Below are 69,107 nucleotides of genomic sequence, written 5' to 3' on the forward strand. Positions count from 1 at the left end.
CCACCTGCTCACCTCCGGAGCAGGGGCACGGCGCTCCGGCCAGGAGCAGGGCTGGGCCAAGAGCTGCCTTTTCAGCGCGTAGGTGCTCCGCCCCATTGTCTGGCAACATCTGGAGACATCTCCAGTTGTTTCAACTAGGAGCGGAGGGTGCTATCGGCACCTGCATCAAGGATGCTTAGATGCTTTAAAAAAAAAAAAAAAAAAAAAAAGCCTGGGTGGCTCAGTCGGTTAAGCGTCTGACTTCCGCTCAAGTCATGATCTTGCAGTACATGAGTTCAAGCCCCGCGTCGGGCTCTGTGCTGACAGCTCGGAGCCTGGAGCCTGCTTCAGATTCTGTGTCTCCCTCTCTCTCTCTCTCTGCCCCTCCCTTGCTCACTCTCTCTCTCTCTCTCTCAGAAATAAACATTAAAAAAAAAATTTTTTTTTTAAAGGATGCTCGGATGTTGCTCAATATCCCGCAAGGCACAGGACGGCCTCCACCACCGAGAGGCTCCAAATGTCACCCGTGCCAAGGCCGTCCACACCTTCATCCTTCCATCCCTCTCCTGAGGCTGTTCCTCCAACCACCTCCCTGCTCCGCTAAACCAGCTTGTTAAAGCCCTTCACGGCTGACATCACGTCGCCTCCTTTTCCAGATGTGCCATTCTTTAGCCGTGTGACAAACGTGTGACAAACGTAGGCAAGCGGTTGGAACCAGACTTCTCACCTTGTGGAAGACAAACACATGAGCCGAACATCCCTCCCGCGTGGTCAGCCACTGTGAGGAAGTGACACTGTAACACCCAGAGCTCCCAGTTCACAGAGCTGCTGCCGTGACAATGTCTGCTTCCGCCTTGCCCTGGACCCCGGCAATCTGGCTGTGAGTCTTTGGGTCCTGTAGCCACAACAGACTCTGTAGTGATGCGAGCTGACTCCCATGAACCGTGTGCACTGGAAACACGGGGACCCCGTCTTCAGGTGTCCGCGCCTCGTCTACGGAGGGAGGGAGTGGGTGCTGGCAGGGGGTGGGTGCTGAATACATATGTGCTGGCCTCTAGACCGTAGGGAACACAGAGGGCCCCGTGGGGCATGCGGAGTGTGAACTGTAATCAGGCAGAGGGTGTGTGGGAGACTCCCCTTGAGCCTATGACTCCGGGCTTGCGCCCCAGGCCTTGGGGAGGCACACTGGAGACTTCCAATGACAGCCCCGCAGGGCTTTCCTCCAAACTTCTTGTTGACAAATTTGCAAGCGTACAGAAAAGTTACAAGAATTAGTACGATGCACACGCATGTACCCTTCACCTGGATCTACCACTTTGGCCCCCTCTCTCTGTACGCATACGTGCACACTACAGCTCAGGTCAAGATCTCACGGTTCGTGGGTTCAAGCCCCGCGTCGGGCTCTGTGCTCACAGCTCACAGCCTGGAGCCTGCTCCCGGCTTCTGTGTCTCCCTCTCTCTCTGCTCCCCCTCCCTGCTCATGCTCTGATTCTCTCTCACAAATAAACAAATATTTAAAAAAAAAAAAAGAAGAAGAAGAAGCCAGGCCAGTCGTCTTGCAGGACGTCCCTCGATTTGGGTCTGTCTGCTGTTTCCGCCTGATTAAATTGACGGTAAGTGTTTTTAGCAGGCGGAGCACGGACGACATGCTGTGTCCTTGTCGGAGCAGCCCTCCAGGCCGAGTGAGTGAGATGTCTAGTTTCCCACTATTGGTGGCCTTACTTTCGATCCCACAAGAGGTCACAGAGGAGAGAACTTTGCAGAAAGGTCTGCATCCTGTCCCTTCCCGGCAGGCCCGGCCACACCGGAGACCTCCCCATGGGCGTGGGGCGGTGGTACAGTCTGCGGCTCTAAGGGAATGAAGAAAGAGGATGAGTGGCCAGAACTGCTTCCCGGGGCTCCAAACCGTGCTCCCAGCCCTGTGATTCTGGGGAGGGCGTGGCGCTCGCTCTCGGGGGCCGGGGTGGGGGGGGGGGGCGGGAGGGGGGCAGGCTTTTCAAAGAGCACCAAAGAACAATGCCATCATCCGCCATCCGAGAAGCCACCCCTGGTTATATTTATGACCCTACGACTCGCAAGGGACTTTCCCATTCATCTCCCATGGCATCGGAGAGCACCTGCCACACTGTGTGAAAAGCATCGTGTGGAAAGCCTTAGAGTCATTCAGACCTAACCACCCTGGGAGGCTGCTGGCACACCACTGTGTGGGTGGGAGAATGGAGTCACAGAGTGGTGAAGCCGCTTGCCCAAGTACACCCAGCTGGCAGCTCTCAGGACCCGGCCCCTTTGAACTTCTGGGCCGAGGGGCTAAGCTTCCGGGTGCTGTGCTGTGAGCATGACAGCAGGTGGGAGCAGAGAGCAGGACAGACACAGAGGACCCATTTGCAGACGGAGCCAACAAGGCCCGGACGGGCCGTGTGCACCAGTGAATCTGTGGGACTGGGACCGGCCCCAAGAACTCGTGAGTCCTGGGCTACTGGTGCCCTTGCCGCAACCTCAGGCTGGACGTGGGACCAAGGCCAAAGCTGCCAAAGGTGCTGTGACCATCTGCCCAGAGGGATGGGCACAGGGAAGGGCAATGACAGTGACTGTCTCTGCATAGCTCCCTCTCCTGTGCAGGGACAGCAGAGGCCACCGTGCCTGGAACAGGGACACCCTGACCCCAAACAGGACAATCTGAATCACCTCTGCCCCAAACCACACCACTACCACCCACCCCGCCTCCAGCCCTGCCAGCCCATGTAGCTGCTACGCCCTGTCTCTCCAGCTGGGGAGGGAACCATCCCAATTTGTCATCCCCATCTGTCATCCCCACTGGTCAGGTCACCCACATTTTAGGAGGAAGTGGCTAGCTTCTCTGGCAAACCCCTTTCTGGCCCGACAGACCTGAGCAGCCAGTTTCTTGAACCCTGGTCTCGGGATGAGCCCAGAATTCCAGCCTGTTGGTGGTCACAGGAAGTACCAGGTCAGGACGGGGATGTGGCCTGGAATCATCTGGATGGGGGGCAGGCGAGAGAAGAAAAGCCAGAGGTCAGAGAAGGAAAGGTCTACCTCCTGTGCACTCTGCAAATCCTAGACCGGTCTGCCTATTCCATGAAGCCCACCCTGATCACAGCAGTGCCCACCAGGCTCTCCTCAGCTACACAGGAATGTCCTTGATTCTGCTTTAACTACCGGGACAAGTCACCTTGTGCCTCCTCTCGCATAGTACAAACTAGGGGGTGTCTTTGTGAGGCTATTTGGGCCTGAGGCTGAGCTGTGTATTCAGTAGGTGTTCTGTACATGCTTAATTGCTGAATAAATTAAGCTCATTCATTCATTCACTCATTCAAAAAATCATTAATGAGCAACTGTCTTGAGCCAGGCTGTCTTCTAGGGGCCCTTGCCCCTGGGGATTGACATTCTGGCTTAGGAACAGATAATGTGAGGCCAGTGCTAGGAAGAAAGATCAGTGAATGAATGAATGAAAGTGGAGACTGAGGATAGGAGGAAGTGGAAAGGGGCCCGGAGGAGAGAGCTGCCATCTTTCTGCCCCAGCTGCAGCGCTCCCATCACCCAGGGAGCATAGACACTCAGCAGAGAACCAGCCTCATCCAAGGTGGGGCAGCCTGCTGGCCTGGCTTATCTTGGTAGCTGGAGAGAAAATGTTCTGGGAGGAGATTTTGTTTTTCTAGGTTTCTGAGAGCCATTCCCCCCCGGCCAGGGGCACCAGCAATAAAACTCCTGGCCATTCGGGGGAAACTGAGAGCTCGGTCCACCACCAAGACCAAGGGGGCAGATGCTCTGGAAAGTGCGGCCGCATCAAAATGCTGCTGAGGGGTAATGCCTACAGGTCAGGGGCAAGGTGGGACTAGAGCCTGCGGAAGAATCTTTTCTTTCTTTCTCTATTTTCCTTCCTCCCTCCTTCCCTTTCTCCCCCTTTCCCGTCCTCTCTCTGTCCCTTCTCTCTCCCCCTCCCTCCCCCAATGTGACCTTCCCAGGCCACTTTGTTTACATCACGCTCCCAGCCCTCTCTCTCCCACTCTCCATTTTCTTTTCCTGCACGGCACCTGTCACCCTCACACATACCGTGTACTTCTCTATTGGTTTGCTTTTGTCAGGCAGCCCCTCCCCCCAGCAATTTCCATGTGGACAATGATTGACCTCCCAGCACCTAGAACAGTGCCTGGAACACAGTTGGTACTCAAAGAATATTCTTCTCCCCTTCCTTCATCCTTCTTCCTCTGCATCCCCACTGCGCTGTGGGAAGGGAAAAGGGTTGTACGTAAGACATATCCCTGGCTTACAGGAGCTCATGGCCCCCCACCCCAGAAAATGGGTGACTCCAGAGGAAACTTGTGCCCCTACCGACTTCATCTCCAAACTTCCCCAGCCCTTGCCTCCTGCCCTCCGGTCTTCCTTTGCTATGCACTTAGATGTCTTTCTCTGCAGCAGTGGGTGCACGTATCTGCAACCAAATCCTCCTTCTGCCCTGCCCAGAGGAGGCAACCAGCATGGAGTGGTGACATAGGACAGCCCCGAGTTTGAATCTCAACTCAGTTTCATCTGTAGGATGGAGCTCCGTTATCTACCTTGCAAGGGTTCCATTGAGAATTAGAGCACATCTAAAAGGTTTAGGGGCACCTGGGTGGCTCAGTCGGTTGAGCATCCACCTTCGAATCAGGTCATGATCTCACCGTTCATGAGTTCGAGTCCCACGTCAGGCTCCGTGCTGACAGCTCAGAGCCTGGAGCCTACTTCAGATTCTGTATCTCCCTCTCTCTCTGCCCCTCTCCTGCTTATGCTCTCTCTCTCTCTTTCAAAAATAAATAAACGTTAAAAAAAAAAGATGTCAAAGAACAAGGATATGAGAAGATGTTTACAAAATATTAAGTGAATAAAGCAGCTATATGTCAATATTACAGTATGAATCTCTCCCTCTTTCTCTCATATTGGTGCTGCCTCTAGTGGAGGAATTACAGGTAGTTTTCTTGTTTTTTTCTTTGTGTTTTCTGTACTTTTTTTTGAATTTTGTTAATATTTATTTATTTTTGAGAGACAGAGGCAAAGCGTGAGTAGGTGAGGGGTGAAGAGAGACGGAGACACAGAACCTGAAGCAGGCTCCAGGCTCTGAGCCATCAGCACAGAGCCCGATGCAGGGCTCCAACTCACGAGCCGTGAGATCATGACCTGAGCTGAAGTCACGCACTCAACCGATTGAGCCACCCAGGAGCCCCATGTGCTTTCCGTATTTTCTAAAATCTCTACAGTATACTTGTGTTACCTTTTTAAAGAAAAATTAGAAAATCACATTTTGACAAAATATGGACAAAGCATAGGTTTGACTTAAATTCTATGGTTTACTCCTGTCAAGATCACACACATTGACCAACAGACCATTCCCGATCAAGCTTAACGAACTTGTGAAAAACTTAACTGTTCTGATCATCTTTTACATATGTTTTCTTAATACCCTTTTTTTCCTTTTTTTATTACAAAATTGTTTTAAGTTTATCTATTTTTGAGAGAGAGACAGAGCGCGAGCAGAGAAGGAGCAGAGAGAGAGGGAGACACAGAATCTGAGTTGTCAGCACAGAGCCCAACACCGGGCTCGAATGCACAAACTTTGAGATCATGACCTGAAGCCAAAGTCTGACTCTTAACCAACTGAGCCACCCAGGCGCCCCATGCCCCCCCCCCTTTTTTTTTCAGGAATAATTTTAGACTTACAGAAAAGCTGCAAAGATAGTACAGAGTTCCCCTATACCAGGAACGCAGTTTCCCCTGCCAACGTCTTAACTACCCAGAGTACATCCGTCACAACCACGAAACCCACATGGGCCCAGTGCTATCAACTAAACTTCAGACTCTCTGAGGATTTCCCCATTTTTTCCATTAACGTCCTCTCTCTGTTCCAGGATACTATGCGTGGTACCACACGCTCAGCACTGAGTTGTCACGGCTCTCCAGGCTTCTGTGGTGTAGGCCGGTTCTTAGACTGTCCTGGTTTTTCATGGACCCTACATGACTTTCGTGACCAGAAAAAAAAAAAGGGACAGTGGTGATGGCGGTGATCACGATCACTATCTAGGAATTCCTCTCTTGTTTCTCTTGGGGGCGGGGGAGGCAGATAATCCGGCTTTTTCTGTCTCGGGTCCCAGGACCAAAAGGGGAAAGGCACGCTGCGCGGTACCGGTACCGATGGGATGCGCAGAGGTCGGGGCTCCTGGGCCCCTGCCCACCTCCCCCGCCCCCGCCCCCGCCCCCTGCCGCTGTGCCCCGGTCCCGACGCGGGGAGCTGCGGGGGCTCCCGGGGGCAGGCGAGCCCCGAGCCCGAGGCTCCCCTTGCCGGTTGGGCGAGCGCGCGGGCGGCACCCGGGTCAGCTGTTCCGCCACCCCACGCGGCCGCCCCGCCCCGCCCCTGCCCGGGTCTTATAAGCCTCTCCCTCCGCCTCCCGACGGCCGAACTGCCCGCTGCCCTCCCGGCCAGGCGCCCCCTGCAGCATGATCTGGAACACCAATCTGCGCTGGCGGCTGCCGGTCACCTGCCTGCTCCTGCAGGTGGCCCTGGTGGTCCTCTTCGGCGTGTTCGTGCGCTACGACCTCGATGCCGACCCCCACTGGATCGGCAGTCAGCGGAATGAGAACACCACCAGCGACATGGAGAACGAATTCTACTACCGCTACCCGAGTAAGTCCGGCCACCCCGCAGGCCCCGCAGAGGCGGACGGGCAGGTCCCCCACCCTGCTCAGAGCCCTGCCTGCCGCACCTGTGCAGCCTGCTGCTCGGGAACAGGGGGCGGGGTCCTAGAGGAGGAGAAGCTGCCCGCAGCCCGCTGGCCCTCCCCACGCAGCCTCCCCACGCGGCACCTGCCAGTATCTGGAGGGAACGCTTGACAAATGGCCACATGTGCACCAACTCTTCCCTGTGTTGAAGCGATAGGGAAAGCTCGCCAGGGTGAGCTCACTCCAGGTGCCATCAGAGGCCCCCAACCTCCCCATCAGAGAGCCTTACTTGTCCTTGAAAGACCTAAGTCCCATCTCAGTCACCAACCAGGGGGTGACCCTGGCTCCCTTGTCCAGCTGTGCCCGTACTGGCCACTTCAGGAGGTAGGTCCGATGTCAAGGGCTGCAGGGATGGCTCACTGACTTGCCAGTCCTGCTATGGGGAGAAGCATATGGGACCAAGGCACCTAACCCTCATCTGGCCTGGAAGGGAAGAAAGAACAGCCCTCATTCTCTGGTATCTGCAGTGCCGGGGTTAAGAGCATGCCCTTGGAATCACCAGACCTCACTGCTATCATGGTTCTGCCATTAACCAGGGGGATAAGCCTTAGGAAAACATCAACCTCCCTGAAACTCCGTCACATCTGTCCAGCCACATCTGTCCAGCGGGGGATAATAATAGCACCTCGCGTGCAGGCATGGGGTGAAGCTGGGGTGAGACAGGGCACAGGAAGTTCTGGCACAGTGCTGGGCTGGGCATGGAACCCGCACTTCCTAATGAAGCAATTGCTGGAGGTGCACAAAACACAGATGCCCTAGGACTCAGGAGCTGGAAGAACTGGTCCAAGGTCACTCAGGTTGGCCCAACCTCCAGACCCCTCAGCCCAAGGCTCTTCCCATGCCCTTGCGTTTTCTGATTTTGGACACCATCTACCAGCAGCCAATGACAATCATTCCAACGGTTGGTGCGCACAGAGTCATGGACTGTTAGTTTCCGCGGGGACCGTAAAGCTCACGTGCAACAGCCACCTAGACCGGCTGGCGTTCCCTCCATGGCTTGAAAACCCTCAGCGATGGGAGCCTTTGCTTCCAGAAATAACATTTCACTTAGCTCCAAATAAATAACTGCATACATTGAGGATGACAGCCTGCATGAAAAAAGACAAGAGTGGGGGGCGGGGGTGCCAACTCAGTGGGAGCCGGCCATATTAAATGGCTGCCAGAAAGCGAATGCCATCACAGGTTACATTAATAGAAATACGGCGCTTAGCAGAAGGGAGGTTATGGAAGAGGAGTGTGCCCTGTGCTGGTCGAAACCACAGCCTCTACTGGGCTCCACTCAGAGTTGTATTTTAAGAGACCATGACAGCTGTGGCCTTAGAATTAAGACTCCAGATCCACTCTTCACTGCCCACCTTTACTCTCCTTGGACAGATCTGGCAAACGGAGAGGCAGGACAGCTTGAGACCATCCTTTGCCTGTTCTACTTCACTCTGGCTCTTGCTTATCTCTCGGCCATAACCAGCCCTTCAGCAAAGCACAGGGACAAGTTCTCCCATGGGCATTCATAGGTCCTTGAGGGGTCCAGACAGTGGAAGGTCTCAAAGCCCTAAAATAGGAGCTACAGAGCCTCCCCAGAGAGGGTTGCGGTCCTCACATCTCCCCAGCTCCTATCCCCACTCCATCCACACCCACCTTCCATGCCCCACCGTCATCTATTCACCCAACAACCATTTATCCATAGGGTGGCCACGTAATTTGTCAACTAGTGACACTTTTGAGAGTGAGGGAGTGGAGAGGTTGCGCTCATAGTAATTCACCAGACCAGAGACGTAAACCACAACCGTCCCAACAGACCAAGACTCAAGGCCGTTGTGGATGAACAAGTTGCATATCCTTGCTTTCTGACCCCGAAGGGCTCCCAGACTCATGGAGGGCACCCCAGCGCCTTGTCCTCAGTGATGTCAGGCTCTCTGGGCAGAAGAGATCTGAGACAGCTTCCTGGAAGGTGGTGGGATGGTGAGGAGGGGTGAGGCAGGGCAGGTATGCCAGGAACAGGTGAGTGGTGCAGAGTAGCCCAGCGGTAGGGTTTGTGAAAGGGTAGGAGGGAAGCTGCTAAGGGGGATGAGACAGCCCCAGCCACCAAGGAGGGCTTGAGTTTCTCCTGCTAGTTCCCCTTGGCCATCAACAGGAAGTGACAGAGAGGAGAGGAGTAGAGGGAGAGATGGCCGGCCTCCGGACTCCAGTCACAACAGCTCAAGCCACCAGACATGCGTTCTCTCCTTTGACCTGCCGCCCCCCCCCCCAGCCCTGCCAGGAAGGCGCTGTTGGGACTCCCATGTTGTAGACAAGGAAACTAAGACCAGAGAGGGGGTGACTAGGAAACCAGAGGGCCAGGGCAGGAGCCCTGGACATCCAGGCCCGTGCTCCTGGACCACTCCCCTTCCTTCAGGTTCACCTTTCCCTTTTCCCCCTGCCCAGCCCTTCTCAGGTCCACTGGGTCATGGTGGCTGTGGTTCGGAGTTAGAGGGCACGTGGCCTCCTGGTTCAGGTGGGACCCCAGTGTGGCAGTTCCCAGGGGCAGAGGATGAGGGCACACCCTTGTGGTACCTTCTGGGTTGTTGGCTCCAAGCTGTCAACATAATGGGCCTCATTCAGGCCCAGGGGATTAGTGGAGCCTGCTGGGCATCTCGGGTTTCCAGCGGAGTCCAGATCCAGCCGGCTCGGGCTGGGGCTCAGGAGGGCCCAAGGGCTGCTCCCCACACACAGGCCCCTCGGCAGGCAGCAGGCACAGAGCCAGCTGGAGGCTTGCCCCGGCAGTGCCCTCGGAGGCCAGCGCTACAGGCACCTGCTGCTGAACACAAAACTTCCCCGTGGGCTGGTGCTCTGGGGCCCGAGAGGCCGTTGGCAGGGTCTGGGGGAGGTTAGCCCCTGGGAGTGATCAGAGCCTGGGTTCCTGAAGCTTCCCGGGAAGACTGAAGGGGGAGCAGGACACATGTTCAGAGATCTGGCCAAGGAATAGTTTCAACTATTAGAGCATTTAAATTCCTCTGTTCTCTCCCCACTTACAAGTGCTTTTCACATGCTCTGTCAGGCAGGGCATTTCTGTCCCTCTTGTGGTGCAGCAAGTGGACGGTAGACATTTGCCCAACACTCTCGGGGTGGCGTCCGTGACCCAGGCAGGGACCAGCTGAGCCCTCCCACCAGCAGCCCAGCTGCTTTCCCGGGCCTCTGCCCCATTGCCAGGAAACCGTGCAGTGATGGGGTGGTTCTGTGTTCAGCTCTGAGGCGTGGGAGAGGTGGGCACGGAGACTTGGGCAAGTGAGGGACTGGCCAGGAGGTCTCAAAGAAAAGTCTGGGCTAGACTGGCCTACAGTGAATGGGAAAAGGGCGGCCCCAGGTTGCACCAGGCGGGGCACCACCCTTTCTGTGCTGGTGCAGCAGAGCGGAAGAAGCCGCTGAGGCCCAGAGGCGAGGGGAACTCTGGCCTCAGATTTCAGAGATTTCAGGGACTAGGCCAGCTTCTCAGGGGGAGGGGGGCGGGACCCATCCCGGGGGTGAGGAAGAGTGAGCTAGGAGGGGGGTGGAGAAGGGGAGAGTGGGGTACTGCTGCCCCCTTGTGGCAGCTCTTGTGGCTGGCACGCCAGCTGGAGTCTTCAGCTGAGAGACCAGACTCTGGGCCAGCAAGACTGCTTGTGTCACCCCATGCTGGGGAAAGAGGGGGGAAGGGCAGGTATCTCTCCAACTTCCACTGTCCCACAGCAAGTTGCCACCTCAGTGCAAAACACCTGGACAATCTTGAAGGAGACAAAGAGAAACTGTAGCTGATATTACCCATCAGTTGCTAAAGAGCCAGGCCTGTGCCCAGGATTGGATGAAGTCATTAAATGTGCACCGTAAACCTCTGGGGTGAACACCACCTGAGCCCCTGTATTACCCTCCCCCCCCCCATTTTACAGAAAAAGAAACTGCAGATCAGAGGGATTATGTCCTTCCTGAAGGTCACACGATTGGGACTTTCAAACCATTACTGGTAAAAGCGTTTCAGGAACTAGCACCAAACTTTATGAAACGTAAACTATTCCACTGTTTTATGTCTGGATTCTAAATTAGGACCAGTTTGGGAGATAAAGAGAAAGGGAGCAAGAGAATGAATGGGGAGGTGCCCAAGGAGAGGAGAAGGTGGCGTCCGTGTGCCTGAGGTGGGGGGAGAAGAAAGAGACACCAAGAAAGAGAAGGTCAAAGAGAGAGGTTGGGACACCAGAGGAGTCACAGAGGACAGAGAACTGGCGAGAGGGGGCAGGCAGGGATGATGCACGGAGAAGGGGAGGGCCTCAGGGAGAATGAAGGCAGCCCCGAAATTGCAGTACCCCCCAGGAGGGCCCCCCCATACCCCACCCCCTGTCCCTGCCCACAGGGTTCCTTTCTGCCACCAAACTGCCTCTTCTGAAAAGGCCCCCACCCTCTGTGACGCTGCCTCTTCCCAGGGATTCCTCCCACCCCTGCCAGCCAGCGCCTTCCCTGTCCCGTCTGCTAGCCTCAAAGGCAGGCCAGTTCTCAGCTTCTGTCTCCCCCTCATCGTGCCCACATTCTGACTCACATTTCCATCTGCGGGCCCGCCCAGTCTCACATCCCCGCTCCACCCCACACAGCCAGGCTCCGTTCCCCCCAGCTGCCCTGTCGACCCTCACCATCCACCACCGCCCCCCCCCCCCACATCCCCGTGGTCATCTTCAACTCCAAGGACACCAGACCCAGCCCCTCCCTCCCACTCCACAACTGCCTCCGATCCCCTGTGTCTTCCAGCAGAAGCCCTGCCCTCCTGCCAGCTCCCCTCCCCGGCTGCTGCGAGTGTCCCCTCCCTCTTTCACACCTCTCCTCCGGTCTGCCACCCATCCTTCTCCCCAAGAATAACCATAATGCCACGTATGGCGCTTCACGCGCATTAGCTCAGATTCCCCCACGACAGTTGGAAACGTGATAAACCATGAAATGCGATAATGCACGCAATCAGCTGCACACATCGTGAAACCGACACCAAGCTGCTGTTTGTTCGCGCAAATTCGCACAGGTCTCCAGGCAGGAGCTCAGAGCGCCATGCTGGGGTGAGACCCACAGCTCTCTTACATCAGCTTGCACGCCCCCTGCCCCGGGGCCTGCGGCGTGCAGGGCCTCCTCCCTCAGCCGCTAGCCAAGGGGGCTGTGGCCGTGGCCTGGGCCACAGGAAGGCCTGCGGGGGGGGGGGGGGGGCTCCCCAGACAGGGTCAGAGGTACTGGGGACCAGCAGAGTGAACAAAACCTACCGGGAGGTTTACAGTCGAGTGGGCTAGACAAACACACCGTTCTGCAAACTGTAATAAGAACCAGAAAGGAAAGAAGAGGGAGAGAACCCACTTCAAACCGGGTGGTCTGGAAAGCCTCTGTGATGAGGCAACATTTCGTTGAGATCTGCAGGAAGAGGTTCTGGCCGTTTTGTGGGAACAGCATCCCAGGGGGAGGGAAGGACACAGGCAGAGACCCCGGAGTAGCACTGAGGAACATGGAGGCAGGTGCAGCTGACACGTGGGGGGAGGGGGGAGGAATGAGGAAGGAATGGAGGGGGCAGGCCAGTGGGCCCTGCAGGTCCCCCCCACAGCCTTTGTTTTTTAACGTTTTACTTGGGAATAATTTCAATTTATAAAAAGTTGCTAAAACAGAAACAGCACAAAGAACACTGTATACTTTTAACTCCGATTCAGCTCCCTGCTCCTCCTCTCCCTCTCTGCACAGAGACCCAAACACATACACTCTTTCCTTCTCCGAATCTTCTGAGGGTGGGTCAGACACATCATGGCCCTGTCACCCTAAAGATTCCCGGGATGTTTCCCGAGAATGGGGGTATTCTCTGCAACCACAGTAATCAATTTCATAAGTGTACATTGTGCAATACGTTAATATACAGTTTCTATCGAATTTTGTCAACCTAATTTTCTAATTAGTCTCTAACTTTCTCAATAACAACCTCTATAGCTCTCCTCCCACTCGCCCCCTCACTGCCTGCCCCCCTGCCCCCGCCAGGCAAATCCAGGATCCATTCCTGAGTTAGGTATTGAATGCAGTAGACCTATTTCTCTTTATCCTTTTTTAACCTGGAACATTCCTGCGGCCTTTCTTTGTCTTTTATGACGTTGATATTGCTCAGGACTCCAGCCTCACCCCCGTTTCTAACAGCATGTTACTCATTTTCTGTTTGTCTGATGCTTCCTCACGAGTAGAATGGGATTATGCCTTCTGGGCTGGAATACCATACCGGTGATGTGTCTCCTTCAGGGTATCACATCTGAAGGCGTGTGCTATCCATCTGTCCCTTATTGGCGATGTTAATTTTGATCATTCAGTGAAGACCTTGCCCTGTTTCTCCACTTCGTAATTACTGGGTTTTGTTTGGTTGGTTTTTTTTTTCTACCTTGTAACTTGTAAGCAGTCCATGGGGAGACTCTTGAAGACAATGCAAATGTTCTGCTCTTCATCAAAATTTCTCCCTGGATTTAGCACCCACTGATGGAATCTTTACTGTGAAAATCACGATTTTCCAACTTCAGCACTCATTCTACATTTAACCGTCTGGCCCTCGGCATTCTGGTACAAGCAAGAGCCCTCCTCACGATCTCATTTACTTCCGACTTTGAGTTACTGTTTTTGTAATGGTTTTAATTCATTACAGTACCTAATTATTTTGATGCTCAAACTGCCCGATTTGGCCACCAGGAACCCTTCAGTCTGGCTCCTCTGTGTCCTGTGACACCTATAATTCCTTTTAGCGTCTTATTTTTTGTGACTATCTTTGCTTCCCTTCTGTCCTTTTCTGGGAATCTAGAATCAGGCAACGTTAGCCCTGGAAGGACAGTTAAGATCATTCTAATCCATCCTTTGGTTTTATGGAGAAAACTGAGGCTGAAGGGAAGTGGCTTGTCAGGACCACACTGTGAACTGATGAAAGAGTTGGTTCAGAATTCAGAATTAGCCTATGCCTAAGTAACAATAATAAAGCAACAATAAATAATGACACGTCCATTTTGAGCACCTATCATGGGACCGACACTGTTAGGTACTTTACATACATATCCGCATTTAATCTCTGCAGCATTTGTGACTAAGCATTCCAGAAGGCGCTGAGACCCAAGTGTGTTACCTGACTCTCCAGAGTCATCTGTCTACCAGATGGAGGAAACGGGTCCAAATTCAGGTCTCAGTGATTCAGGAAAGGGTACTTGCTGGAGGTGGAGGTGGGAGGAGACCTTCACGGGAGTGATCAACTCATGTGCTTCACCAGTCAAGATGAGACTAACTTCTCCGTACTAAAGTGATGGCGTTGAGGGGGCAGAGCGCAGAAAGTCTGGGTTCTGGACCCTAGATTCTACGTGTAATCCACAGCCTGGCCCCCATTTCAAATGCCCAGCTGCCCACCTCCACCCAGGGTGTGGATGGAAAAAGGAAGCTGCCATCTCCTGAGGGGACACCCAGGCCTTCCTTGGCCTTAGAACGAGTGGTCTCAAGTGGGAGGCTCACCCTGGTTTCCCCCCAGCCCAGCCCCCTCCAGAGGTTCTTGGGACAAAACGGGGTGGGGGGTGGGTGGGGTTAGCGGCTGTTCTATGCACAGGAAGGTCATTCATTACTGCCCCTGGCCCCAGGATCCGGATGCAGACATGGGAGGAGGGGGCTTGGAAGGCTACTGGGTGGCCAGTGGCCCGGAAGACACAGGTTCTGCGCGGGGCTTTGCTGGCCCAGACCCAGGGCTAGGGCGGGCTAAGCGACCGAGCCCCCCGGCTGCACTCTCCCCGCAGGCTTCCAGGACGTGCACGTGATGATCTTCGTGGGCTTCGGCTTCCTCATGACCTTCCTGCAGCGCTACGGTTACAGCTCGGTGGGCTTCAATTTCCTGCTGGCGGCCTTTGGCATCCAGTGGGCGCTGCTCATGCAAGGCTGGTTCCACTCCTACAAGGAAGGCTACATCCACTTGGGCGTGGAGAAGTGAGCGTGGGGCGGGTCCGGAGGGCAAGGGGCGGGGCCGGGGCGGGCTCTGCAGGGATGGGGGCGGGCCCCGGGGACTATGGGCGGGGCCCTGGGAAAGGGGGCGGGCCCGGAGGCGGGGCCCGGGGTGAGGGGCTGGCCCGGGGGCGGGGATCACCGGGCGAGAGGGCGGGTATGCAAAAGAACATTCGTCAGCCCGCGGGAAGGCCAAATCCACAGAAAGGGTTCAGAGGCAAATGGCCATAAAACTACGTTTAACGTGCAAGCCCCTGCTGTCACATATAGGGCACCAACCGGGGATCATAGGCCAGGTGTCTGAAACTTAAAACATGCCAAATACTTGCAAGATGATTAATTCACTGAAGCCAGTTAATGAATCCACGACTTTAGAGAAACTGGAAAAATAGTTGACTAGATAGAACATGGTCGGAGCCAAGAAATTAGTCTTTTGTATAAAATCTTTGACAAGAAAGTCTCACTCCCAAAGCCGTAGATCCAAAGTATGAAAACACCTGTAATATATTTCATTGGCCACCACAGCCAAAGAGCTATGGCTGAATGAAAAACAAAAGTATACAACTTTTTAAAAATCTCCAAAGAGAATTATTATGAACTTCGTGAGTTGGCAAGTTTTGGGTGAACCAGTGATTGGGTGAGTTGGTCACTTGACAAATTGAGTTTTGGCAAATTGGCTTTCAGGGGATAGATTTTCAGCAACTGAGCTGGAGCCCATTTTTGGTGCTCAGGACTGGATGCTCATGTTGTCCCTAGACCCTCCTCCTGGCTCCTGTGCCTACTTGAAGAGACCTCCAGGTCCCACCTGTCACTCTAGGGTCATGGCTCCCCTACAGGCTCTGCCCAAAACTCCGTGGGCCCTCCTAAGAGGTGACATCCGAACTTCCATCTCCCGGCAGCTGGAGGCCCAACGTCAGATGGGTCTTCTGGCTGCAGTTGTGGGAACATCAGCAAATAACTCGGCCTCTCTAAGCCTCCATGTTTCATCTATATGATGTGGCTACTAACAGTACCTCTGTGGCACAGGAGGACATGTGCTGTACCAGGCAGCTATTTCTGTGCCTGGCACTTAGTAACTGTCATGATTCATTCAGCCGGGCCCTATGTGAGGCCCTGGGGACACAGCCGTGAACAAGGCTCGTAGTGAAGCAGACGCTCCAATGAACATCCTCTGTCTTGGGAGGGACCTGACAGAACGGCCCCCATTCCACTCCCTGGCCCTACAGTCAGCTGGTCTCTTACTTCTCACCTCCTGATTCTCACACACACACACCTGAGCGTGGGGCAGGGGCACTTCCTCTGGCTGCGAATGGCTTGTGGGTCTAGCCTCTACTGTCCCTACACCCACCCCTGTTAACAACTCTCCTGACTCTGCCTCACAATCCAGGACAGCTTTGCCGCTGGCCCGTCCCAGGAAGGCCTGGGTTAGGAGGCACGTGGATGGAACCAGGGTCTCCTTTGGCCGCACGACATCTACCTGGCTGTCTGCTTCGCCATCAGCCTTCTGCTGACCGGCTAGGCTTTCAGGGTCCAGACTTAAGAAGGACCTAGGTGCTCCTCTGCTTCTGTTCTCTCTGTTGGCCTTCCTGCCCCCTCCATCCAGCCCCCAGCTCCCTACATCCTGCAGGAAGCCCTCTCTCTCTTCTCTGGACACAGATCCTCTCTCTCGGGTAAGGACATGAGAGCTCAAACCCAAGCAGAGCCCTGGTAACCAACAGAAGAGGTGTGTTTAGAGTGAGATCTAAGAGTCTGGAGACAGAGACCACATGTGGGTGGAGGAACCAAGGAAGGCTTCCTGAAAGAGGAGGCAGTCAGAAGAGGTTCTGGAAGGGCAGGTAGAGGACGGAGGGCAGGGCGCGGCTCCAAATATGCAGCATGTTCAACAACAGCCGCCAGATGACTTGGGTGCCTTGACCACAAAGTTGCCTGCAAGGAGGGGGTGCTGAGATGGGGTCACGAAGGAAGGGCATGGCCTCTGGTATGTGCCGTTGCCTTGCTGGACCCTTCACCTGTTACTTAGAGTACCTTTAGGATGTTATGTGCCCTTACGACATCATGACACGGAGGCTCAGCAAGGTTAAGCCCCAAGTCCAAATCCATGGATGACCAAAGTCCAGATTCAAACCCAGGGCGTGGAGCACAGCTTTTTGCTGCTGCCTCAGCCCCTCCCCTGACCCATCTCCCCACAGCCTCATCAATGCGGACTTCTGCGTGGGCTCTGTCTGCGTGGCCTTTGGGGCGGTTCTGGGCAAAGTCAGCCCTGTCCAGCTACTCATCATGACCCTCTTCCAAGTGACCCTCTTCTCAGTGAATGAGTTTATCCTCCTCAGCCTGCTAGAGGTGAGCAGGGATCAGAACGGGGGTGGAGATGGAAGGGCCACTTGGGGTGACAGCAGGGAACTAGAGAAAGGGAGGGCTGGGGAGATATGCCAGCTGGATTCCGTTCAATGTTGGCAAGTCACGTAACCTTCTGAATGTCAGTTTCCTCGTCTCTAAAGTGAGAGTAATGATATTTACTGGGCAGAGCAGGGGCCCCTCATGTTGGTTGTCTCCCTCCTTTCTCTTTCCTGCATATTGGGTGGAAAGAGTGGGTGTTCCTGAACATAGTCTCTCTTTTTTTTTTTTTAACACTTATTTGAGAGAGAGAGAGAGAGAGAGAGAGAACAGCATGAGCTGACACTGCAGAGCCTGATACAGGGCTCAGTCCCACGAACTGTGAGATCATGACCTGAGCCAAAATCAAGAATCAGACATTTCACCGACTGAGCCACCCAGGCACCCCCCTGAACATACTCTTACACACACACACCACATTCACAGATTGGTCTCCCAAGAAAAAGACACAGTGTATTGAGGGCTACACATATGTAAGGAAGGAGCCTTAGGGAATATCCAAGGTGGACGTGTATCGCTGCATAGGTTGTGCACTGCACGACTCTAGAAGTGACAGTCACATGGATTCTGGCAGGAATCATGCCCCTTAAAGTTGGCCAATTCAAAGAACCAAGTAAGGGGTGCCTTAGACCTCTGACTCTAGCTCAGATACTTCTTTGGTACCTTTGCAGGGGTGAAGGTCATTCAGAGACTTCATCCATTTCTTAGCCCCCAACTCCTCTACATTTGGACTCTGCCTGGAACACCCCCACCCCTGAAAAGGGGTAGAGTTTTTTTGCTTTTGTTTTTTTTACGTGACACTACATCCAGTCATTCATTTTGTCATTTTCTTCAGCCACCAGACTGACCCAGGCCACCATATCTCTACCTCTTAACTCACCTCCTAATCTTCATCCTTGCCCCACTCACCACCACAGGCCAATCCCCACCAGCAGCCATGGAGACCTGTTAGTAATGCGTATGAGACCAATTCCCCTGATTAAAACCCTCCAGTAGCTTTTAAAATTTCACTTCAAATAAAATCCACATTTGTTATAAAGCCCTACATGTTCTGCCCCCAGCCTCTCTCTCCAGTCTTATAACCTACTCTCTCCCCATCTTTCTGTGCTTTGGCCATACCCTCCTGTCTGTTCCTCAACACAGCAAGCTTGGTTCCCCCTCGGGGCCTTTGCTCTTGCCTGGAATGCTCATCCCCCAGTCATTTTCATCGCTGAGGTCTCAGCTAGAATATCACCTCTTCAGAGAGGCCCTCCCAGATTCTCCCCCCTATACAGTGTTGCCCTCTAGCTTACCCCCCTACCCCACCCTAGTCACTATGTCTCACATTGACCTGGTTTATTTTCTTCATAACATTTCTCCTTCTCTGATAAACCTTATCTGTCTGGACCATCCGTGTCCCCAGCACCTAGTTCAATGCCTAATAAGTGCTCAACAAATATTTACCAAGTAAAAACCAAGACTCTGAGTTTGACTGCATGTCAGGTAATGCCCCGGGCACTCTCACTCAGACCCTGAGGAGCTCACAATCTAGTGAGGGAACCAGGAAGTACACAGTTACCATGCAGTGTGATGAGAAGTGAGGTCAAGGGCTTGGTGACACGAAGGAGGGTGCCTGAGCCAGCATGGCAGGTCAGGGAGGCTTCCTGGAGGAAGAGACATCAAAGCTAGAAGTCAAGGAGAAAGCAACCAGGCAAAGGGGTGAGGCAGAGGAAACAGTGCAAAGGCCTTGAGGGAGGCCCACGGTGAGTGGTCTCTGGTGGCTCCATCTGGTGGAAGGAGGGTGTGCTGGGGGAGGGCTTGGGGGGGTAATGGTGGAGGAAGGGGGGCAGGACACGGATCATCAAGGCTCCTGGAGATGGTGTTGAAGAGTCACGAGGGCAACTTTGTCATGACGGCAGTGGGGAGCTATGGAGAGTTTCAGATGGGGGAGTGGCACGGCCAGACACACGTAATAGAAATGCCACTTCGGCTCTGGTGAGGACAATGGCTGGGATCAGGGAGCCCTGTTAAGAGACTGTCCAAGTCGCCCTGGTAAGAGATCATGGGACTGGGGCTGGGGGTAGTACCAAGAGAAGGAAGTGATTCAACAGATAGAAAGGAGGGGAATACACAGGCCTTAGGGACTGGGTGTGGTGGGAGGCGTGAGAAAGAAAGAAGCAAGGCTAGGCGAGGGGTGGGCAGTGGGGCCAATGGGCATGATCTGAAACAGTGAGAATCCACAGTCTTGGGCATGAGTCGAGAGACCCTCAAAAATCCCCCCAATCTGCTACAGAAATTCGGTGTGTAGTTTTTTGTTTTTGTTTTTTTGAGAGAGAGGAGAGAGAGGGGGTGGGGAGAGAGGGGGGGAGGGGAGAGGGAGAGGGAGAGGGAGAGGGAGAGGGAGAGGGAGAGAGAGAGAGAGAGAGAGAGAGAGAGAGAATCTCAACCAGGCTGTCAGCACAGAGCCTCACTCAGGGCTTGATCTCACGAACCGGGAGATCGTGACGGGAGCTAAAATCAACAGTCGGACGCTTAACAGCCTGAGCCACCCAGGCTCCCGCTACAGAAATTCTTTTAATGCCTGACAGTCTTCAGGCCTGTCTCTGTGCCAAGTTAAAATACATCACTGCTGACATGTCAGGAGCACTTGCCCTTGGCTGAGCCCTGCTCTGAATACTTTACGTGGCTTATCTCAATCCTCATCTCTGAGAAAGGCACAATTATTACCTCCACTTTACAGATGAGAAAGCTGAGACTCAGAGAGGTCATGAGGGCTCATCCCAGGTCCCAGGGTGCTGGGAGAGGCACCCACCAGGCCGGGAACCAGGAAATCCAGGCCTGTCAACAACCCCACCACTAAGCTCTGTGACCTTGGACCATACACTTACCTCTCTGGCTGGATTTCCCCATCTAAAGTGAAGGAACAAGTCTGTGATTGATTGGAATTTCCCCCCAACATGGGTTCTGAGTGGGGAGGAAGAGGAGGCTGGAGAGAGGGGAGGGGGGCACGCGGAGGAAGGCTAAGTCCACGAAGCACCTGTTGAATGCCAGGCTCTCACCGGGCGCTTTACACAAGTTGTCTGATTTAACCCTCGAGACGGCCCTGCTAAGTCACCGCCCTCTCCCCCACTTTGTAAATGAGGAGCTTCAGACCTAAAGAAATCCAGAGGCACGGAGTGGGGGAGGGCAGGAAGGGACAGAAGAGGAAGAAACCTCCCTACGTGCTCTGACTGTGGGAGACAGGAGACAGGAGGGTGGGGATGGGGTGGGTGGTGGAAGGTCAGCTGGGAGGTCATAGGGTAAGGTCAGCTGGGAGGTCATAGGCAGGATGCTGGCAGTCTAGATCGAGTGGTGCTGGGCCAGGAGTGGCTGCGTAGAAAGACATATGGAGGGGGTAGGGCCCAGGGGGAAGGGAAGGGCTCCCAGGAATGAAGATAAGGCAGAAGCTAGTGACCAACTAGGTGACAAACTAGGGGGGTGCCCTAGGTTCTAGGTCTGCTTCACCTCTTCCTGCTGGGTGACTGGTCAAGGTCCTCTCCAAGGCTGGGTTTCCTGATCTGGGCACAGTCCCATCTGCTGGGTGAGGATACTCTGGCATTTTGCCGACGGGCTCACAGCCTGGGTTCAGGGATCCCTGCTTTCTCCTCTTCCAAACTGATTGGTCTGTGGGGGGCCCCAGGCTCCCATCTTGCAGCTTGTGGAATCAGAGACAGATGGACCTGTGTGTGTGTGTGTGTGTGTGTGTGTGTGTGTGTGTGTGTGTATGTGTGTGTGTGTGTGGCGGGGAAGGAAAGTGCTCACAGGTGGGAGGGAGAGACAGTATCAGAGCCTCACTGATCCCTGTACCCCAGGTGAAGGATGCAGGGGGCTCTATGACCATCCACACATTTGGCGCCTACTTTGGGCTCACAGTGACCTGGATCCTCTATCGACCCAGCCTACATCAGAGCAAGGAGAGGCAGAGCTCTGTGTACCACTCGGACCTCTTCGCCATGATTGGTGAGGGCTGCTAGAAGGACTGAGGGCCACCCTGATGGGTGAAGGTGGCCATGATGGATGAGGGCCATCATGATGACTGAGGGCTGCCATGATGGGTGAGGACCACCATGAGGAGTGAGAACCACCATAATGGGTGAGGGTCTCCATGAGGAGTTCAGGTTCCCGTAACTATGCCTGATCTCCATGTGGTCTGGAGGGTGGTAGCCAGGTCCTCTGGGGAAAGGGCAGAGGGGGTTGCCTGTAGACATCTCCAGGATCCCAGATGATGGTCCCTTTTTCCCAGGGGGCTGGAAGAAGTTGGTCACTCATCCTGTTTTCCCTAGGATGCCCTAAGGCAGACAAAGTGGAACTGGTGACTCCATCCCCTGGGTCAGGGCAAAGTGTGAATTCCTACTTCCTGTGTCCATTCATTCCAGAGAACACCTATCAATCACCCACTCTGGTCTCCTAAAACCCAGCCCTGCCTTCAAGGGATTATTACCAGATCATTACCAGATAATCTCCCAACAGTGGGGGGAAAGATTCTCCCTCACGGTGCTGTGGGAGCAAGGTGGGAGGCATTTAGCCCAGTTACGGGGTCAGGCTACACTTTCTGGAGCACAATCAGGAAGTAAGGAAGGCAGGGAGGATGTCGTAGGAAGAGCCCCCAGCATGAGTAAGGCTGTAGGGTGGGAAGCTGCTGGGGCACGGGAGTCATCTGAGGTCTCTGAAACTAAAAAGAGCAGGAGGTCTGCCTAAGTTCTGTTGGGCCCATCTAACACCTCTTCTCCCGGGCCCACCGGCCCTGTCTGGTCCGGCTAGGCACCCTCTTCCTGTGGATGTACTGGCCCAGCTTCAACTCAGCTGTGTCCAAACACGGAGACGCCCAGCACCGAGCTGCCATCAACACCTACTGCTCCTTGGCAGCCTGCGTGCTCACCTCGGTGGCACTGTCCAGCGCCTTGCACAAGAAGGGCAAGCTGGACATGGTGAGACAGCGGGACGGGGAGCGTGGGGAGCCCGGGGGGGGGGGGGAGGTGCGGCTCTGACCGCCTGTGCCCAGTGGGCACTGATCACCGCGCCCTTCCAACAACTCCTTGAGGCTCGCAGCATCAGGATTATCAGACCCACCCTGCAGAGGAAGAAACTGAGGCTTGGGGACAAATGATTTGTTCGGATTACATAGCTGGGTTTTGGCATAGCCCAGAACCAGATTCTCAGAGATTGTTGATCTCTGAGCAGCTCCTCCTCCTCACTCTCCTCCCCCGCAGCCTGGGGTGCTGACAGCCGTTCTGGGCTGAGCACCCCATCAGACCTGCCCCGTAGGGTTGCCAGAGGCACCTCCTTCTACCAGGCTTCTGATCTTCCAAACACTGGCCCTCAGTCTCTTTTTTTTTTTTTTTTTTTTTTAAGTTTGAGATGGGGGGGAGAGAGAGAGAGAGAACGAGAGTGCATAAGTGGGGGAGGGGCAGAGAGAGAGAGGGAGAGAGACAGAATCCCAAGCAAGCTCTGCACTGTCAGCACAGAGCCCGATGTGGGGCTCGAAGTCATGAATCATGAGATCATAACCTGAGCCGAGATCAAGAGTCAGATGCTTGGGGCACCTGGGTGGCTCAGTCGGTTAAGCGTCCGACTTCGGCTCAGGTCATGATCTCGCAGTCCGTGAGTTCGAGCCCCGCGTTGGGCTCTGTGCTGATGGCTCGGAGCCTGTTTCAGATTCTGTGTCTCCCTCTCTCTGACCCTCCCCCGTTCATGCTCTGTCCCTCTCTGTCTCAAAAATAAACGTTAAAAAAAAAAATTAAAAAAAAAAAAAAGAGTCAGATGCTTAACCGACTGAGCTACCCAGGAGCCTGAGCCTTCTTAAAGCAACCTCCACCTGCATCATCCCATACCCTCAGAAAGGAAACCCCTTTGATGCTTGTCCACACCCCTGGGAGGTTGGTGGGGGGATATGGTTTCCCAGTGTCCTTCCTGTCACATCCCTGGGATAGACTGTTCTGTCATTAGTGGGGAGGGGCCAAAGCCCATAGATGGTGGTATATTCTTCTATAAAAAGAAGACCACCTCTCTATCTCATAGTCTGACGCTAGCTTCTTGACACGGGTATATGTGTGCTGGGACACTGCCATGACCCCTGGGTACACTGGACAGCCGCCACACAGAGAGGTAGGGACTCACACATCAGAGGGAAGAGAATCAGACACAGGGATGTGGGCACAGCTGTGTGCTCCCAACACCCCCACGCAGAAAAGGGCACGGAATGAGGTCAAGGTCAGGGGCTCTGGCTCCACACAGACCCGGATCGACTTACCTTTCTGCCTCTTGCTAGCCGTGTGGTCTTTAACAAGCCACATCACCTCCCTGCACCTCAACTCCCTCCTCTGAACAAGCATCAAAAGATAACGGTCCTTACCTCCTGGGCTTGTTGTAGAGACGGACTGAAATCATCCCCGCAGCCGGCAACGCAGTACCCGGTGCAGGTAGGCCTGGAGCCGTCGTAGGCCCATGGGCTCTGGCTCGGGGGTTTGCGCACGAACAGGCCTGATGTCGGCGTACGTCACGGGGAGACCATCAGACATGCAAACCTGCGCACACAGGTTCACAGGGGACATGCAGACATGCCAGTAGGTCTCACCGGCAGGGACACATGATTTGTGCCCACGCACAGTGCCCAGGCTGCTGGTGCAGAGAACACAGGAGCTAGGCCCGGGGCCCTCTGCAGGCTCCTGGCTGGCTGAGACGCACTGTGAGTCACCCTTGCCTCCCGGAGCCAGAGCGTGGGGGGTGCAGGCTCCGGGAGAGGACTGAGCTCTGGCCCTCCCTACCCAGGTGCACATCCAGAACGCCACACTTGCGGGAGGGGTGGCCGTGGGCACCGCTGCCGAAATGATGCTCATGCCGTACGGCTCCCTCATCGTCGGCTTCATCTGCGGCATTGTCTCCACGCTGGGTTTTGTGTACCTGACGGTGAGGGCCCCCCCGCCAGGGCAGAGGGCCGGGGAACCCCGGGGTCTGTGTTTCTAACTGGCAGGGGTGGGGAGGTCTGGGGGCTGGAGGGTGCTGGGTCTCTGGGTATTTGGGGCCTCTGGAATCCCGGCCTCCCCACACCCCTGCCACGGCTAAGGGCCTGAGCAACACCCTTCTCCCCTCTCCAGCCATTCCTGGAGTCGCGGCTGCGGATCCAGGACACGTGTGGCATTCACAACCTGCACGGCCTTCCGGGCATCATAGGCGCCATTGTGGGTGCGGTGACAGCATCCTGCGCCAATGCTAAGGTGTATGGAATAAAAGGGTAAGTATGGAGGAGGTGCAGGGAGCCCGGGCTCCCTCCTTCCTTCTCCATTCCTCCTTCCTGCTGTTCTGGGGTCCAACGTTGTATCTCTACCCCTAGCCTTCCCTAATCTGAACCACCGTCCGTGGGTCCCTCTCCCGAACCTCTGTCCTTCTTCAGGAGTCTTAGAGACCATCTGATCTGTCCAGTGCACATGGGGAGGCTCAAGCAAGGGTTTACTGAGCCTTGGTGCCCATTCACATTTGTGGGGCGACAGCAAGTGCTTCCTTGGCCTCTCAGTGGAGCCCTGACCTGCTCTCTGTCTCCACTCGAGGCTTGCCAATTTCTTTGGCTTTGATGGTTTCAAGACTTCCTGGGACTCAAGCATGCAGGGCAAGTTTCAGGCTGCTGGTCTCTTCGTGTCCCTGGCCATAGCCCTGGTGGGCGGCATCATCGTGGGTGAGTGGGAGCGTCTGGGCCAGAGAAGGTGGGGCCGCTGCGTGTGGGGGACCCACCAGCACGTACCAGAGGTCAGCTCGGAGGACCCAGGAATCCTGTGCGCTTGTGGTTGTGGGATTGGGTTGGGTTGGGGGTTGGGGGGAGCTTCCCATCTGTGGGAAAGGGCTGGGTAGGCAGAGAGGAAGTGGTTCCTGACCTCCTGTGACCCCCAACTTTCTTTAGGGGTCATTTTGAAATTGCCATTCTGGGGACAGCCTGCTGATGAGAACTGCTTTGAGGATTCAGTCTACTGGGAGGTGAGTTCCTGGAACTTGTTCTCCTGCCCAAAGGGGGTTCTGCCCTTCTCCACAGACCCTACTCACGTCAGCTGGGCTGGGTCCTGAGGAGCCGGAAGCTGAAGGTGAGGGACAGAGCCCCGCGTCACCTTACTCCTCCAACGGGAGACTGTGTCTCCTGGGGCGGGAGACTGTGTCTCCTGGGGCGGGGGCGGGCTGAAGGCTTTATTCTAGAGCCGTAATTCCTAAAGTATGGCCCCCTGTGCTCCCCAGAGGCAGCAGCACCTGGGAACTTGTTAGGAATACAAATTTCTTGAATCGTACCCAGTCCTCCTGAATCCAAAATTCAGGGGGGAGGCTCAGCACTGTGTTTCAACAAGCCCTCCCCGTGATTCTGATGAAACGCACACCCGCCTCTGAGAACCACGACCTTTCTGTGTGCATTGGAATCACCCGGGGAGCCTTAAAGGTTCTCCAAGCCCCGCGAGGCTCCGAGTTCATTGGTTTGGGGGTAGGGCCTGGACATTAGGAGTTTTTGTTTTTTTGGTTTTTTGTTTTTTTTTTTAAACTTCCCCAGGTGAATCCAATATGTAACCCGGGTTAAGAACCACAATGTGGTGGGGCGCCTGGGTGGCTCAGTCGGTTAAGCGTCCGACTTCAGCTCAGGTCACGATCTCACAGACCGTGAGTTCGAGCCCCACGTCGGGCTCTGGGCTGATGGCTCAGAGTCTGGAGCCTGCTTCCGGTTCTGCGTCTCCCTCTCTGTCTGCCCCTCCCCCGCTCATGCTCTGTCTCTCTCTGTCTCAAAAATAAACGTAAAAAAAATTAAAAAAAAAAAAAAAAGAACCACGATCCACCTGGAGACCTTATAAAAATGCAGCTTCCCAGGCACCTGCCCAGGATTGTAATTCAGGAGGGTCTATGTGTGGGAACAACTTTCCAGCTGAGTCTGGTCCAGAAACTGAGTTCTGTGACATTCCATTGCTTTCTGTATCAGTACAGAGACCCAACTGGAGAAACGATGTTCTACAGGCTGAAAGTACTAGGATGTCACAGGACTCCATTTCTTTAAAAAGATGCCGTGATTTGGGTTTTCAGTGACTTCAGGGAGGCCTCCCTCCCGACCAATCATTGTTGAAGGCAATTACCTTCGTTAGATGGTGGAGGATGACAGCCACCCACACTTCCCCTCATGACAGGGGGCAGGACCTAACCTGTGTCTGTGGCCCCTGTGACAAGGGCCTGCCCATCACCGCCTTTCATGTGGCTCTGTATTTTTATTTTATTTTTAAAATGGTTATTTATTTTCTTTGAGATGGGGGAGAGAGAGAGGGAGGGGGGAGGGCAGATAGAGAGGGGGAGACAGAGAATCCCAAGTGGGCTCTACCCTGCCAAACCCACAGTGAGATCAAACCCACAAACCGTAAGATCATGGCCTGAGCTGAAAGCAAGAGTCAGACGCTTAACCGCCTGAGCCATCCAGGTGCCCCTTGGCTCTGTATTTTTAACCACACCAGAAGTTTTCTGGGTAATTTCAACTGGTATCCATTAGAAGCCAATTTCATGTACATAGCTAATAATGCTTTTGAATTCATTCTCTTTAAATTATTTTTTAATTATAAAATGAATAGAAGCCCATTAAAGGAAATCTGGAAATAGAGAAAAATAGAAAGAAATCCTATCACCCTAATTCAAGTACTGTTAATGTTTTGGGTATATTTCCCTCCAGTCTTTTTTTTTTTTTTTTAATCCTCGCAGATTTTTTAATGTTTATTTATTTTTGAGAGAGAAAGAGAGAGAGTGTGTGTGTGAGCAGGGGAGGGGCAGAGAGAGAGGGAGACACAGAATCTGAAGCAGGCTCCAGACTCAAGGCTGTTAGCACAGAGCCTGATGTGGGGCTCAAACTCACGAGCCATGAGATCATGACCTGACCCTAAGTTGGATGCTTAACTGACTGAGCCACCCAGGTGCCCCAATTTTTTTTTACACAGTGGAGATTATATGCCCAATTTGAGATCCTGCTCTTTCTTTTTATAAGAAGTATTCTGTTATTACATTCTTAATAAACTTCCTTTTTTTAGCAGCATAATTATTTTCATCCCATTTTTAAAGTCAGAATTTAAACTATTTTAGACACCACAATTAGAAATCACACAGATTTAACGCCAATGAAATAAACTAAAAGATGTTATCAATTCCCATATATAGAAGTTCACTCTTGGTTCTGTTTTGATCTTTACAATGTATTCTAAGTTCACACCTTCTCTCTGCTGTAGTATACCTTTCAGCAGTGCTCCGTTTTGAGGACTGTAATTCTGTGTCAGTGGAAGTAAGCCACCATCAGGCCATCCCCTCAGCCCCTGGCCTCTGGATGGTTTACCTAGGAGATGAGGTGGCTTTCCAGAGGATGAGGGGACACAGCTGTTCCCCAGGACCTTAGATGAGGAAATCTTTTTTATTTATTTATTCTGAGAGAGACAGAGACAGCGGGAGTGGGGGAAGGGCAGAGAGCGAGGGAGACAGAGAATCCCAAGCGGGCTCTGTGCTGCTAGTGCAGAGCCCGATGCAGGGCTTGAATCTATGCAACTGTGAGATCATGCCCTGAGCCAAAATCGAGAGTTGGACGCTCAACCAACAGAGCCACCCAGGCGCCCCAGATGAGGCAATCTTTGAGATCAAAGCTAAGCCTTGAAGCCAAGGCAACGCTGATCCACCCCACTCCCACTCCACCTACCAATCCATTTCTGCTCCCCCCCTCCCCCCCACACACATCTCACCTCACCCCCCTTTTGGACCTGTCTGCTATTCAGGGAGCTTGCCATGCTGCCTCTCCCTGGCACATTACTCCTGCTCATCTATCAAGAGTGGGTTCAGCACAACCAGAATCCCCCGCCCCTGACTGGGCTATCAGCCTCTCATGTGCATTTGCAGTTCATATTGTCACTGTGCCTGTCACTTGAACGCCTTCCCATTGCTCTGGTGGGGCAAGGACTCTTGTCTCGTGCTTGCAGTGCCCCAGCACCCTGGACAGTGGCTAGCCTGATGTAGGGGGCAGGACACCTGTGTGAAGGACCGCCCTGCTCCCTGGCATGCAATCTGCATAGTGATCACAAGGTGGCGCCCGCCACACACCATACGCTGCTCCTGACTTGCCCAGGCTGTGCTAGTTCTACCAGGGACACCTGCCTGGCCTAGGGCAGGGCCCTTGGAACTGTCCTCCTGTCTCTGCAGATGCCTGAGGAGCTGAAGAGCACTGTCTTACATCCTGAGGACTCCACCCTCAAGCCCGCGGAACCTTAAACTCCCAGGGCAGGTGAGAAGCAGGTGAGAGCGTGGGCAGGGTCTCCCGGTGGGTGCCCAGCTCTGGGAACTGGGTGACACCAGCAAAGGGGCAAAAAGAGAGCATCAAGAAATGCAGATGTGGGCAAAAAGAGAGCATCAAGAAATGCTCCTGCCTGGATTGGAGCGGGCATGTGAGGGTTGGTGGCACTCAGACTCCTTGCAAGCTGGACAGGCACAGAGATATATGGAAGGCACTCTGAACTGGAAGGAATATATAGAAGGTGACCTGGGTGCACACTTGGCTTTGCTGCTTACTGGCTGTGACTTTGAGGATCTCTTCACCCAGAGCCAGAGCCTCAATTTCCTCATTTATAAAAGCAGGACTGACAGGCCTGGCTCTATTCAGTCGACCACCTCGGGCTAGTTCTACCTTCCTCCTCTGTCTCCTCTCTTCTTCCCATCAGCTCACAGTCTCCTTGCCCCCGTGTGGAATGCACCAAGCCCTTCCTCGTGCCTTTTGCATCCAACCCTCCACAGAGAGCTCTACCCGACAGGTGCAACTACTTCCCTCTTTTCCAATAAATGAGAAAATTAAGGCTCAGAAAAGTTCAGGTTCTCCAAGGCCACAGAGTGCAAGTAGAGAAACTGGGGTCTTAGCAAGTCATCACCCCTGTGCTCATTCGCGCTCTTGGATCCCCTTGGAGCCCAGAGCTTGGAAAGAGCTGCGTCTAGGGCACAAGGCTGAGTGATGTGACCACTTGCCTCTAATGCCCACCCTGTCCGGAAAAGGCAAAGGTGCCCAAGGGGCTACGGCAGGACCCCACAGTGGCCCGCTGCTCTTGGCTCTCTCCCTGCAGGCTCCACAGACCGCCCCGGCCCTCCCAAAAGAGCGGTGCCGACCAAGCTGAGAACACAGGAGCAAGGCAAGCAGCACCCCACCTGCTGGCCTGGCCCAGGGCGCCCTCCACTTCTTTCTCCTTCATCCCAGGAGGCCTGCCTGAGAATGGAGACGGGAGAGCTCTAGACAAAGTGGGCATCCAAGCCAGGTTCTGGCTGCAGGAGGCCTGCCTCCAGGGGGTCTTGGTGGCCACATCCTGAGAACAGCAGGCAGGAGTGGGGCCGGCAGCTGGGAGTGGGCGCGAGCCATCCTAGGAGACAACTTAGCCGCCAGCCCAACTTCTGGGGTCTTCCACGCCCCGCCTACCCCTCTGCCAGCACCTCCCTTGCTCCCTGGGCCGCCCAGACCTCTCTGTGCCATGCAGATGGCAGCCTCCGTGAATAAACGTTCCTGGTGTTCTTTGTAGAATGGGTGTGAATGCTCCAAACGGGGCCAGTTTGAAGGACAAAAGGACCCCAAAGACCTGGCCTCCCGCCCCTGTCCTGACCCTCCATACCAAGCTGCCACCCACAATGCGAGGGAAATCATCCTGGGATGAAGAGGAAGAATCCGGGGTGCTGGAGGCTGCTCCCGCTTGGGGCCCCCTGCCAGGCTCAGCTTTGGGGCTGGGGTCTTTCCCCAAGGCCCGTCCTTAGTTTCCATCAACCACCCTAGAAACTCACCGACCATGAAAACTGCCATGCCCACCGTGCCCTCCGTGTGGTGTGACCCTGCTCCGTTTCAAGGGCACTCAGGCAGGGTGGGAGAATAAGGGAGGAGGGCTCCTTTGGGCCAATCCCCCTACCCCAACCCTTCCCTCTTGCTCCCTGCCAAGCCAGCCTGGACTCAACAGTTTGGATCTCACCACTTCTTGTGGCCAGCCACCACCCTGGGCTGAGTAACACACACTTCCCACCCTTAGGGGCCTCACAGTCTAGGTGAGGACCGACCTGACACCCGAGATCCACCCTGAACTCTTGACAGCCATTCCATGGCCAGGTGGCTTCCCAGAGCGGGTGACCTGAGCAGGGTTTTGGAGGCTGAATAGGAGTTTACCGGAAGGATGGCACGGGGACAGCCTGGGCAGAGACCCAGAGATCAACATAGCGAGGTTTGGTGTGGCTAAAAGAGATGTGAGGCAAAAGCGTGCCAGCTGGAGAGTAAGCAGCAGAATCCAGATCCTTTGTGGAGCAAAGACTCCAGGGAGGAAGGGGTGAGGGGAGAGGGAGGAGACGGTCTCTCCTGCCTCCAAATCCGCCCTCCCCGCCCCCCTCACAATTCACACATACATACACACTCAGGGCTTCATTCTCCGTGCCAGAGGAGGTGGGGGGTGGGGGGGGAGGCGAAGGAGGGGAGGAGGGAGCTGAAATGCAACCTATTCATGTTCCCGCGATGTAACACCCCTCATTTTCCATGCTGGGTAAAGACAAAAACCCTTTACAACCTGTTTCTGGAACTTGTCAGCAGCTGCCAAGAGGAGCATGTTAATTAAACGTCGGCAAAGATGGAAGCTGGAGGCCCCGGCTCTAATTGGACAGTTTGCTTCACCGGATTGAAAAACATTGTGACAAAGGAGGAGGTGCGCGGCGGCGCGGCAGGGGTGCGGCGTGGCGAGGAGGGGAGCGGCGGCTTTGATTTGCGCGGAGCCCGGCCGCAGCCGCCCGCCCCCGGCCGCGCCGCCCAGCCCAGCGGCACGCCCACCAGCGCCTGGGAGGGGCGAGGGCCGGGGAGACCCTCCCAAAGCCTGCCCCGAGGGTCCCGCGGGCGGTCCGCGAACGGCGTGACACCCCACCGAGCACCAGGCTTTGAGGCTCTGGGGCGGGCCCCTTCCCGCCCCCCCCCACCCGCCCCTTTACCTGACCTGGGTCCCGGGGACCGTGTAGCAAGGGCATTGAGGGCAGGGGTCGGGCGGTCGCTTCAGGCCTGTGGAGGCTGCCCTGGACGCCCCTGCCCAGGCTCCAGAGAGGGAGACACCTGTGTCTACGCCCCCTAGTTGCCCAAACTAGCTCTGTGTCACGTGATCAGGACGAGGTCTTATAAAAAGGTTGGCGACTGACTTCGAGGCTTGTCCTAGAACCAACCCCCCACCCCCCGGCCCTGCACTGTAGAACCTGGCGTTTCCAGCAGGGCTGTGGGGGTTCCCAGAGACTGTTGCCCCGTCTGTGTTTGCAACCCTAGGTTTCCCTCGGTCTTGACTCACAAATGATAACAGCAGCCATGTATTGATGCTAATTGTGTGCCCAGAGCCATGCTGAGTGCCTCATGTGTTCTCTGTTATTTATCCTACCAGCCACCCTGAGAGAAAGCTTGGATCACACCCATCTCGCAGGTGGCGAGACTGAGGCCCCAGAGAGGCTAAGTAACCCTTCCAAGGTCGCAAGAGTTATTAAATGTGGTGCTAGGATGAGACTGGGGCCCAGGTCCCTCTGATTCCAATATCTCAACCTGGGCTCCCATGTTCCCCGCCCTCCAGCTCCTGGTGCAGCCAGATGAAGGTCTTTGGGACAGTCAGAGCAAAGAGTGGGGCTCCTAAGGGGAGAAAACACTTCTCGGGGCCTCCAGGCTGAGGGCCCTGGAGTATGGGGGTGCAGCAGGCTGGGAGGTCACTTGTGGGGGTAGCCCTAGGCATATTCCCCACCCACACAGGCCTCACTCGCACCTCCTGGGGTACAGGTGGTTAGCTAACAAGCACAGAGCCCCATCTTCTGTCCCCTCTGCCTCGGCCCCAGATTTGCACCCCCCGCACCCCACCGTCATCCTAAGCTGCTGCCAAGGGAGGGGGCTCCATCTGGGGTGGGAGGCCAGGCCAAGGCCTGCGAGAGGCAGGAACAAGTATGGGAAAAGGAGCCATTGTGGCTGAGCCTCGGGGATTAAGAGCTACAAAGTGGCTGTGGAGGGCTGAGGCCATTGACAGGAGCCCCCGGGAGCGGAGTTCCCAGGGGGGGGTAGTCGGAGCAGCCTGTGCTGAGGCTGCCTGCTGGGCCTAATCCCCTGGGAGCGGGGCGGCAGGAGGAACCCCAGAAACATAGCTGCAGTGGAGAGAGGGCTGTCCTTGCTGACGTCCTGCATGGTCCTGGAGGCTCACAGTGGTCTCTCTGAGGAAGGACAGGTGATGGGCAGGTGTGGCCGTGGGGTGTGAGTATCCACGCACGCCCCTCACGCGGGGGGTGTGTCTTCATGGGACCCTAAAGATAGGTGACCCAGTGTGTGTCTGAAGTTTAGGGCATACCTTGAGGGGACTGGGGCCTGAGGGCAGCAAGTGGGCGACTCGAGGTCCCTGGCTGAGTGAGGCATGGAGAGGAAGGAGGCAGAGCCCTCACCAGCAGGCCCAAGTGGGTGCTAAGTGTGTGTGTGTGTGTGTGTGTGTGTGTGTGCACCATCAAGCGGGGTGCTTGAGAAAGGCCCTTCAGAGGCGGCTGGAGGGGCTCTGCAAATTGTAATCAGATTAAGGGGGCCAATCACTTAGGGCTCTTGAAAAGGCCACGCGGTTTCTAATCAGCCCTGAGCGCCTGGGCCCACAAAGCCAGGGAGGAGCTCGGCGGGAGCCACCCGCTGGGGGGCCTCGGGGGTGGGGGCCGCTTTCTTCCCTCTCTGTCTCTCATAATTATGTCAATTTGCTAGCCAAATTGTTTGCTCGAGTGGACCAGGGGCTTGTGCCCCATTCATGTGGTAATGTGGGAACCCGCAGGCCTCCTGGCTGGGAAAATAGGAGGAACCAGGACCCTTCTCCCAGGAGCAGACAGGCCTGGGGGTGTGTGAGGCACCCAGGCCTTGGGAACACTTCCGCCACCAGTGTGGCGCTTTTTTCATGAATTCCAGAAACTTCCAGCTTGGGGTGTGCTCTGGGATGTCCTTTTGGGTCTGTCAAAATGAAGGATGGGGAAGGAGGCAGGGACCCCAGAGGGAACAGAAGTGGCCTCCAGGTTCCTTCGGGGTGAAGGTGGGCAGCTCTCTGTCCTTGTGCCTGGTCCCTGGTGGGCTAGGCTGAGTCTTGAGCGGGTTGAGAGCTGCATGGGATCCCGGAGGTGTCAGAGATGGGGTCCTGAAGGAGGAAGTCACAGCACGCACAGATGGGGATGTGCAGAGACTGGGAGAAAGTTCTTACCAGTTCACTGGGCCTCTATACAGGTGCCAGCCACTGTGAACCTACTTTGTCCACAGCGGCTCCTTGAAGCCAGGGAGGGAGGCACTGGGCTTCCCCTTTCACAGACAAAGAAACTGAGGCTCAGAGAAGCTAAGTGACTTACCCAAAGTCACACAGCTAATAGGTGAGGAACAGAAGCTTGAACTCAGCTCTGTCTGATCCCTTGGCCCCTTCTGCCTCGTTACCACCACGGGAGTTCAGGCCTTCCTTTAAGGGAGCAAACAGGAACCAGCGGTCCACTTGGTTCTGTATGGACCCTTGGCATCGGCACACCGAGGAGCTGTGGGCACAGAAGGGTCAGGCAGTGGGCTCGTTGCCTAGAAGCCCTCGTGGACGTTAGAACAGCTGCTGTCACCAGTCCAGACACAGGTAGCCCGCCCTGTCCCGAGCCCACACTGAGCTGCCTTCCCCCTGCCCTCTGGGCTCCCCTCACCTCCCCAGACCCTCCTGCTGCATGTGAGGACCCCTCCCATCTCCCCTGGGCATGACACTGCAGTGCCTCTGTTTCTCAGCACCCTGCTGGACCCACCAGGCTTGTCAGTGTCCCTCTGAATGTAAGGAGCGCCCCACCCCCCACCCCTCAGCTGTTCTCACAGGGCTGCTGCCCAAACCCTCCACCCCTCCCCCACTCTTCTATCCAGGGCTGTTAGGACCTGCCCTGTGGGAAGCTGGCTGGAGGGCAGGGTGACATTGGCGGTTGGGGCAGGGACAGAGATGGGGGAGGGTCTGCGGCCACAGCTCAGCACCTCTCACCCCCCTAAGAGGAAGGAGGAAAGGCCAGGGGCCATGTTTATCACCGTATGGGATGATGGCCAGAAACTCTTCCTAGAGCAGATAGACTGCAACGGGCAGCTACTCCTTGGTGCCCATCGGGCCAGGTGCCGGGAGGCAGGGGGGTGCAGGGAGGCCCCCGTTCTATGAACCACGGGCTCCAGCACAGCCTCCACACCACAGCCCTGCCAGGGAGGGAAGCCCAAGACCACGGAGATGGTAGCTGGTCAGGACAGGACAGGACTAACAGCAAGCACAAAGCACCTACTCTGTGCCAGGCGCAGTTCTAGGCACCTGGCGTGTATGAATTCGTTCCCACAGCTGGTACGATGTGGCGGGGCCAGAACTCAAACCCAGGCTGTTCCCCCCAGCCCTCCGGAGCAAGGCTGACACTGTTACATCTGTAACGACTCCTACACCCCCTTGGAGAACTCTCTGGGTGTCCCTGCTCTATAGAACCTTCCTGGAGGCCATTTCACCCCCTGCATACCTCCCGTAGAGCACGTATCATAGTTGCATACGCATCAGGTGCCTAGATGGCACATCCCAGTAGGATACAACGTCCTCGTCCTCGTGGAGGGGACATTTGTTTCTGTCTCCCCCAGGGCATAACGGAGGGCTTGGCACAGACAAAGGATCAGGCAGAGTCTTATCTTTTGAGGGGTTAGAACCCATACTCGGTAAACATTTCACAATTGCCCAGCAAGCCCGTATGTGTGGTTTGCTGTCTACAGCTCTAAACAGGCATATGTGTGTATAAGTGGGTGTGCTAATATGTAGTATACAAGAAAGGCTACACGTTCAAATGCATCTTTATAGTTTTTTTAAATTAAAAACATTGAGCGTTTATGCGCGTAACTAAAAGCACACGAGAGAAGCATCCCTCTAAACGCCTGATGGAGGAAGGTAGGGACACCGAAAACACAAAGGGATGAGTCAGATCCATCTACTCACCTCTCCCCTCAAGCCACCCCCCTGTTGGCCTCGCACGGCCCTTCTGTCCCTGAAATTTCCCGGCTTGTGTTACTGGGCACCAAGATGCACAGGTCACACGTCCCAAAGGCCGTCGTGAGGAGCAGCACACCGGATACAGGTTCCAGTCTCTCTGGTTGGCTGTTAAGCACCGACTGTGATGACAGGTCACCCAGGTGATCCTTGGGCACACGGGGAACCGCCTCCGGAAGGTGGATGATGCACGTGTGTGTGCACGCGTGTGCTTGGGCACTTACGCACGTGGGTGCTGGTGAAGAGCTGCTTGGTTAAGGAGCAGTTCCTGAGAGACGTTCCTGAGAGGTGCCGCTGAGGGGCCCAGCAGGCAGAGCTGGAGCGAATGCCAACCAGCAGCCCCTATCCCCTTGGCCAAGGGGAGGGAAGGACAAGGAACCCCTTGTGAATCTTGCGTGGAGGACGCAGACCCGGTCCCCTAGAGTGTGAGGCGGGGAGGCTGCTGGGAAGAACTTTTGCTTCTCACTTGATCCAACCCTGTGCCAACACTTCATCTTCTTAAAAGCTAATCATCTTTCTAAAAGAAAGCTTTTAAGAATTTGGCAATGTGGGGGCTCCTGGGCAGCTCAGTGGGTTAAAGCGTCCGACTTCCGCTCAGGTCACGATCTCGTGGTTGGTGGGTTCGAGCCCCGAGTCGGGCTCTGTGCTGACAGCTCAGAGCCTGGAGCCTGCTTGGGATTCTGTGTCTCCCTCTCTCTCTGTTCCTCCCCCGTTCACACTCTCTCTTTCTCTCTCTCTCAAAAATAAACCTTAAAAAAAATTTTTTAATAAAAAGAAATTGGAAATTTTGGTCTCATCTTTTCCCAAATAAATCTAGACTCCTTTGAAGGGTGGATGAGCCCCCCCCCCCCCCCCACCGCCACAAGGCCTCCCTGTGCCCCAGCGAGAATCACCTCCCTGCCTCTCAGAGCCCCTGAACCGGTCAGTCCTGGAAACCTGTCACTGACCCAGCACAGAGGGGTCAGAGCTCAACCTAAGCGTCAGAGCAAAGAGTAACTCACCTAGAATGGAGGGCACGATGCTGGCCCCCAGAGCCCCTAGAAGTGCCCAGAGCAGAGGGCTGGGTCTGGAGAGCCCCAGGGCACCCGGAGTGAGTGCCCCCACCTTTCCCCTCACCTCTTCTTCCTCTCCTCTATGCTCTCTTTACATCTCTCTCTGGCTCTCTCTGCCCACGTGGATCTTGCTCTCTTTCTCTCTCTCCATTTCCCTCTGCTCCTCTCTTTCTGTCTCTCTCTGGCTGTCTCTGTCTCTCGCTGTCTCCGTCCTTCTCCATCTCTCCACCCCCCACTCACCCTCTCTGGAGGGTGCTCAGTGGGATCATGCCAAGCCCAAAGGGAAGGTCAGGGCACCGTGCGGGGACCAGTACGGACAGCCATTAACCTGTCACTTCGCCTCCAGCCAGGAAAACAGCAGGGCCCAGGAAAGGTGAGGGATCGCAGTCACTGGACATGAGGCATCTCGGCCAAGGCTGACAACGGAAAGCAGGAACCACGCGATCAGAGGGCTGCAGACGTGCTCCGGGGCACCAAGGACAGCTGGAATGGGTTTCTGGACAGCAGCAGGCCTGCATCGCAGCCCAGTTTTGACTTCAGGGCAAGGAGAAATGTCTGCACGGGGAGAACCTGGGCAGGTGGCCACAGCCCTGGGAGCGGAGGGTGGAGATCTCCGTGAGGCTGAAAGCAAAGGTCTCAAACCCACCAGCCCGCGGGCCATGTAGGCCACCCCTCTCCACCTTCCGGTAGTGGCTTTAAAATATAAATCTGCATTTTTAAAGTGGCACATTTCATATTGAAAAACATGTCTGAGTCTTCTCTTGAGGACCTGGCAACTCTGGTCTGTGACCAAGCAGCAGTGGCCCTGGCGGACTGTCAGACGCTCCCCTGTCCTGCTGGCTCCTCCTCCGTGAACCTGGATGCCTCCTTACAGTTACCCGCCAGGTCTCTGTAAGCTCACAAGTATGCGGCCTCTGACAGCAGAGACATTCTCTGAGCAGGAGTAGAGACCCACGTGCAACCCCTAACTTATCTTGTGACGTTGAGCAAGGGGTCCCTGCTCTCTGGGCCACAGCTTTTCCATCTGTGAAATGGGAGGTTGGATGAGCCCAGCAGTACGACTCAGAAAGACTTACCGTTAGGAGCGTCTGATGAAAGATACCGACCCTCTGCCTAGAGAAACGGACCTGTGCATAGAATTGCCTGTGATTTGAGAGGATCGCATTGCTTCTCCCCCTGGGGGCCGTGGATCCCAGGCTGGGAACCCTTGCCGAGCACCGAGGTCCCTTCCGCCTCTGCCTTAGCCAAGCGAGTCCAGGCCGACCCGCCCGCCCCGGCCCCGACTGGCCAGGCCACCCCTTCTCTGGGTGAGCCAGGACTCTCCCCCTCCCCAGCCAGGCTGGCAGCTGCCCATCCATATGCAGGAGGGGTCCGGGCTGTTGCTGGATTAGCATAACGCACTCCGGGAGGTAAAGGCCCACCAGGCGGCCCCTGCGTGCAGCACCCGCCTTTGTCCGGGCCTCAGGACCGGGTAGGATGGCCCAGGCAGCTCTACACTTTTGACTGCCAGATGAAAGGGGGCGACATAAAGAGGCTGCCTGGGCCGAGCATGGGGGCGCATTGTGTCCCTCCAGACAGAGTTACAGACGTCTGTGAACCGTCAATTACAGCTGAATAAAGACGTATGCTCAGTCCAGACGCGCCTCCTTTCAGCTGGGGAGGTGTTTCCAGGCTGGGCCTGGAATGTCTTTGGCAACCTAATTTGGCAATTGTGACTCTATAAGCGGCCCGGAGAGGATGGGAACAAGCTGGGCTGGCCTGACCCAGCTCTGGGAGGTGTCCTGGAATGTGGGGTGGGGGTGGGAAGAATGGAGCAACTCACCTCCCTTCCCTTCTCCTCCAGGCCAGGCCAGATCCTGGGGGTGGGGGCAATCTAGGAGCCATACAGTCCCTCTGTATCAGCCAGGCTCCCTTCCCAGGCCTTTGATGGTGCCAAGGTGGCCCACCTTGGCAGGTACTGGCCAGGATTAGGGTTCACTGGTCCTTTCTCTCGTTGGGCTACTATGATGTGTTGTTGAGGAGACAGCACTGAGAGAGCCCGAGGTTCAAGTCCCAGGGCCACCAGTGATGCTGAACCATTCCCTGACATTGCTGAGCTCCCGGACCAACCTGGGAACCACCCCCCCACCCCACCCCCAACCCCGCTCAGCCCTCCTGCTGCATTTGTTTAAGCTCTGTCCCATTGGCTGGCTGGCTGTTGGTTCCTTGCCGCCAAAAACAATCCAGCTTGACTCCATAGGACAGGCCACATTCCTGGTCTTGCACTTTCAGAGTGACAAAGGGGTTGTGCTGCTCAGAGCCACCTTGAGGAGGGGGGTGACATAGCCACGGTGGGGCGTGAGGACCTGGACAGAGCATTGATTCTGGGCTCAGTGAGCTGGGCTGCCCCTTCTCCTGAGGGGTGGCCCCTGAGGTGCCCTTGCCCCAGTAAACCTCATCCCCAGGGGGCTCGTGTAGCAAAGGCATTTCCTGAGGACCCCCATGCTCCCTGGGACCCCTGTCCTGAAACCTGCCCAGCAGGACCAGGCCACAGACCTTTTGGCCACCGTGTGTCATGCCCTGAGCAAAAGCTAGTAAGCCACCTCTTACTTAGAGTGGTAAGAGCAGAAACGGCCCTAAAAACGACCCTTCTGCTTACTGAGCACCTATTGGGCACCTGACCCGAGACTAGGTGTGTTCATGCACAGATACCTGAAAAAGCCTGGCTGAGAGGTGGCCCCCCTCGGTGGCAGGGGACAAGCACAGCTGTTCAGTGCGATCCTCGCCCTGTCACTTCCCGGCTGGCAGACTTTAGGAAGCCAAGTTGCCTTCGGTGCCTGAGTTTATAGACCTGCCAACGTTCAGGACGCATCCTAGCACAGCACCTGGCCAGTGGGGTCTAACTTCCGAGCTCCTGTGCCCTCTATTTCCCACGGTCCTGCGTGGTGTGGAGGCTGCTTCCTGCTGAGCTGCTGGCCTGTGGGAGGCGCTGGCCCAGGATGGATGAGCCCAGTTCCCTTGGCTCTCCCCACCTTCCCACCCCCACTCCTCAGTCTCTCGTTCCTGACAGTGGCCGAAGCATCTGTGACTTGCGGCTTGGCCCAAGCCAGGCCTGTGTGCGCGTGAGCACATGTCGTGCACCGGTGTGTGTGTGTGTGTGTGTGTGCGCGCGCGCACGTGCTGTGGACACCTGTGGCTGGAGCAGGTGCCTTGAACCACTCTGATGCTCTGCAAGGGCTAGACAGATGTGGGCCCACGGTGAAGCCTGGATTGCGGGGTGAGTCCCAACATGTGACCAGCTACGCAAGAGGCCAAGGAAGTTGGAGTATCGCTCAGGAAGGATCAGGAACTGCAGACCTGCACCACATTGACCCCCGGAGCCCCCAGCGGACAGGCCTTCAGTGGCGCACCTCCTGTAAGAGTGGGGACCCACTGGTGTGGGCGTGGAGATCCAAGAGAACTGGTACCAACTGATGGGGTGGGTGACATTTGTCTGAGTCTGTGTGTGCCAGATCAGCGAGGGCATTTAAGATCATTCATATTTGGGGCACCTGGGTGACGCAGCCGGTTAGGCGTCCGACTCTGGATTTCGGCTCAGGTCGTGATCTTATGGTTCATGGGTTCCAGCTCCACGTCAGGCTCGCTCTCCCTCTCTCTCTGCTTCTCCCCCGCTTGCACACGCACAGGCTCTCTCTCAAAATAAATAAATAAAACTTTAAAAAAAAGAGATCACTTGTATTTAATTTTTTTTGAATAGCTAATACCTTTTCACCTAGTACAAAAGTAAAAACGTTTTCAGCGACAAGTGTCCTTCACGTCCTTGTCCCACATCTGCCCCATTCTCACTTCTCCCTAAAAAGATCAAAGCCATTCTTCATTTCTCATGTATCCTTCCTGAGTTTCTTTTTTTTTTTAAGTTTTTATTTATTATTTATTTTTGAGAAAGAGAGGGAGAGTGCAAGCAGGGGGAGGGGGGAGAGACAGCAAGAGAGAGAATCTCAAGCAGGCTCTGCACTGTCAGCACAGAGCCCCATGTGGGACTCAAACTCACAAACCATAAGATCACGACCTGAGCCAAAATCAAGAATCAGATGCTTAACTGACTGAGCCACCCAGGCGCCCCCTTCCAGAGTTTCTTTATACATAAATAAGCCCATACATACAAACCTGCATTCTTATTCCCTCCTGATTTTACTCAGCTTCATAGTATTCCATTAACCAGTCCTCTCTTGAGGCTCCATTGGTCCTGTTTCAACCTTTCACTTTTACAAATGTTGCTACAACAAATAACCTTGCACATAAAGTCAGTTCTCACAACAGTGCGTGTATCTGTGAGCTGAATTCTCCGAAGGGGGATTGTTGGACTAAAGCTTATATGCAATTTGTCATTTCACCATATCTTGCCAGATTGTCCTCCATGGGGCAGGTGCCACGGCCTACCCACACGGCATGGCTTCTTGGATCTTAACCAGGATGGGCCACTGACTGTTTAGATGCACACATCTTGGCTTGGCCGATGGTACATGAGCCTTCCAGCCTCCCCAGCTTCCCATCCCAGCACCGGTGCAGGAATCTTGCACAACCACACAGGCCACCCCCGTTCACGCTCGGTGTCTGTTCTCACTTTCTCTCCCGCCTCTTCCTCTGGAATAGTTACTAAGGCCGGAGCTTCCCTGCCCCCAACCACCACCCCCACACATACACAAATCGGTTCTGCAAAATAAGGGAAGTAGTCTGCCCACATTGACTCATTCAGCAAATCCATGAGTGCCTTCTAGGGGCCTGGCATCCTGCTACGTGCCGGAGACATGGTAGGCAATCTTGGCCAGACTCCTTATCCTCTGAACCCCAGGGTCCTCCTGAGTAAGGTGAGGGGTACAGACACAGGAGGTACCAAGTCCCCCACTAGCTCTAACGACGACATATCACCCCCAAATCACATTGTTAGTCTGTGTATATGTCAAAGGGAGGAAAGGCTTGGAGAACACCTCTGTGAGCTGATAAATGCTAGCACTTGTTTGCAAGGATGGTTTAAAGGCAATCAACCCAAAGAGCCCTTTGCAAGCTGGTGACGAATTGCGTGTGTGTGTGTGAGTGTGTGTGTGTGTGTGTGTGTGTGTGTCCGTGTGTTCAGTGAGGTGTCCTGTGACCTCCTGCCCCCACCCCCATGGAAGAGTAAAACAAGCCTGGGTTTGGCATCAGCCTGTCCTTGTTTGAAACCCAATAGGCCCACTCACCGATTTTGTGACTGTGCACCTGCATTTGCCCCTTTGTAGAAATGAGGCGCCTTCACATTTCCCTTTCTGTGAATGTTGAATGAGATCCTAGAACTTAGCTTGCCGGGCAAGTAGGAAGGCCTCACCAAACGTGACCTGCTAGGAAGCAGGTTCCGAGAGCCAACGGTGGGGCTCCCGTGCCAGGGTCAGGCTCCATGGCAGACCTGCTGGGTGCCCCCAGCCAAGCCCACCGGCGAGTGTGGTGGAGCCGGCCCGGGCTCTCCGCGGCGTCTGGACGGGCCGGGAGGCAGCCGGGAAGAGAGACAGCTGGGAAGGTTGAATTGCTCTGTGGCTAGGGAGCACCTCCCTCCCCCGCCAGCGATCTGCATTTCAATGTGAGAAGGGAGGAAAGTAGGAAACTGCTCAAAGGGGTTACAATGATTAATCATTTAAAAAGCAAGATCTTAATTACAGGCCGCAATTTTTGCTATTTAAGGAGTCCATTAGTTGCCAGAAAGAAGAAGCAGAAATTATCACAGGTTATTCTCCCCCTAACGTGGAGAGGGGGTGGGGCGGCGGGGGAGAATCAGCTGCCGCTCCAAGCTGGGGTTGGGGGGGTTGGGGGGCAGGGTCCCACCCGGGAGGAGGCCTGGCCAGGAGCCCCAGGGGCCTGCCTACCATCAGGGAGCAGAGGGAGAAAGATGCTTGTCAGAGACCTGGGCAATGGTGCTGGGAGGTGGTGCGGGGGCAAGGACAGCTGCCCCTCTCTCCCCAGCTCTGGTGGGCTGGATATGCCACCTGTGGGTGCCCCTGGAGGCCTCCTCCGGGGCGGGGCAGCTGGCGGCCAGCCCCTCCCCGACCCCGTGACCACCCCCCCACCCCCCACCCCCGCCCCGGACCCCACCCTGCTCAGGAAGTGGGGTTAATTGCCAGGCCCTCCCCTCTGACCCCTCTGTGGGTTTTAGTCTTGTCTGGTCTCTGAGCCCCCAGGGCATACAAAGAGGACGGGTTGGGGGGGGGGGGGCAGTGCTAGGAGTCAAATCAAAATAACCGAGCCTCTTTAGCGGATTAATTACTATCCTTAGGGGCTGAAAGACCCAGAGATCAAGTCCCCACCCCTGCCCAGTGGCCTCCGAGGCTGCCGCCAGACTTCTTTCTCACCCTGGTCACCTAGAAGCCTGGGCACACTCCTCCCCTCTGAGGGAGGCCCTTCTGTCCTTGTCCCAGGTCCCCGATCTGGGCTCCAGGCCTCCTCCCCGAGCCCTGGCTGGCAGCTCCCGAATCCCAGAAAACAGCCCCAGTGGACGGAGGGCTCCACCAGAGCGGGACCAGCTGCAGGAATCCAGAACCCAAATCCAGACGGTAGAGAGTGCCTGGTGCTCAAGTGCCTTCAAAATTGGTAACTCAGGTGAGTCACAAATGGGAAGCGTCAGCCGGAACCAGGCCCCAGACTATCCTTACTCCTATGATGCCATATGTTTAAAACAAGCTTGCAAGCAAGTCGCAAAGTTGACCAGCCTACCCAGAGGAAAGGTTTATTCCCTGCCAAGTCGGTTTGGTATTAGGAGTAAAAGAAATGAAATCATTTCTATAAACAGTCCCTCCTGCCAGACTGATTAAGTGCCTGTGTGTGTGTGTGTGTGTGTGTGTCCATCAACCTCATCTGTTCTAACATTTAGGCCCCCAGAGGGCAGGCTGCTAAATCGGATTGAATGATAATTCCAGGGATTTCTGAGGCTGGGGGGTAGTGGGGGGAGGGAGACCCACGCCACAGATTCACAATACGGGTTTGAATTCAAAATAAGCAAACTGAGTGGTGGTGACTCTACCCTGGCTCCTGGCTCTTCCTCCTCCTTAGACACTGCCCCCACCCCTTAGGGAGGAGAGCTTTTCCTTTAATCAGCAGGTTCCCTGCCTCCAGGGGGAGAGTGCACAGCCCCTCCCCCATCTTCTCCTGCCCCCCCACCCCCATTTCAATGCTGATTAATTGCAGTTAGGCACCCAAAACAGTCTGGACCACATTCTTTCTTTTCCTTTAATTTTTTTTTAACGTTTATTTATTTTTGAGAGAGAGCAAGAGAGACAGCACAAGTTAGGGGGAAACATAGAGAGACGGAGACACAGAATCCGAAGCAGGTTCCAGGCTCTGAGCTGTCAGCACAGAGCCTGACGCTGGGCTCGACCCATGAGATCATGACCTGAGCCGAAGTCGGATGCTTAACAGACTGAGCCACCCAGATGCCCCAGGACCACATTATTTCTGATGCTGGTGCTTGTCACGGGGCTGCCTCGAAGCCACAGTAATCAGCAGCTTTTAGCTCCTCACTCTCCTGACACTCTTCACTTAGACCAGGCAACGGCAAATGTGATGGAAATAAGAACTTTATTTTCTGTTTTGTTCTTTCCAAGAACGGGAGTTGGAGGCCTGGGAGGAGGGCCTGGCATCTGGAAGCCACCTCTGCGAGTGATACAAGATCGGGGTTCATAGCCTAGGGCCTGGCGGGGACACCTCCGCACCCAAGTCAGCACTCAGCATCCTCGTGGGCCCTGCCCACCTCAGAGACCCGCGGAATGTCCGTGCCTGGAAAAGTTGTCTAACCTCAGGGAATCCTGGAGGGCATCCGGGACTAGGCCCCATCCCGGGTGCTGGCCCAGAAGAGCCCATGTGAAAATTAGGAAAGGGTACTCCCCCTGAGCAAATGCAGTTCTAGCAGGGCAAACAGCTTAGAGATTGGGTACAGACCGGATTTTCACACCCCTGACCTCTGGGTGTTCAGGAGAAACCCTGCAACAAGCAGATTGTATCTTCCGCATGGGGAAACTGATGCCCCCTGTTCTAGGGCGTCCAGCTGCCAGGGGCCCAAACCCATTGTCTTATATCTCCTAGGTTGACCCCCTGGGGAGTTGCCAACCCATCCTCACAAAGACTTGGGGGGGTGGGGCATCAGGACCCCAGCTCTAGGAAAAGAAGCGGGTGACCCCAACGGCCCAGCAATCTGGGGAGCTCCAGACCCTTTACAAGGGGGCAGAGGAGCCAGAGAGGGGCAGGTCGCTTTTATTAACACTGAACACTGTTTTCCGTCTGTGTGAAGTTTTGTCACTGTTGAAGCACAGTCACCTCCAGGATTTTGTCTGAGCCTCTCAACTGAACCAGGAAGCGGGGAGCCAGGGCCCGAGTGCGGAGTCCCCGCTAGAGATGCGGCCCAGAAGCTCGGAGAATGGGACTCACGCATCTCCTACCAGACGAAGCCGAGGCTGAGGCTAGATCCTGGAGCCCGTTGAGCTGGGACACAGTCCCCCATCAGATCGGGGACCTGGTGCCCTTCTGTGGGGAGAGAAGCCCCCCAGATGCCCCGCCTACCCATGCAAATCCTGGCAGCTCCTTCATTTAATGCCTGCAACTTACCTCGCCCCCGAGGCACCGAGGCACCGCACATGATAGAAGACTGAGACTCATCCCCTAGCAGGAAAGTGCCTACCTGGCCACCCTGGACCTCGGTTTCTCCACCTGTGGAATGGGCTTAATAACAGCATGTATTGTTATTAGTAATCACATCCAAAGGGTCACCGTGAAGACACATTGAGGAGCTGTGTGTGACGTATTTGGCACAGTACCTGGTGTACAGGAAACGGTCACTCCGCTCAATCACTCATTTATTTTTTTTTTAATTTTTTATTATTTATTTTTGAGACAGAGAGAGACAGAGCATGAATGGGGGAGGGTCAGAGAGAGAGGGAGACACAGAATCTGAAACGGGCTCCAGGCTCTGAGCTGTCAGCACAGAGCCCGAGGCTGGGCTCGAACTCACGGACCGTGAGATCATGACCTGAGCCGAAGTCGGACGCTTAACCGACTGAGCCACCCAGGCGCCCCATCTCAATCACTCATTTAAATGGTACCGATTTGTGTTGTGGGCCTAGGCCCAGGGATGCTGCTGGGATGAGGCGCAGAGGCTCCCCCCTCCAGAAGCTTTGTGTCCACGGAGACAGAGACAGCCACATTGTGTGACAGTGCGGGGAGGCAAGGCCCATAGAATGGGGAGCTTTGGAGGGGCTGCTGACTCAGCCAAGGGGACCACGGAAGCCTGCAGGCTCAGGAGCAGTCTAGGCAGAGGAGGAGGGACTGTGTTCCACCAGAAGAAAGGGGGGGTGCAAGGCCAGTCCACTCGCTTGGGGCAGGTGGAGGGAGGAGGGAGGAGGGAGGGAGGAGGGGGAGGAGGAGGCCAGCTCCCAAGAAGCTTGTGTGAGCCCCACAGGGGAGCCTGGCCTTCAGGCACTGGAGACATGGGCACCGTTGAGCTCAGGGAATGGGAAGGTAGGACAGAGAAGTGCCGCGGAGAGTTGGGACAGTCCCAAGGCGCGAGGAGATGGGGGTGGAGATAAGCCAGGTTAGCAGAACGCCCAGCACTGGGGGGCAGGAAGTCTGGGAGCTACCAGCATAGGGAGGTAAGGTGTTAGGGACAAGGGTCCTCTCTTTTCTTTCAAATGGAGATGCCATAGGGGCTGGCTCCGGTGCTGCAGGGACACCCCCACCCCCCACCCCGTGAGCACTGCCTCTGGGCCTGAGCCCCTGTCCTGGGAAGGAGTGTCCTCCAGCCTCCCGACAGCAATCTTCTAGACTCTGAGCCCTCTCGGGCTGGTGACCCAGTGTGGGACAACAAGGGGATCCCCTGGCGGCCCTCTCTGAATCCTCTCCTCTAAGTGCCAAAAGGTCTGATTGCTTATATTCTGCTCTGTGAACTCACGAAAGTCCCTTCGTCTATCTGGGCCTCAGTTTCCTCATCTGTGAAGTGGATCAGTTTCCTTCTGCCTCTCAATTCCTGGTGTTTACACCCATTTAGTCTGGGTGCTCAGCAGGCCAGCAGTGGGGGCTCCCTGCTGCCTTGATCCGTTAATGGCCCACACCCAGGGGGGGCTGCGACCTACAAATGCAGGGATGGGCAAGAACCTGGTTACTTACTGACCAAGTACCACCCCAAACCTGCTGTTTGGCCCCAAACTGGCTCAGCCAGGGTCAGGCCCTCTTTAGGGCAGGCAAGAGGCCCAAGCTTAGTGTCTTTCCTCAGCTGGGGGGGTAGCTCCTGTTATCCCACATGGGACAGGCCTCCTTCTGCTCCAAGGGACATCAGGGGTTGGGGACGTCTCTGGCTGGCTGCCTCCCTCCTTCCCCGATTCATCCCTACAGCTGTGTCTGCACTCCCACCTCTGCCCTGGGCTTTTGTTAGTGATGAATTTGTGTGACATCTCAGAGGGAGGGCTCCCGGGTGGGCGGTGGGTGGGCAGATGGGAGGGGGAGGTGCTCCAGGCCCCCTACCCCCATTCTCCCGGGACGCTCCTCTGCCCTCATTTGCAGGGCCTGAGTGAGCAGGACAGAGTCCCAGAGATGAAATGATGGTAGCATCCGGGGGAGGAGCGAGATGTATGGCGGGGCCACGGGACAGAGGACTGCCTGGTATAATACAGAGGCCACTATGGGGCTTCGAGCAACCTCTCTGGGAGTTGGTGACCGATGAGTCCTGAGCCGGAGGGAGTTGAAACAAATGACCCTAACAGACACACGCACGAATGGTCGGAGTGGGTGCAGCCCTGGGTTGAATCTACACTCTCCCACTTCCTAGCTGTGTGACCTTGCACAAGTCACTGAACTTCTCAATGTTTTGGCTCTCTGGTGCCTAATAGAAGGAAACAGTGATACCTATTCTAAAGGGTTCCTATCATGGAATAAAGTACCTAGCATAGCACCTACCATCCAGTAGGTGCTCAGTAAATGGTGCTGAGAGTATTGTTGTTCTCACGGACAGGTGGTCCATAGTACCTTAAGGCACTGGGTCTTGTGACTGTGGGCAAACTGCATCCCCTGTCTGAGCCATCTGCAGAACGAAAGGCTTGATGGAGGAAGCCCAAGGCCTCCTGGCACGAGCTTTATGGTTTGTGGGCACTCTGGGTTGATGGGGGGGTGCTGTGCTCACTGCATCATTTGTATGGGCTTCGAGTCCTGGGCCCCTGGAGAGGCTTCCACAACGTGGGAGGGGAGGAAGAGGGAGAGAAGAGATGAGGTGGGGTGGGGGGGGGGTAGGGGAGAGTTAGGGGAAGGATGGGAAAGGGAAGGGGAGGGAAAAGAGAAGAAAGGGATGAGAAGCAGGAGGAAGGAAAGAAAGATGGGGGAGTGGAAGGGAAGGCGGAGGAGGGGGGGGGCAGGGCAGGGGAGGGAGGGAGGAGAGGGGAGGAGGCAGAATGAGAGGGAAGACCCACCCAGCTGGGCTGCTGCAGTCTATGCAGGGGAGAGCAGCCTGGAGTTAGCTGGCTCCCAGCGATCCCTGAAGGACTTCAGGCTTGTTGCAGATGGGGCCAGGTGGCTCCCCTTTGAGGGCTGATGTCCAGAGCCTGACCCTGGAACCAGGGATGACCTTCTGGGTTCCAGGAATGGACCCCTAGACCTTGGGTCACTGCCTCCCCCGACCCAGAGTTACACAGTTTGGGTGAGAACCATTGGCCGATAGGTGAACCATTTCCTCCACGAGCACGTCCAGGCAGCTCCCTCTGGCCCAGGTGAGGGGCAGGCAGCGAGACAAGGGCAAAGAGCTTTTCTGTCTCTTTCCTGGAAGGGCCAGAACTTCCCCCACTCGGCGAAGGTGGCCACTCCCAGGGGATCGCTGGGGCTGGGTTGTCTGGGCAGATAGGGGGTCATAGCAGCCAGCCCTGGAGCAGCCTCTGGGACCTTGGCCGTGTAGTTCATCCCTGGTTGGCATTCCTGCTCTCTTTCCTGAAGAACAGTTAGAAGCACAGTCTAAGGAGTCAGACATCCATGGCCTTGAATTCCACTTATGAGCTGTGAGACCTTGAGAAAGTTGCTTCTCTCAGCCTTAGTTTTCTAGAGGAAGGGTAACAGGGGAAGCAGAACACTGTGATGTGGGGACAGGGCTCGACAGACCGGTGTGGAAAGGCTAAGGAGGTGAGGGAGGCAGTGGTAAAGATTTCCTTCCTTCCTTCCTTCCTTCCTTCCTTCCTTCCTTCCTTCCTTCCTCCTCTTCCTTTCTCCATTCATGGTAGTGACAAGGGAGCGTGAGGCAGGCTGAGCGCAAAGTACAGGTTATCAGCATGCCCCGCCCCCAGGTGGGATATGTGTGATATTCTTTGGACACTCCTGGCCACCCAAGAACAGGAGAAAGGGAAGAAAGCAGATGGCTGACTGATAGAGATCAGTCCTGCAGGACGGGAATCTCCGTCAGTTTACGGATAACTTAGTAAACTGCAAGAAAAAGACAATTTTATCCATAGTCTAATCTCCAGAAACCTATAGACTCCGTTTCCTGGAGCCCTAATAATCACCCTCATCAAGATGGAAGGGGGTTTAAGTGCTTGCCATGGCGATGTGGGAAACAAAGGCAAATGAAAAATTAAATTCCCTTACTGCCTACAGCCCAGTGACGTGTCCTTGAAACAGGCAGAGTGACCTCCCTCTAGGAGCTCAGCTGCCTCGATGATGACACTTTGTTAGGGACAAAAGGAAATCTTGGCTTAACATTATCCTGACCCCCCCCCCCCAGGATCCTGTGAATCTCCTTAAACACATAAAAATTCCTTTGGAAACTTCCTTTATCTCTACCCCCCACCCAAGATACATGTTGGCAATCAGACTCCGGGCTTATGGCCCCCTGATATACATCTGAAGGGTCTCTTGACCGAGGTTTTACCAACCAGTAATAAATGACGTTTTCTTAACGGCCGCTAGCCCCTCAAGGTCCTGGAAATCTTAGTTCCAAAATTCCTTAGAGACTTACGCTGTCCTGAATCCCTTTCCAACCTGAAGGTATATAACTAGACACTCTTCACAACCCACCAGACAGCTCTCTGCCCACGGGTCCTGTCCCCGTGCTTTAATAAAATCACCTTTTGCACCAAAGACGTCTTCAAGAATTCTTTCTTGGACGTCGGCTCTGAACCCCACCATCACCCCAAAACCCCATCAGTAGGAGCAAGGAGGACCCTGCAGCCCATCTCCCCTTACTTTCAGCTGCCTCCTCAGGTGGCCTCTGCTCTGTCCACCCTAAGCTGCCTGTATGCCAGCAACGCCCCCCCCCCACACCCCCAAATGCTATGCAACAGGTGAGTGGAGCACAGGGCATCTTCCTGGAGTCCCCTAGTCCCAGCGTTTAGCACCTGCTTTGTGTGTCCAGGGATGAGCAATGGAAGAGTAGTGAGCGGGTGGCCTGTGTGAATGGCCCCGTCCGGGGAAGGAGGGGCGGGCAGAAGAACTGATGTGAGCTAGAGAAGCAGGCCTTGGGCTCAGAAGTAGGTCTGGGTCTCCGGCTGCCTTCATGAGGAGCCTGGGAAACCCTCTCCCTGCCAGGCCACAGGCAGGGGTGGGAAGTCAGGGCCCGCAGTGGCTTTGTACCCTACACAATTGCAGCCACTCTTCTGGATAAAGGGGCAGACAAAGGGGCCTTCGGAAGTGGCCACGCTGCTCAGCACCCGGGGAGGCCCCAGGAAGCCAGCTCTCCCCGCCGCCCACCCAGGCATCCTCCCAACACGCCCCCACCGGCCCCACCATGGGGGGCCAGCTGGGCCCCAGCCACCCACAGCCTGGCAGCTGTGCCGGGGACTGATAAAAGCTGAGGGAACCTGCCCGCCCCCCCCCCCACCCTTCAGAGGGCCTGGAAAGTACCGGAAGAGCGCCCCAGGGGTGGGGTGGGGGAAATGCTGCTTTCTCACTTTCCAGGACAGCAAGGACAGCAATGAGATGGTGGCTGATGAGAAAGGCCTTCAGGCCCCCCCGGTGAGCGATGGGCCTCCTGAGGGGCCGCTGGTTTGCAAACAGGGCGCAGCTCCAGGAGGCCTGGACAGAGCTCCTGTTCTGAACCATCCCCACCACGGGCCACTCATATCCACAAGCCCCACGTCCTTCACCAGCTGAGCTGTCAGAGGGCAAACTCCCCTGGGGGCCCAGTATCGGGGAAAACACTCCAGAAGGGCCCGGACTGGGGAGTCAGCAGGCCTGGGCTGGGCAGCTCCAGCTAGGTGATCCCAGCAGGGCCCTCACAGCCCCCTGGGCCTCGGTTTCTTCATCTCCAAACAGGGCTTGAATAGAAACAGTGCTTGCAGGGGCGTGCACTGCGTGAGGCGGTAGGCATCGGCCCCGACACATAGGCTATGCTCTGTAAATGGCATTTTGTGTATTTCTTAGGCCCTTATTTGAGTGTTCCAAATTAGTTGTGTCCGAAAGTCGTGCTGAGACAAAGGCTTCCAGCAGTCTTAGTAAAAGTGATGGGCTGGGGTGTGATGGGCACTGAGGGCTCCTTCCACAGTACCACAGTATCCACTTTTTCAAAGGAACTTTTTTTTTTTTTTTTTTTTGGAATTCCTTTGGACTTACAGAACAGTTGCAGATAGTACAGAGTTCCGGTGTACCCTTTACTCAGATTCCCCAAACATTAACATCCTCTATAACCATGGCTCATTTGTCAAAATCAACGAGGTAATGTTTGTATGATACAGTCAGCCCCCTTATCCGTGGGGGTCCATTCCAAGACCCCCAGTGGATGCTTGAATCCACGGATGGGTTGAACCTATACATGCTATGTTTTTTCCTATACATACATGCCTATGAGAAATTTTAATCTATAAACCGGGCATGGTAAGAGATTAACAGCAATCGCTAATAATAACCTAGAACAATTAAAGCAATCCACTGTAATAAAAGTTATGTGAATGTGGTCTGTCTCTCTCCAGATATCTTACTGTGCTATACTCACCCTTCTTCTCTGATAATGTGAGATGATACAGGGATACAGAAGAAGGGAGGTGAGTGGCGTAGGCGCTGTGACGTAGCGTTAGGCTACTGCTGACCTTCGGACGATGTGTCAGAGAGAGGATCGTCTGCTCGGGACCAAGGTTGACCTCCAGTAACTGAAACGGTGACCACTGCTGAGGGGCCGAGACGGTACCGTGAACTAAACGCCAGATGTATTTGGATTTCACCAGTGTTTCCAGTCATGTCCTCTGTTCCAGGGTCCAGTCGGGGTGCCATGTTGCCTTCAGCCACCTGATTTTTAATGGCTGAAAGAACAGAAGTGTCATTCTTCATTAGCTTCACGGACTCCCCAAAGGCAGAGCTCTCAACAGAGCTGTGTCCTCTGTGGGTCCAGGATCCACACCAGCCATCCTGTGGAAGCAACGAGCCTCCCCCACCAGGAAGTGGGTTTGCTACGCTCATTAGCGCACAGGGGAGCAGAACTCTGGATTAGCGAAGGACTTTGGTGGCTTCTTGCTGGCTTGGAAGTCCACAGGGAGAATTTCAGAGCTGTGCTGGACCACACAGATGGAAGCTGTGTCCCTGCTGCTTGGTGCAGACACACACTCTCAGGCCTACGACAGGACTTCCTATAGTTCAGAGGGTGGTTCCGCATCCAGATGTCCTTCTGGCTACCCCCGGGCACTTGAATGAGAATCAGTAGTCCCTGCCCATTCCTTAAGGCCACACCTGCGATTCCTCCCTCAGAGCCGGGTCGTGGGGCCCGACCGTGGGCACCTCTGAATCACAGCCCACCCTGGGAGCCGGGACTTGGCCGGACCCCCAAGAGCAGCGGAGGGAAGGCCCTGGTGGCTCGGGTGAGGAAGGGACAATACCCCCTTTTTCCGGCAGCTGGCAGAGCCTTCCAGGCCCTGAGCTTCTGAATGCCTATTGGAGCCAGACACTGGACTCTGTTCCCCAGGCAGCCCCATGCCAGGCCTATCACCGCCCAGAGAGAAGGAGCCTTTCTTCCCTGTTGGCCAAAGCCAAGGCTCCCAAAAGAGCATCAGCGTCAAGGGTGGGGGCGGGGGGGGGGGGCAAGGGAAACAGGTTTCCCACCACCCTTGCCCAGCCTCCCCTTGGGAACCTCGGAGCTGGAAAGAGAAGTGTGTCACCCCCTTTGTGGGTCAAGTCTGCGCCCTCCTGACTCCGACACTACAGGATTCCCAGCCCCGCTTGGCCCTCTGCCTCCGTACCTCCCTACCTACTCACCGAATGCTCTGAAGACCTTTCACGGGCTCGGCCTGCTGGCCCGGGAAGGCACACGCGCCGAAGCCTGTGGAGAGCCGTGTTCAGGTGGAGGGAGAGCCAGAGACCCAAAGATGAACGCTCACAAGCAAGCACACGGCAGGAAACAGTTGTTGGAGCCTCATGGTGGGCGCTGGGATGGGGGCCTGATCACCTCATTCATCCTTACACAAGACACCGCAGACACACAAATATACACACCGAGAGACATAAACAGACACGCGTACACATTGCAAAAGCGAAAACAGATACCTCACAGACAAAGACAAACACCACAGACCCACAAAGATAAACGCGCCAAGGGTGTCCTATGGGACCCAACCTGGGGGCAGGCGAGTACCCCACCCACAGAGAATTGAAAAACAATAATAAAACCCACCTTCAGATTGTTTTTTTTTTTTTATCATCATCGTGCACCACTAACTCTTTAGGCAGGTCAGTGATAAGACACTCTTCCCCCTCCCAAAATTATTTTGTTGATTCTAACCCGTTGGGGTTTCTTTTCATATTTTTTTCATATTGTTTTCACTTCATTCGTTCATCTCATTGTGGTAAAACAGAGATACCATAAACTTTACCGTATTAACCATTTTTTGGGTATTTTTTTACTGAGGATATTTTAACCGTTTTAAAGCGTACAATTCAGTGACATTAAGCACATCCACACTGTTGTGTAACCACCACCACCACCACCTATTTCCAGAACTTTTTCATCGTCCCAAACAGAAACTCGGTACCTCTTCAACAATAACACCCATTCCTCCTTGCCCAGCTCCCGGGAACCGCTTTCTCCTTTCTGTTTGCGTGAATTTGCTTACTTTAGCTTCCTCATATAGGAGGAATCTTACAACATGGGTCCTTTGGTGTCTTAGCCTGTTGGCTTTGATAATAAATATGTAGAATTCAAGTCAACACATTTCTATTGCTTATCCTTCACTTAATCCCGTATTCTCCGTGGGCATTAATTTCAACAGCTCCTACCTCCACACGGGCCCCCAGGCAGGTTCCGATGGTCGAAAGTGTCCGAGTGGCCTCAAGTGTGATTTGTCTCCAAACCCTAGCTCTGTGACAGTGGACTTGGAAGAACAGGACTTGAATCACTTAGTTTTACTTGTATTTAAAATTTTAAACAGGGGCTCCTGGCTGGCTCCGTCAGTGGAGCATACAAGTCTCGATCTCGAGGTGGAGACTTCGAGCCCCACGTTGGGTGGAGAGATTACTTAAAAATAAAATCTTTAAAATAAGGCAATAGGCGCTCCTGGGTGGCTCAGTCAGTTGAAGAGCCGACTCTTGATTTTGGCTCAGGTCTGACAGAGCCTGCTTGGGAGTCTCTCTCGCTCTCTCTCTGCCATGCTTGCTCTCTCTCTCAAAATAAATAAACATTAAAAAGAGAAATATAAACAAATACATACATATATAAATATATAAAACAAATAAATAAAATATTAAACAGTGAACCAGAGAGTGAATTCTGAGGCTATAATAGTTTTGTTCAGAAAGTGCAAATTTTAGATTAAATAGACAATATTTTAGTGAATTTGAGCAATTTGTTTAAAATGGACGTTTCTTGGGGCACTTAGGTGGCTCAGACAGTTGAGCGTCCGGCTTCAGCTCAGGTCATGATCTCACGGTTCGTGAGTTCGAGCCCTGCATCAGGCTCTGTGCTGATAACTCAGAGCCTAGAGCCTGCTTTGGATTCTGTGTCTCCCTCTCTCTCTGCCCCTCTCCTGCTCATGCTCTGTCTCTATCAAAAAAATAAACGTTTTAAAAAATAAATAAAAATAAATAAAATAAAATGGAAGTTTCTTGGGGGGCTTGGGGGGCTCAGTCAGTTAAGCGTCTGACTTCGGCTCAGGTCATGATCTCACGGTTCATGAGTTCAAGCCCCACATCTGGCTCTGTGCTGACAGCTCAGAGCCTGGAGCCTGTTTCAGATTCTGTGTCTCCCCCTCTCTCTCTGCCCCTTCCCCACTTGTGCTCTGTCTCTCTCTCTCTCAAAAATAAACAAACATTAAAAAAAAGTTTAATAATAAAATGGAAGTTTCTTCCTTTTAAATTGTTCCTATTTAATTCTAGTGTAATTTTACTCATTACTGGGACAGACCAATATATAGGGATATGTCCCCCCCCCTTTAAAAATAATAATATAGGGCTGCTTGGGTGGCTCAGTTACGCATCTGACTTCAGCTCAGGTCATGATCTCACAGCTTGTGGGTTCAAGCCCCGTGTTGGGCTTCTGTGCTGACAGCTCAGAGCCTGGAGCCTGCTTCAGATTCTGTGTCTCCCTCTCTCTCTGCTTCTCCCCTGCTCACACTCTGTCTCCCTCTCTCTTTCAAAAATAAATAAACATTAAAAAAATACAAATAATACAAATAATATAAAAGTATGTGTCCATTTTTTCCTTTTTTGCACTATAATGGTTATTGTATTGGTAATTTCATTTCTTTTTAAATGGCCTGACCTTATAGATGAAATTCAATAAAAGAAAGTTTTGGCTCCTTGCCATCTATTTACTGCCATTCATTTCATGATTATTGAAATTACTGCCAATAATTTTGTCTTCTAGAAGAGGGATGGTGTTAAGTATCTGCTCAGGGTGTATGCTAGTTATGCCTCGAAAACACACACTACATCACACACACACACACACACACACACACACACACACACACACACACACTGCTAAATGCCCCAAGCCACTGATCATAGAGTGGGTGGGTAGGTCTCAGTGGACAGCAGTCCTAGTGAAGGTGGGTCACCGACCACCGGGCTCTGCCCTGATTGGGCGCCTTTGGCGTCTGGAGCTGACGGACAGGAGATGCCTCCGACTCAGACCCCAGAGGGCTCTCTGGAGCCTGCGGAACTCCCACCCCCTCTCGCCCCAAGGTCTCTTCCTCGCTGCACTTCCGAGGTCTACCACGAGGTGCCGCTGTGGCAAAGCGCCTAAGGGCCCCTTCCTAGCCCACTGAGCGAAGATTGCGGATGGCCCAGTTTGTGCCAGGCACCATGCGCGGCCCTGGGATTCCAGATGGGTAAGTTGCAGCCTCTCGTCCCCAAGTACGGCATAGCTTGGCGGGGGAGACTCACAGAGAAGCCGACAGGGACAGTGGCCAGTGGTTGCACTGCATGTTTCCACGGGCAGGAAAGATACTGCCAGTGCAGCGAGCAGAGCCAGGGAAACTGAAGCCTCAGAAACTACAGGAGCCAGGAGCAGGGGACATGTGTTCTGACCAGAGGTAGAGGCATGCACAGGCCTGGAGGTGAGCAAGCATACTGGGGAGTCAGAAGGGGGACTGGCCATGGAGGGCCTTCAGTCCCAGCCTTTAGAGCTTGGTCTTTCCCAGTTGGGACAAAAGGGAGCCACCCAACGGTCTGGTTGGAAGGCCATTTAGAGGGACACCTGGGTGGCTCAGTTAGCTAAGCATCTGACTTCAGCTCAGGTCATGATCTCATGGCTTGTGAGTTCAAGGCCCAAGTCAGGCTCTATGCAAACAGCTCTGAGCCTGGAGCCTACTTCAGATTCTGTACCTCCCTCTCTCTCTGCCCTCCCCCACTCACACTCTCTCTCAGAAATAGATATTAAAATTTTTTGGAAAAAAAAAGGGAGTACACTTAGAAAGTAGTCCTCTTCCATTGTGTTCAAAAAAAATGGAGGAGACTCCCAAAATAAACAATATGTATACAACCAGTCATGAGTATTTATAGACTATATCTGCAAGATATACCACAATGAGGGACATTGGTTTCCTCTATGGACAGGACTCCTGGCTGGGCACAGGGATGGAGGGAGACTTCCACTGTGTACATTTTGGTCATATTGAATTTTGAGCCATGGATTGAATCACCTTTCTGAAAAATAAACAGAAATTATTACATTGTAAAGTCTCTATGATAGAAAGAAAGAAACAAACAAACTAAGGTCTCTTTGGTTGTGTTGTATAGGATGAATTGGAGAAACAGACTGGAGGCAGGAAGGCCGGCAGAAGACTGAGGCATTGGTCCTGGGGAGAAATGGGGGGGACGTGGGCCAAGCAGGGAGGCTGGGGGTGGGTGTGAGCACAGGGCTGGGAGTCTCCAGCCTGGTGACAGGCACAGTGTTCAGCTTATGAGCTTTTCTGGGGCTACAAAAATATAAGGGTCATGAAAACCAAAAATATTGCTTCCAGATTTTTAAAAGAAAAGTGCAAAATCCAAATGGACAAATGTTTAATAAGTTGTCTATGGAATAGAACTCCATACCAGCCAGTCACCACACAACACACAGGGTAAATTATGTTCAATGTGAGTGCACCTTAATAGGCTTGGTATCAGAAAAGGGAAGCCCCAGGGGAGCCCTCTAGGACCTGCGTGCATTCTATACTTCCAGGGCTGAAGCCAGGCCCCAGGGAGACTCAGAAGTCACACCCAGGTCAGGAGCAAGTTTCTGCGACTACAGATCCTTCCAGATATCTTCACATTGAGGCCCCTTCCTGCCCCAAATGAGGAATCAGAGCAAGGGCAAGAGGAGGCAGCTCCCAGCAGCGGGGCTCTTTCCAGGAAGGAATGTATGAAGAAACAAGGTAGGATATCTGTCATGAAAGGGAACCTTGAGACCATGATGGCCAACCCCTCCTTGGGCAGAAGAGGAAGCTGAGCCCAAAGAGAGGCAGAGATTGCCCCAAGCCACACAGCCAGTTAGCTGCAGCACTGAGATTCACCCCACCTCCTCTCCCTCCCAGCCTTTGGTGGCCTTCACTGGGCCACTGATGCCCTGCGTGTCCCACTCGCAAAGCCACCTCTGGGGGATCCCTCAGCCCTCCTCAGGCAGAACTGTCAACCACTCATGGCTCTATAAGGAATCCCAGGTCCTGCACATGGCTGTACTTTCTGGGGAGAAGAGTGGAGAGAAGGTCTTGGTATAAGCTCCAGGACAGTTGCCTGACCCAGGAAGGCTCAAGGAACCACCTATATTGCAGGCCTGTGAGTTAGCCTTCCCATCACACAGTTCTCTTGTCCCAGCGGGCCTCCTTCACATCAATACATGAAAACCACCAGCTCGTCCAGCCTTAGAATCCTAATGTACACAAAGTAATGGATCTCCAGATTTGATTACATAACAATCAAAAACTTACATGAGGCAAAAAAAAAAAAAAATGCCTTAAATGAAGTTAAATGAACAGTGATAAGTGGCAGAAAACATCAACAACATAAATAAAAGGAATAGTATCTATAATATATAAAGAGTTTCAACAAATTAATTTTTTAAAAGATGAGTAATCCAACAGAAGGCAAGGGTACAGTGAGTTAACAGCAGGAAAGGGGTTTTATAGGATAGGAGGAGCTACACAAATCCGAGTGTCGGTGTTTTGGAAGAAGTCAGGGAAAGGAGGTTTATTCTCTCTCAGTGGGTACAGGACCAGCCTACCCTGTCCTGGCCTCTCTCTGGCTGAGAAATGTATTTTCTGTGACATTCAGAAACCACACACACACACACACACACACACACACACACACACGAGAGAGAGCTGAGGAAACTTTCTCCTAAGAGCCCCTCTGTGTATCTTCTAAGATTTTTCAATCCCAGGAAGGGAACCCATGAATCCTATGAGAAACAGCTGGGCTTGAGGCCTAATGTGAACACTGGGTCACTCCAGTACCTCCGCCCCTCCTCCTTCTTGCCAGAAGAACTCCAGTTTTGTTCAGGCAGCCACCCCACTCCACACCAAAGGATTCCTGATTGGATCAGACCAGAGGTTTTCCATAGGGGCAGCAGCATCCCTACGGGTACTTCTATTTCTGTGGGACATTTTTGTTTGTCATAATGATGGGGGCACTGAAGATATTTGGTAAGCTTGGGTGGGGGCTAGAATTCCTGACATTTGGGATAACAAAGCTTTGGCCTAAATCCCACAAGACTTTTAAATGTCCCGCTAAATAGAGACGTAGGTAAAAAAAATCTGAGCCTAGAATCTAATTCCACTTTACATGTTAACAGAGAAGTTTTTGTGCAGCTTTAATATGTATATCAAATATATACCACAACACAACAAACACTGTGTACATTGAGAAATCTTCCCAAGCGTTATTAGGTAAACACAAACACGCACGAGGTAGCATTTTAGTCACCGAAACAATCCACCTGTATCTGTTTGCATCCATCACTGCCATGTTCATGGAGATTTTATATGGAGGTAAAGGTATCTCATTGTCCTTTAGAATACTTACACCTGAGCATACATCTTGACCTACATATTATTTCACTATACATTTCATTTTGTTTTTCTTTTATACTCTTTAGGGTATTGTATTGGTGTATATTGTATTGGTGTTTTGGTCTTTGGTTTTTGGATTTTTGGGGTGCTTTTTTTGCAATTATATGCCTAAGTGGGTTTTAATTTCTACAGATTTCATTAGGCTAGTAATATTTATTATGCAAAGCAGGCACCAGGCCTGATGGGACTGGGAACCATTGGTCTGGGCCAGCTGGTGCCATCTGTCCTGATGATGACTATGAATCCATGGACTGGGTTGAGCATTTTCCTCTCATCTTTGGCGTGAACAAGCGGGGAATCACACGACCCTTGTGACCACTGGATGCTACCTTGTGATCGTGAAATGGGAGTGCTTCCAAGGATAAAGCCAATGTGGAGGATGAAGTTGGGTCCTTAGTGACATCCCTGGGCCAGATGCTATGATGTGCAAGGACATCCTTCCTCTGGACCTCCAGCTCTGGAGATACGGGTTCCTAGTAGGAAGGCAGCAGCAACCAACTTTTGGGGACAATGGCAGGAGGAGGTTAAGATAGCACTGAAGCCTTGGTTTCCCCTTCAGAAAGAGGGAACCCTGGTGAGCAAGGAAACCCTCTCCTCTTACTGTTGATATCAACATGGCTATTGATATTTCTGACCTTCTAAATGTCACCAGGACCTATGTCTCAGAAGGGACAGCAGCTTCTGGAGACTTATGCCATAGGCTTTCCTCCACCTCTGAGAAATGTTCTCGGGGCTCAAAGTGGGTCTAGCAGAAAAGCCATGATTCTAGGTCTCCATAAGAAGTTGAGATTGAGTGTCCCTGGGTTAACCAAGAGTAGACTCAACACAAACCACAGGAAAGTCTGCTTGGCAGAATCATGGCCTGTTACACACATCTGGAAGGGACTTGGGAATTTTCTGGTACAGTTTCACCATGGATCAGTCCACATAGCATTGGTATGCTACACTAACATCCCCCATACCTTAGTGGCTTGAAACATCATTTTTCCTCATTCATGTTTATTTTTTTTTTATTTAAAAAAATTTTTTTAACGTTTATTTACTTTTGAGACAGAGAGAGACAGAGCATGAACGGGGGAGGGTCAGAGAGAGAGGGAGACACAGAATCTGAAGCAGGCTCCAGGCTCTGAGCTGTCAGCACAGAGCCCGACGTGGGTCTTGAACTCACGGACCGCGAGATCATGACCTGAGCCGAAGTCGGCCGCTTAACCGACTGAGCCACCCAGGCGCCCCTCCTCATTCATGTTTATATGCCCACTGTAGGTCGGTGAGGGACCTCTGTTCATTATAATCACCCAGGGGTGCAGGCCGAAGGGAGCTCCCTATTGACCCCATGCTTCCACGACCACCAAGAACATGCCCAAACCCAAACTCGCTGCCCCTTAAAGCTGCTCCTGAAAAATGTCACATATCCCTCCCATTTGTATTTCATTGGTCAAAACGGGTCTTGTGGCCATGCCCGTGTTCACCAGACATGCAGCAAAGGGTTGGGATATATAATCTTCCTGCAGGGAGCATGCATGAAGGGATGGGCACTACCTATAGGGAAACAGTACTACAGTGTCCCACACCTGGTTTACAGTTTATGTGGCCTTCCGGATTCTACCTGGGCTCCCAGAGGAACCTTTCCATGGGAGCAGATCTGACTGTGCCTGCTTCCATTTGAGGGCCTTCAGGGGGACCCCATCCCTGACCTGATGAAGTTCAAACTGTCACCATGGCCATCAAAGCCATGCCCCTGCCCACTTCTCCAGCCCCTCTGCCTTTATCCCCCACTTACTTATCCATCCATAAATATCCACCGAATGCTGACCACTATGCCAAATTCTGGGCATGAAAGCATATCAAAGACCACCCCTGTGAGCCCCTGAAGGGCCAGAAGCACCTCTTGTTCACACCTAAAGACTCCCAGGTCCAGCCTGCCAAGGATCTCATACCTCAGGGCCTTTGCCCAAGGCCCTGCCACCCTCCCGCCTCCCACCTCCAGCCCAGTTCCTCCCTGACTTCTGCAAACCGGGCTGTGCCACTCCTGGACACATCGCCCGCACAGCAGCTATGCAATGTGTCATTATAGGGCTTCCTCGCTTGTCTGTCTCTGCCAGCAGACTGTGGGCTCCTCAAAGATTATGGTGGGTAATCCCCTGTGAAAAATGGTAACAGTTCAAAAAAATTTTTTTAATGTTTATCTCTGAGGCAGAGAGAGGCAGAGCATGAGTGGGGGAGGGGCAGAGAGAGAGGGAGACATAGAATCAAAAGCAGGCTCCAGACTCTGAGCTGTCAGCACGGAGCCCGACGCGGGGCTCGAACTCGCAAACCGTGAGATATGACCTGGGCCGAAGTTGGCCGTTCAACCGACTGAGCCACCCAGGTGCCAAAAATGGTAACAGTTTAAATGTCAAACCATAAAGAGTTGTTAAATATGTCACAGGCATATTATGGGATATTCTGGAATGTTAAAAAAAACATTAAAATGATGGGGTAATACTCTTTGAATTAACAAATCTCCTTTAGGGTTCCAAACTCAAGGGACACCTTGAGAGGCGCCTCTCTCTCCCTCTCTCTCTGCCCCTCCCCTGCTGTCTTTCTCTCTCTCAAAATAAACAAACAAAAACAAGACAGCTCTGTACATGCTGCTATGGAACCATCTCCAAGATTACTGTAAAGTGAAAAATGTGAGATGCAAAACAGTTGTACAGTGTGCTAACTTTGTTGCACAAAACAGATACGGGGAAGAAAGTGTGCTGGTACACCCTTACAATACCTCTAGACAGATACAAAAGAAACGTGTTAGTGGTTGTCTCTGTAGGGGGGAACCAAGGATGGGGCCCCAGGTAGGAGGCTTACCTTTCTGTCTACCCTTTGTACAGACAGAATATTTTTTACAACCTACTTAAAAAAAAAAAAAAAAAAAAAAAAAGTCAGGAAGAAAATGTAACATCCCAGCAAAGCATTCACGATATCTTATTATCTTGAAGTAATAAATTCAGGTTTCAAAACTGTAGGTACATAAGACCCTTGCTTTTGTAGAGAAAAACGTATACTGCATCTCAATGTATAGGAAAATGTTGCATTATGTGCTATTTTAACTTGGTTTTATTTGACATTCTTCTGTTAAAAATTCAAACGATAAAAAAGGGAATAAATGGAAAAATATTCCCCTTCCCTCAATTCAGCTGCCTGTGTAACCTCTGCTCAGTTCTTGCCTCTCCCAAAATTGTTAAAAGTCTGTAAGTTTGGAGCAGGAATGTAAGGGGTATTTTCTTTGTGGCCTTTTCCGAAATTTCTATATTTTCTCAGCGAGCCTACTTTATTATGGAAATAGGAAAAGTAAATACACTTTTTAAGTGCTTGGAATTAAGAGGGGTCTTGAACCTCCTTCCTTCCTCCCTCTCTCTTTTCCTTCTTTCCTTCTTTCTCCCTCCCTCAGTCCCTCCCTTTCTTCCTTCCTCTCTAAAGAAACAGGCTTGGTGCTCCTGTGCAGGTTAGGGAGCAGCCTGGGTGGCAGAAGGGACCTTTCTAAGTTCCAGGAAAGGCCTCTAGTTCCATGTTTAATAAAATCCTCCTTCCTCACCTCCTGCCCTGACTTGGTCACCTCCACCCTTCCCTCCCTCTCTACACCTCGGAGACTCAGGCCTCCTTTCAGATTTGAGGATGGCAACCAGGAGAGGAAGCCTGTTGCCCTGTGGATTCTTCAGAGGGACTGAACACAGGAATTCTCTTCTGCCTTGTCCTCCCCCAGAGTCTCCAGAAATGGACCCGAAAAACAAAACAGGAGAAAAGGAAGCAAGCTGAAGAATTCCTCCTTTACAAGAGCCCAGGTTAAAAACAACGGGCCTTGTTAAAACCGCACCTTAATGAGGCTCCTTCCCAGCCTAATTGTCGCCATGGCAATGACCCCTAGCGGCCATCTTTAATTAACTCGGCGACGGAGTCACCAAATGAGCTCCTCTACTAAATTGCCCGCCAGCCCAGGCAGTCACGCGGCCCCTCCTCTGTCCTTTGGCCTCCAGCAAGGCTTTCTTCTTTACCTCCTGATTCTCCCTGGCATGGCCAGGGGAGGGGCTCAGACCCATGGTAATACTAATAACAACAACAGCAGAGTAACAATAATACCTACTATGCTAAGCGATTTATATGCATTATGTCTTTTAATCTTCACAGTAATCTTATGAGGCATGTACTTTTTCAGATGAGGAAACTGAGGCACAGAGAGACTAAGCCCGTGGGAGGGCTGGGATTTCAACACAGGCACTCTGGCTCCAAAGCTACCCTCATAATCCCTCCACTGGAGATGAAGTTCACGGGGTCACCCGCTTCTCTTGAGCCCAAAGACTTGGAGTTTCTTATCTGCTACTTTCCAGCTGTGTGACCCTGAGTCACTTACTTCACATCTCTGAGCCTGGTTTCTCATCTAGAACAGGGAAGGTGATTCAAGGGGGTCAGGAGTGGGGGCAGGAGCCTGAGAGCCTCATCAGTTCTGTTCAGTAATGACTCCCAACTCCACCAGAACCTTCCTGTTGTCTTCACCCTGGTGTGGTTTCAGAGGCAAGATGGCATGAAGGTTAAGAGATAATAAATGTGATTATCCATGCAAAGCCCTGAGGACAGTGCCTGCCCATCGTGAGTGTTCAGTGAATATTAGCTGCTCCTGTTTTCACTAAGTGGATGCCCCTGTGAAAGACCTCCTCCGGGAGAGAGCAAACGGTCAGGAACGTGGGGAAAGAAGAAGCAGGGGAGGAGGCCCAGTTGCCACCAGTTTTAGAATAGGTGGGCAAAAGGCTCAGGTACCTGAGAATACACTGCAATGGCAGAGTCTAGCCGTTGACCAAAAATGGCAGCCTTCATCTTGCCCTGGCCTTGCCCACTGAGCACGCTTACATCAGCCTAACTAGATCAGATCAGGAGGTCCAGGTGCCAGCCACCAAGGCACATTAAAGCCAGAAGGAAGCAACCAAGATTAACAGGCTCTACCCCACGCCACAACACATACCCCTCAGGGACACTCCTTAAAAGGTGCACAAGATATTTCTTGCTTTTCTATTCAGTTGCCCAGAACTTAGTCAGATGTCCATACCTGGCTGGAAGAGAGGTTGGAAATGCAGTGTTCACCGGGGCTAGCCACAGGGAAAGGGAACTGACCTGAAGGCTTTGCCACAAACCTTTCAGTCCTTCTTCATACTACCCCAGAGTAATATTTCCAACCTACAACTTCTGACCATATCTAAATCCTTCAATGGCTCCCTACTGCCTTCATCATGAGCTCCAAATTTGTGAGCATGGATTATAAGGCCCTGCAGGATCTGGCTCCATTGCTTTCCCTCGTACCCTTCGTTCTAGCCACACCAGGCCACTGGCCATTCTCCGGATCAGCCATGCTGCCATCGCTCCATGCCTTTACCCACGCCTGGAATGCCATTTGGCCTCTACTCCATTTAATTAGAACACTGCCTCCTCTCTAAAGCCTTCTTAGGGACAGAGAGGAAGGTGTGACCAGGATAGACAGGAAAGGGTGTGCATTCAGACTTCGGCTGGGGAAGGAGGAAGCATTTTGCTGTCTAGGGATAAAGAAAGACCTGAGCTGGGGATGTGCTGGCCTTCCATATGCCAGCGGGAGGCAAGCTTGGGCTACTTTTCAGCCTCTGATGATGGATTCCAATTGTTCTTCTGCCTCCATCCGACCAATGAGAAGACTGAGACTTGGAGACAGGCAGTGAGTTACCCAAGGTCACACAGTGGCCCAGCAGGGACTCCTGGCTCCCCATTGGTGTTCACACTACACTTGCATTACTAGGCTGTAGCCTGTATATATAGATGTTTTATGGGACAAGGGACAGTCCTGGAGACATCATGCTAGGAGGCATGGTCCATGCAGGAACAGGATGGGCAAGCATGTCCTCAGACACCTCAGTCCCTCAGCAGCTCCCTTGGTAGCCCCAGGACAACACACACATCCACGGGGCCTGGGAGCTGCACTGGCCTGGCTCTGCAGTTCCTCCATGATATCAGGAGGGGGCGCAGAGCACCTCAAAAGAGGCCAAAGAGGCAAGGCAGCATCCAAGGAGACCACATGAGTCCATCTTCTGTCCTCACTCCACTTCCCTACTGTGGCCCCAGGCACCTGAGAGCACAAGGTTCACCTTGTCTCTGCCCTTGGTGCTTGAGACTGGGGGCATTACCCTCCCCCTCCAGACACTGAATTCTCAGCCATTGTTCCAAACGCAGATACCGAGCTAGACAGCCTGCCTCTGCTTCTCAAGGCTGCTCATCAGGGTTGTTTGGGGACCACCCTAGAGTCCCCACTGGCTGTCGGGGACATGGCACTCTCCCTGAGCCTGGATCCCTGAGAGGAATGCCACTACCATCTGCATAAATGACCAGCCAAGCAAAGCCAGACAACATTTAGGGGTATTATGTCTTTCCCTACTTGAAAACTAAGGTTAAAAGAGGTGTCAGTTGCTTTCCCAAGGGCAGACTGAGCAAGGAAGGTGACTCTGGAGGGCCTTGAGTTCAGGAGTACAGGCTGCCAAAGGGCATGTGGTCCAAGGCCACTTGGACTCAGACTCACTGGTTGTCAGGAGGCAAGAATGTGCCCAGCACCAGCCCCAATCTGGTCCCCACAAGGGAAGGGGCTGTGAAGTTCTGATCCCAGAAGAGGGAATGTCGAATCATTTTGCCAGCTGGGACCTTGAGTTTAAATAAAGAAGAAAATGAAAACCCCCTTAAACATATGTACCCTGGATGTCTCATTAAGGCAAAGATTGAACCTTAGAACTGGACTTTAGAAGCATGTGGAAGACTGAGGGTGTAGTCTGCCAACAGGGCACTTACCTGGCTGAAGATGTTTAGCCCAGTGCTTCACTATCCCTTGGGGTTCCTTCCTTCCTTTTGGCCTCCCTGACAGCTCCCAGTCCATCTTTCTCTTCCTTAGCCTGCCCTGAGTTTGTCAACACCAGCTACTATTTCCTCCCATTCTCTCTTGGTCTCCCCTCTAATCACCACCCCCCCACCATAGCCCAATTTCCTAAAAAGGACCTCTTCAAGTCTATATCCAAGGGTTCAATTCTCAATCCTCATCTAAGCTGACCTGTCAGCATATTGGACACTTCTGATCTCTCCTTCCTTCTTAAGACTTCCTCCTCCTGGCCTCAAGGACACTACTTTCTTTGTTCTCCTCCTAAAGGCTCTCCTTCTTGATCTTCTTTACTAGATTCTCCTCATCTTCCTCCCTTCAAAATCAGAGTATCCCAGTGTTCAGGCCTTAGGACATTTTTCTTCCTTTTACACTGAATCCATAGTGATCTCATCTTGCCTCACGGTTTTACATAAGGTCTATAAGGTGACAACTCCCAGCCTGGACCTCTCCCCTGAATGCCAGGCTTATATATCCAGTTGTCTCTAGGCCTTCCCTATCCTCCCTCCTGCCGCCAACTATCTAACAGGCCTCCCAAATTCCTTTTTTTTTTTTTAAATGTTTATTTTTATTTTTGAGACAGAGAGAGACAGAGCATGAATGGGGGAGGGGCAGAGAGAGAGGGAGACACAGAATCGGAAGCAGGCTCCAGGCTCTGAGCCATCAGCCCAGAGCCTGATGCGGGGCTCGAACTCATGAACCGTGAGATCGTGACCTGAGCTGAAGTCGGACGCTCAACCGACTGAGCCACCCAGGCACCCCAGGCCTCCCAAATTTCAGAGTCAAGCTGATATCCCCCCCCCCAAAAAAAAATTCTACTCCTCCACTTACTCTCCCAGTTCAGGAAAGACAAACTCCATCTTCCAGTTGCTCAAATCAAACCCCACCCCACCCCCATCATCCTTGACTCCATTTTTCTTCTCACATCCCACCTCCATCCCCTCAGCAACTCATAGCAGCTCTGTCTTCAGAATACGTAAGAAATCAACCAGTTCACTCACCAACCACTGCCCATCCTGATAGGTGTTTAAGGTGGGAGAAGTAGGCAGGGGCCAAGTCATTGAGGGGAAGAGCTCTCTTGGCTGTGGCAAGAACTTTAAATTTTACTCTGAATTATATGGGAAACCATATGAAGACTTTGAATATGATGACATTTGCCTCTTGAAAAAAAAAAAAAAAAAAAAAAAAAACTTCTCTGGTGCTGAGTAAGGAATGGATTAAGGGGGTGACAGGGGAAGTGGTGAAACCAGTAGGTGGATATGGAGGTTTGAAGGGGGAATAATTGATGGCGTGGACTACTTTCCTTCCATGAAGAATCGTCCACCTCGATGCCCTAGGAGCCCGTTTCAGAGGCGGAAAGGCGAGCCCGGGGTGTGGCTGAGCAAGCCCACTCTGTGACCCCAGCAGAGGGGGCCCGCGTTTCAGCACCACTGTATGGACAGCTCCAGCCCCGCCTCAGAGCCTGGGAGTTCAGCCTGCGCGCGCCCCCCCTCCAGTCCCACGCCCTAGAAGCCTGCGGCTGGGGGAGGAGCCCTGGACCTGGCATCGGCGAATTCCCTTCCCTTGGAAACCTCCCTTTGCAACCCTCTAAAACGCAGATAACAGTAATGCCGCTGCGCCGCCTCACAAAGCCGCCAGGAGCGCGCACGGACTTTGGGGAACACCAAGGAAAGAGGTTGCCCAAGAGCAAGGCCCCTTAAGGGCCTCTTAAAATCGTTTCTGTCACGGACTCCGGAGTTTATTTCCTCGACTTGGGAGAGCAAAAATGAAGCCACATCTGCGGCAGGCTGAAGGAAAGGACTATATGAAACCTATTCTCATAGCGTCCCCCCGTCCCTCCCCCCCCCCCCCCCCCCCCCCCCCCCCGCACAGTCCCAGGTAGCCAGCACCGCTCTGCGCCGCGTCTCTGCAGACCGAGCTCTGGAGAACTAAGCTGTTTCTCCAAGACTTGGACAATCAGTCTGAATTGTTCCAGGCCCAATGCAGATTTTCGCCCTCTGATAGAGTTTCTCCTGGATGGAGTAGCACAGAGCTCCATTCTCTCCTGTCCCCGGGGTCCCTGCCACCCTAACCAAATCTAATTTCCCTTGATGCGTCCGAACTGATTTTCTTATTTGGAGCTCAGCAGGATTCCTTCTCCTGGAGTTGGGGAGCACCACTTGGGATCCGCAGACTGAGGGGCCTTGCTGTGCCAACTCAGGCTCCTGAAGGCGCAATCTTGCTGGGTCAGGGAAGACAGTGGGGCCTCGGGATTTCTCTCCCTGAAATGACCTCTGGGTTTCAGGTCCGCAAAGGAGATTTCTCTCAGCTTCCCTAAGGGAAAAGGAGCCAAGAGTCGGACCCTGGCCTTAGGAATACAAGCTAACCACAGCAGGAGCCCAGCAGGGCATCCGCAGTGGTACCCACACTGCTAAACCCTGCAGTGACCCAGCTCTCTGCCAGGTCATCTCGCCACCTGCCTGGCCCTCTCTCCTCTCCTTCCCTCCAGTGTGGAGGCCCAGGAGTCTTCTGGGAAGCTTCCCATACTGGGAGGGGGGCTCAGTCCTTTGGCCTGCTTCTCTCTGAAATAGGGCAGGTGGCCAGGCTTCAACAAGACTGGGGTTTATGTGCCCCAACCTCAGAAAACTGCACACTGGGACAATAAGACAGATACAGAACTGGGGGAGTAGCTGGGAAAAGGTTTCTTAGTGTGAATGAAAGCCAAACCCAGATCTCTGACACCCCAGCTCCTTCTCTTTTTCCTTACTCACTAGGTAACCTTGGGCAAGTCACTTTTCATTTTATTGTTCTCGTTTCTCCACCTCTGAAATGGGGGCGAAAGAGTGCCTCCCAGGGGGCCTGCTATCAGGAATCACTGAGACAAAAGCAAGTCTCTTATCACAGCCCCAATAAGTGTTGTTCTGTTATTAAGATGTGGGTGCTGGGGCACCTGGGTGGCTCAGTCAGCTAAGCATCTGACTCTTGATTTCGGCTCAGGTCATGATCTCTCAGTTTGTGAGTTCGAGCCCCATGTTGGGCTCTGTGCTGACAGTGTGGACCCTGCTTGGGACTGACTGTCTCTCTCTCTCAAAATAAATAAATAAACTTTAAAAAAAAAGATGTGGGTGCCTTCTTGGAAAGGGGGTTGCCTGAGGAGACTTCCCAGAATTAAGGGAGACTTCCCCCACTCCCAACCAGTTCATGTTCTGGTATCTCTCTAGACCTCTGGGACGTCCACTGAGGATCGGGCAGACACATTCACATACATTTTACAGATGGGAAAAGTGAGGCCCTGCAGGCGACCCACCTTGCCGAGGGTCCCACTTCCGTTCCTCAGACGAAGACTCCAGGTGAAGGGGACCTTAGCCCCCAGCCAGAGCTACCTTGGGGGCCTCTCTTTCCTCCCCTGGTCCCAGCACACCAGTCCAGGAATTTCTACAGGGGGCTTGGGAGTAACAGCTGCTCCAGGAACAAGAGTGTCCGTCTCCCCATATATAGAGACCTCAACTCCTTCGCCGGTAAAATGAGGAGAATG

General features: G+C 53.6%; 1 protein-coding gene and 1 long non-coding RNA gene across 4 annotated transcripts; one reads left to right on the plus strand and one right to left on the minus strand.

Moving 5' to 3' along the window:
- Positions 1 to 440: 440 nt before the first annotated feature.
- LOC132668691 (uncharacterized) lies at positions 441 to 4,559 on the minus strand. The gene is made up of 3 exons (XR_009605702.3): positions 4,048 to 4,559; positions 2,866 to 2,973; positions 441 to 1,829 (listed from the first exon to the last, which is right to left on the minus strand). It is a non-coding gene; the product is annotated as an uncharacterized LOC132668691 (long non-coding RNA).
- A 1,832-nt stretch (positions 4,560 to 6,391) lies between these two features.
- Positions 6,392 to 29,653, plus strand: RHCG (Rh family C glycoprotein). 3 transcript variants are annotated; one of them, XM_060617672.3, is made up of 11 exons: positions 6,392 to 6,649; positions 14,508 to 14,694; positions 16,899 to 17,049; positions 20,934 to 21,081; positions 21,883 to 22,049; positions 23,890 to 24,027; positions 24,216 to 24,352; positions 24,666 to 24,790; positions 25,013 to 25,086; positions 28,297 to 28,378; positions 29,205 to 29,653. In XM_060617672.3, exons 1-10 carry the CDS (start codon positions 6,463 to 6,465, stop codon positions 28,363 to 28,365), a joined length of 1,383 nt encoding a protein of 460 aa, XP_060473655.1. In that variant the 5' UTR covers positions 6,392 to 6,462; the 3' UTR covers positions 28,366 to 28,378; positions 29,205 to 29,653. The 3 variants fall into 3 exon arrangements, with proteins under 3 accessions (XP_060473655.1, XP_078305136.1, XP_060473654.1); XM_078449010.2 differs by lacking the exon at positions 29,205 to 29,653 and adding an exon at positions 28,812 to 29,177 and having other exon boundaries at positions 28,297 to 28,389; XM_060617671.3 differs by having other exon boundaries at positions 6,393 to 6,649; positions 28,297 to 28,389.
- The last annotated feature ends 39,454 nt before the right edge of the window (positions 29,654 to 69,107 follow it).

The sequence above is a fragment of the Panthera onca genome, chromosome B3 (genome assembly GCF_046562875.1).
Source record: "Panthera onca isolate mPanOnc1 chromosome B3, mPanOnc1 haplotype 2, whole genome shotgun sequence".
Taxonomy (NCBI): Eukaryota; Metazoa; Chordata; class Mammalia; order Carnivora; family Felidae; genus Panthera; species Panthera onca.

What these genes read in the sequence shown, in the direction of transcription:
- RHCG (XM_060617672.3), top strand. Translation starts at nt 6,463, where the DNA reads ATGATCTGGAACACCAATCTGCGCTGGCGGCTGCCGGTCACCTGCCTG. An exon ending in ATCCACTTGGGCGTGGAGAA is followed by an intron (nt 14,695 to 16,898) that starts GTGAGCGTGGGG and finishes ATCTCCCCACAG; the next exon opens with CCTCATCAATGCGGACTTCT. An exon ending in AGGATTCAGTCTACTGGGAG is followed by an intron (nt 25,087 to 28,296) that starts GTGAGTTCCTGG and finishes CTGTCTCTGCAG; the next exon opens with ATGCCTGAGGAGCTGAAGAG.